Source organism: Oryza brachyantha, chromosome 11, assembly GCF_000231095.2.
Source record: "Oryza brachyantha chromosome 11, ObraRS2, whole genome shotgun sequence".
Classification (NCBI taxonomy): Eukaryota; Viridiplantae; Streptophyta; class Magnoliopsida; order Poales; family Poaceae; genus Oryza; species Oryza brachyantha.
In genome coordinates this window covers 6,714,390-6,785,747 of record NC_023173.2, presented here as the reverse complement: position 1 = coordinate 6,785,747, position 71,358 = coordinate 6,714,390, and the positions used below count along the sequence as shown (strand labels likewise).

Here is a 71,358-nt window from a genome sequence, read left to right as displayed (position 1 = left end):
TACTTGTGCTAAGTTCTTATATGTGTAAGAAAGTAATAACTATGACCAAGAGACAACATGCTTAAGAGAAATTTGGTGAAGGGGTAAAATGATCCAATGATGTTTTTATTATGCTGATGCCTTCTGTTCAGCATCAACCATTGGTTTTCTATCCGTTTACACAACCAAAAACTCTACTTCTAAGGCTAGACATGTATTTTACTAGCGCATCAAATACCACTATCTATATGTCCATAGAAGAAGAAGAAGAAGAACAGCAAAAAACACCCTCTGTACATGGAAATGAATGAACAACACAATCATCTGAACAAATTCCTCAAAAAGGGCTGGACTTGGCATACATATCCTAACAGCACTTAGAGCTAACCGATTGATAGAAAGCTAGAATACCTGAAAAGGCGCTGTTTTTGTCTTCCTGCCCTCTGGCATAGAGCAATAGTAGCAACTGATCTCACCAGCAGGCCACACTGCCAGGGACTTGAACGGTAAGATAAGGCAATGGAGAGCATGCTGCCGCCTCCACATCTCTAGTGTTGTAAAACAGAAGCAGTGTAGTTTGCAGACTGCTTCTTCTGGATATTCAATTACTGTCAAGGGCATCAAACCCTCGGGTAGCCGGCCCTCGGCTAAGCAACTCGTAGCCTCGGTCCACCGTCTTCTCCGGCGAGGTTTCCCCCTGCCGCAGGCTTGGTTGAGAGAGATAGAGGAAATAGATTGATAATTTCTTCCTTGATTCAATTGTTGTGCAAAGTACAATATAAATAGGCTGTTGGCCACAAACTTGGAAACTACTAATTTGGAAATAGCTAAACTAGGAAATAACTCTCCTAAAATCAAGGCTAGTTGTCATCCTTGGCACTGCCTTCCTCTGTTGCGGACGCCCGAGCCGCGGCTCTCCTAATGTCGCGGGCTCGACGCTGCCGCACATAAGTGTGTCCCCACATGACATCTCCCCTCCCCCCCCCCCTCAAGATCCAGCTCGTCCCCGAGCTGAAAATCCGGGTACGCCAAGCAAGCGCACAAGAAGCTGGCGAACACCGCGCGCCAAGCAAGCGTGCTCCACCCGAATCGGCTCAGGAACAACAACACCGTGGTGGATGTCGGGGAGCGGCGGTGGAGCCGACGGAGGGGTTTCGACGAACTTCTTGAGGGTACCCACATGGAACACATCATGGATGCGGGCATGCGGCGGTAGCTCCAGGCGCACGACGATGTCATTGATGAGCTCAACGACACGGTAGGTCCCCAGGAAACGGGCTTTCGGCTTGCCTGTCGTAGGCTGGGACATTGAGGACGGAGCGCGCTGGCATAGACAAAGTAAAGCCTAGTCGCCGACTTCATATGAAACCGGCCGGTGATGCTTGTCGTAGTGGCGTTTGTGCACCGCCTGGGCCTACTCCAGACGGTAGCACACATTAGCTAGGAAGTCGGTGCGCTCCGCCATGTCACGCGCGACAGCAGCAACCCGCGTCTCCCCGGGCTCGTATGAGCGGATGGTGGGCGGGTCACGGCCGTACACCACGCGGAACGGCGTCTCCCAGAGCGAAGACTGGTACGCCGTATTGTACATGTACTCAGCCCAGGGCAGCCACCGCAGCCACTGATGAGGCCGATCACCCGTGAAGCAGCGCAGGTACATGACAATGACGCGGTTGGCCACCTCCGTCTGGGGATGGAAAGCTGAGGACATGTGCAGTTTGGTGCCCATGAGCCGCATAAGCTCCCGCCAGAAAGAGGAGGTGAACACCAGATCACGGTCAGACACTATGGACTGCGGAACGCCATGGAGACGCACGATGTCAATGAAGAAGGCCTGCGCCATGATCTTGGCAGTGTACGGGTGAGCTAAGGCGATGAAGTGGAAGTACTTGCTAAAGCAGTCGACGACGGAGAGGATAACCAACTTCCCATTGACACGTGGCAGTGCTTCAATAAAGTCAAGACTGGTGTCTGCCCAAACAGCGATCGGGACCGACAGTGGCATGAGGAGGCCAGCTAGAAGGAGGTGCTCCGACTTGTAGCGCTGACAAGTGGAACATGCCCGCACAAAGTCCTGCACAATGCGGCGCATGTTGGGGAAGTGCAAGTCACTACGAAGTCGATGCAGGGTGCGCTGGACGCCCTCGTGGCCATCTCATGGATAGCCGCCACGATTTCCTGCAGGAGGGGTGAAGCCAGCGGTATGTAGAGTCGGCCCTCGAGAGACCGTCGGCCACCGTGTTCGTCGCCCTCGACTTGTACTCGACAGAGAAGTCGAAGCCAAGTACCTTCCCACCCAATGGTGCTGTGGAATGCTACTGAGGCGCTGATCGAGGAGGTACTTGAGGCTATAGTGATCCATCTTGACGATGAAGTGGCGCCCCCACAGATATGCCCTCTAGTGCCGGACAGCGAGCACCAGGCCGATGAGTTCCCACTCATATGCTACAAGGCAGTGATGGCGAGGCACCACAGGTCGGCTGAAGAAAGCCACCGGGTGTGTCTCCTGTATGAGCACGACCCCGAAGCCATAAGTCGACGCGTCACACTCCACGGTGAAGGGCTTGGTGAAGTTCGGCAAGGTCAGCACCGAGGCTGACAACACCGCCGTCTTGAGGACGATGAATGTGGCTGTGGCCTCGTCGTTCCATGTGAACCCCTCCTTGAGGAGCGTCGTAAGTGGGGCGGCGATGGCGTCGTAGTTGTGGACGAATTTGCAGTAGTAGCCCGCTAAGCCGAGGAAGCCATGAATAGCCCATGGAGAGCGGGGCTGGGGCCAGTCGTGAATGGCCTGGACCTTGGCAGGGTCCATGGCAACGCCAGCTGCAGAGACGTAGGAGACGGAGTCGACGCCGAACGAGCACTTGGACCGCTTGACAAAGAGGCGGTGGTGGCGTAGGAGAGTGAGGACGACGCAGAGGTGCTGGAGGTGGTCCACCCATGTGGTACTGTATATAAGAATGTCATCGAAGAAGACAAGCACAAACCGGCGAAGGTAGGCACGGAGCACGTCTTTCATCAATGCCTGGAATGTTGCCGGGGCATTGCACAACCTGAACGGCATCACCAGGAACTCGTAGAGCCCGTCATGTGTGCGGAAGGCTGTCTTGTGGATGTCCTCCGGATGCATCCGCACCTGATGGTACCCCAATCACAGGTCTAGCTTGGTGAAGAAACACGCACCGTGAAGCTCATCGAGGAGCTCGTCAACGACGAGGATGGGGAACGTGTCCTTGACGGCGAGGGCGTTGAGGGCATGGTAATCGATGCAGAAACGCCATGACCCATCAGCCTTCTTGATGAGGACCGGTGAAGAGAACGTCGAGTCGCTGCGATGGATGATACCGTGCTCGATCATGGCGGTGCATTGTCGCTCCAGTTCATCCTTATGGGCCGCCGGGTACCGGTACGGACGAACAGCGACAGCGGCCGCTTTCGGCTTGAGAACGATGGCACGATCACGAGCACACTGCGGGGGTAGCCCCTTGGGCTCAGTAAAGACGTCGCCGAAGTCGGCCAGGAGCTCATCGAGTAGCGATTCGCTGGCCACTGTCGTGACTCGGATGCATGGCGTGGGAGAGGACGGCACGCCCGCCCAGCAAATGGAGCGGCCACGGTACTAGAAGGACATGGTTCGCTCTGTGAAGTCCCAAACAATCAGCCCCAGAGACGCCATCCACTAGGTGCCGAGCACCATGTCATAACCTGCAAATGCAAGACAAAGAGGTCGATGGTGAAGGTAGTGCCATCGATGGAGAGCACGACCTGTCGGATGACGCCTAGGCAAGCGACCTTCTCGTTGTTCGCCATAGTTGCCGTCATGCATGGGCAGGGCTCGACAGGCAAACCCGTGCGGCGCGCCGCTTCCTCAGCAATGAAGCTCTGGGTGGAGCTGTTGTCGAGGAGGGCGGTGAAAGGGGTGGCGCCGACAGCCACCTGTACCTGTATGGTGTCGGCGATCGGGACGCCGACGACCGCGTGAAGGGAGAACACCGGGGACTCCAAGTGCTGCGGTTTTTCCGCCGTGTCGGTGTCGTTGTCGTCATCCACAGCGCAGTCCAAGAGGAACAAGCACTTGCACATTTTGTTATGGCCACGGCTGTACTTCTTGTCACAGTTAAAGCACGACCTGAGGTGGCGAAGTTCGTCCTGCTCCGCCTGGGAGAGCCGCTTCACCGAGCGACCGTCGACGAGGACAGGGGACGCGATAGTCCTGGGTGCCGGCGGCTGGGGCGGGGCTTGGCGCGGTCCCGGCGCCGGCAGTATCCCACGACCCGAGGCTTTGGCCAGGGCAACGGTGCACTGCTCCATCAGCTCAAACTGTCGAGCCAAACTCATGGCGGTGACGAGGGACTACGGATTCTGCATCTGGACCTAGAGACAGAGCAGGGGGAGCAAACCACCGGTGAAGAGCTAAACCTGCTGTGCCTTCATCAGGCCATCGGCACGGGGTAGGAGCGCTTGTGTCACGCCTAGAAATTTACGCTAAATTTCTAAACAATAACATGTATTAAATCTCGGTCCAGAAATCAGCCCGAGTACACACTATGACAAATTAATACACAGTTCCATGACTTAAAAACAAATAAAGACAATTATCTATCGAAATGCAGCGGAAAAAGAAAAACAAGAGTAAACCATCTAATCTTCAGCTTCAACTGGCGATTACGGCTCCATACCACAGGCATTCTCGACGGCGGACTGAACCTCACTTCAACCTTGGGAACAACCTTCTGACTGAAACTCTAGCACTTGCTCTTTCTCTGGTGGGGAAAAAAATTAAGTAAGGCTGAGTACAAACAACCGTACTCAACAAGTAACATCCAAAAGAGGAGAATAATGAATGCAATTGGGTAACAAGGATAGGCTAAGGTTAACTTGCATAAAGCGGCAGTAAGCGAAACTGTAAATAAAATAGACTGAAAAGAAGTAAAGTAAAGTACATGAAAATAACCACTCACTATTCAACGTTACACCACGTCACAACAGGCCCAAACCACTGTCCAGCGTTACACCACATTGCGCAGGGTCAAACCAATTCCAAGATTAATCAAGTTATTAAAGGTTCGACTAATCCCAGCGAGTCTGTCACTTCGCCCATTAACCACGGGCACGGCTATTCGAATAGTTTTACTCTGCAGAGGTGTACAACTTTATCCACAAGACGTGGCTCCCAAGCATGTTACCATGCCCCAACTTATCACCATGATACCTCAGTACGGAAACCATGATAAGACCTTTGACCTAACCCTCCCTAGACAATTGCACCGCACTTTAGGTTTCACCCCCTCCTTTACACCAAGTCGGGCAGTCCCCTCTTATGTCTTGGTGAATTCGGAAGCAACAGAGGCTTTCGTTACACCACGATTGCCCGTCCATACTCCATCACGCTCACCCTTGCCTTGGTACGTCGAATAGGGGCAATCTAGATTACGAGTCTCACCGTTGCCCATTCTGGCTTGTGGTTAGTACGTGTAAGACTTCCAGGGTTTCCCGAGAACCGGTCCTTAATTGCTATGGGCATGACTCTCAAAACCATGCACCCCCAGCCCACCATAAGCTGTATTTTAGTTATCATTAATCCACATCGGGAGATTAATCATGATGACAACCAATAAAGGTCTATCAAAGTCTAACAAATAATTAAATAACAATTGGTGAACTAGTTGAAGTAAGCATGGCTAAGCATTGCCTAACCCTAATTCTAGTCAAATTAACCCTAGGATGACAATAATAATAAATGGGAATCAACGGGTATATAAAGGTAAAGACCCAATAGATAAAGTAAAGTAAATTGATTTGCATAAAACAATGCATGTTTGTATGTAAAGCAGGGAATTTTATAACCATTGGTTCAATATGATCAAAGAAGGGTGCCACTTGCCTTGCTCTGGTCCTTGGGGAACTTCAGCGACGATCTCAAAATAAACCGGCATATCGGCGGGGTCCGAATCTAAGCGATAAAGCACAAAAATAAATAAAACAGGCACAAACCCTACTAAAACAGAGAAAGAAACTATTTTTAATGAGTTCTTGATAATTTTATGAATTTTAATGAAATTTGAATGGACCTAAACGGAGACTAGATGAATTAGATATGAATTTTAGAAGTTTTCTGGGTTTTTAAACTAAACAGGAAAGTCCTAAATCAATTATTGCGCAATTAAATGGGGCGCTGATGTCAGCGAGGAGAGAGGGTGGTGGCGCCGATAGGTGGGGTCGGGGACGTTGGTACCATCTGCATCAGCGGTCTTGGTTCATCCGGGGCACCGGGGTAGGACTGAACTCTTGGTGGCCCGCGGGTTCGCTTCCTTGCTGTGAGACGAAGCCTCACACCACCGGGCTCTAGAAGTCCCTTGAGCCTGGCATTCTCCTTCTTTAGTCGATCGATATCGTCCTGCAGCCGGACGATCTGGGTGAGTTTGACGTCGTTCAGGGCCTTGGACGCTTCATGGAGGTCGTGATGCATTTGGTCGAGGCCTTGCAGCACCGTGAACATCCTACCGAAGGTAGGGTCTTGCTCACTCCGAGCAGACCGAAACCTACTGACCATGGAATTGGGTCCACGGCCAGGGTGATACCGGTAAGCTGAATGGCGGAACGTCAGGTCATGCCGAGCCCTGAGTGTTGTCATCAAACTGTAAGCAGTCTCCTGGCAGACATGCTCATGCGAGCCTTCGGCTCCTTCTGCTTCCATGTTAGGGAGGTAGCCGGGAATCCCGTGCAGCTCCAGCCTAACACGGTGGGGGAACTCGCCTTCGAGAGGGTGGATCGTGGTGTATTTCGATTCATAGGGGTATCCTATCGTGAACGACACTCTTGTCAGCTCTGCCATGAATCCGGTTATTCCATTTCCACGGTGGAACAAGGGGTGGTCGGCCATCTAAAGAACAACAAGGATTAAGAATCAATGGATGCAAAATTTTATTTCAAGATAAATAAATCATAAAAGAAACAAAGTAAACAAGGTTTTACCCATAAACTATTTTACTCACGCTTTTCACCCAAAGAAGTTTGGTTTTTAAGATGACTCACGCTTTTGGAAAGCACTAACCCCTTTTCACAGCAACTCTAATTTTCACAAACTATGCACAAACATGAAAAGCTGAGGGCTCTTAAGGTTTTCATTGGGCTGATCCTAGGCCAAAGGAGGCTCTGATACCAACTTGTCACGCCTAGAAATTCCTCACACGAATTTCTGAACTTAATTTTATATTAAAATCCCTGTCCAGGACCAGCCAGGGTACACAAATAGATAATGTTGATTTCATAACCATCGTTCTTAGATACAACTGAAAATAACATTTATTCTAACAAAAATGCAGCGGAAAGATACGGTAGACTAGCTCCAGCGAGTACGGCTCCAGTCCACAGGCAAAACTTCGACGGCGGACCAGCTCACTCCTGAGTTTCAAGCTAAAAATTTTTCAAGAATTAAATAGTGTTATGGAAGAACTCAAGAACCTGACCCATTACTGAGTTGACCCATTACTGAGCTAAAGCTTGTCCACAGTTTGAGAGCACCGAACAATATGTGGTTTACTGAGTACTATACCTACTTTTTTAAGAGTAAAAAACACTGTAGTGCCCTAAAATCACCCTAAGTTTAAAACGTTGTTTAATCCGAATTCGAGATTTTAAAGATGAAAAGAGCCTCCAACAATTAAAAATAACCAAGATTGAACTTAAATGGGATTTTGGGTATTTTTAATAAGTTCCCCATGCCTCAAAATATGTAAGTAATTTTTACTGGAATTTTCAGAGCACTCTAGCTAATTTTAATGCAACAAAAACCATTAAAATAGTATACTAAGAAGAAAAATTAATTTAAATCTCTCTCCATCAACTTGGCTGAAAGTTGGCCCAAGTCCTCCCACCCATCCCCTCTATGGGCCCTCTCCTAGCCGGCGGCCCATCTCTCCCTTCCCCTTCTTCTCTCCCTCTTGGGCCTTTTTCCCGGCCCACTCCGCCACTTCCTAGTGTCGGCCCAACCTAGCTAGCAACAGGGAGTGGAACGCACGCACGTGGTCTTCGTCCAGACCGGCGTCGTCGTTCTCTCTCCCATGAACCCTAACAAGCGCTGCCGCCCGATTCAACTTCTTCCCGACGGTTTCTTACTAAATTGATTTGAGAAACGGAATCCTCGTTCCTTCCTCGTTATTTCCCCCATAATTCCCACTTAATTGCTGCTTGAATCGTCGGTTTCCATCTCCCCTTTTACTGTCTGCCATTGAAGAAGCTAGTCGGCCATTCCCCTCCCTGGCAACCATCCACCTCCTGAGACCCTATAAAATGGAATCTCCTCCTCGTCCTCCTCCTCCACTTGTTATTTTGTTAACCCTGCCCCAAGCTCTCGAGCTCTTCTGCCCTCCCCACCAACTTCCTCCCTCCTCTTCCCGACGAGCTTCGGCAGGCTTTTGCCACTGCTCTGGATGGCTTCGGGGACGCCGTCTGCACCATTGAGTTCGTGTGATCGAGGAGAACACCGGCCAACCCTCCGTTTATGGGAACAACAACTTTTTCCGGGAACCCGTCAAGCCACCTATCGTCATCATTTTCGTTGTAAGCCGACGATTTATCTCCCATCATGGTCACTGTTGTAGCGACCACTCCTTTCTCTCATTGTCGATAAATTGTTGTCCAAAAGAAAAAGTCTAAATTAACGAATTTGCAAATTGTTCACCCGAACAACGTATAAAATTCAAATAGTCTTTTCTGTGGAAGCGGAAGAATTTTGGAGCGATCAAGGCAAGTCAATCATCCCTTGAACATATCGATCCTAGTATTTGTGAAAATCTATGTTGTTTTAATACTTATGTATTGCTTTATAAAATTATATATTGTTCACTGTTTTATTTAGTTTTTAGTCCTATGATCTTTGCTTTATGGTCAGTTTGATATTGTTTATCCATACCTTGTGAACCTTAGTAAAATTGTAAAAAACTAGTTTGACTCCCTATACGATGGACTCACTAGTTGCTTTAGGTTGGTCTTATCCATGCTTAGATTCAACATAGAATCACTCTTTTATATTTAGAATGTGGTAACAACTAAAATGTGGTTTAGATAATAAGATTATGGCTGGTATAGCCAAGACTTAATGGATCCCTATTCAAAATTCTGAAAATTGTATTTGGGTGGGGCACGAGGTGCATGGTTGTGTTAGAAGCACCTTGGCCGATATAAGGACCGGTCTTTGGGCCTCTGTTGCGAAGCATATCAGTACAACCATATGTCTAATGGGTAAAGCCTGACCATAAGGGTAGATCATCTCAGAACATAGGCCACTGGTACGATGTGTCTGGGGCCAGGGTCAGCTGATTCTGACTCGACGCAAGAGGGACATGTCTCGTCCCAGGGATCCGGCAATGGTTTAATTGTTGGGAACCGGCAGGCTGCGAAACCTTAGTAGCTCTTTGTTTTGGGATGATATGCTTGAAAGGTCTTGTCACAACTTTTATCCAGGCACTGTGGTGGTCTTTGGCGCGTGGTAACTCTTGTTGAATGTTGTGTCTTGTGGGTAAAGATGTACACCTCTAATCAGAGTTAAAAACTATTCGAATGTCGCGCCCGCGATCATGGGCAAGCCTTGCAATGTACCCAAGTTAGATTTCTCTCTCTAAATCAAATGGATGGATGGAATTCTTGGTTGGTAATCAGGTGGTTTAACCTAGGACATGTGGTTAACCTAAGGTTTAAGGCCAGCAATGCGTGGTTTAGCGCAACCGTGCTAAAATTGCTTAGACAGAAGTCCGATTTTATAAATGGCTTGAAAATATTAAAATTTTGCAAACTTAGCTCTATGCAAAATTTAAACCATACTATGTCTTTCCGTTGTTCCCCTATGCATTTATATCATTTTCCGATTGACTTATTGAGTACGGTGGTTTGTACTCATCCTTGCTCCAAAAATCCCTAGAAGGTGGACCAGAAGAAGGTGAAGGCTTTGGTTTCTAGTTCGCTCCACCGTCAAGTGCCTGTGGCTACCGTTGTTTAGTCTTCCGCTGTTTTATTTGTTTATCTTTGGTTGTAAGGGCCTAAGGTCACCCATTTTAAGTACTCTATTTACGCTTCCGCAAAGTTTGGCTTGTAATAATCAACTATGTTTTTGTGTACCTCGTCTTTCCTGGGACAAGGATTAATGCACTAAGCGTTCTGGAAAATGTTTCATTTCCGGGCATGACAAACACCCACGAGGTGAACAACGAAAGGCTTGTATGCTTGCGGGAAGACATATGCATGCCATATAAAGGAGACTGATGGGCCACCCACCTCCCTTGGCTCATCTGTGGAATAAGTTTACCTGTCATTCCTCAACTTTACATCGAGTTTACGAGACATCCCTAAACCCCAATATCAGAAATCTTAGCCCCTCAAGTGTTCAAAATAGTGCAGCTTAGGTCCAAGGGCAATATGCATGGATGGTTTCACTGATGTGGCATTCTAGTCAGCAAAAAATTTAACAGCTACCCCTACTCCCCCTCCACCTCCTTGGCTCCACCTCCTCAAGCCGCCTCGCCCTCTCCTTGCCCTGCCGTGTCTCTCTGCTTCTCAGTTAGTGGAGAGATTAAAACAGAAGGGAAGAAGACAATGGTTGGTCTCAAGATGAAGGCGCTAGCCATCTCTGCCATGGCCACCACGCTCCTCGACTCCGTCGCGGCCGCCGTCGAGGCCTTGGCGCCCGCGCCGGCCTCCGCCACCATCACTGCCACCGCGGCGCCGTTCGACTACCTCTTCTGCTAGATCCTGGATGATGGCGCAACGGCGGGGCCTCGATGATTGATCATCCTTCGCCATCGCGGCATCACCTGTCGTCTTCCTCGGTTGCTTCATTCCTTTTGATTGATTCGTTTGCGTGTGCGTGTCTCCATCGGTGTCTTCGTCGTCTTCGTCGTCGTCTCGTGGTTAGGAAGATGTTGTGTATGTAATGAGTCGTGGTGGTGTGCGGAGGAGGGAGGTGTGGTTTGGCGCCATTTCTCTATGGCGGCAACCATATCCATATGTACTTACTCTTTTTTTTCTTGGTATGAATTGAGATGATTTATTTGATTATTTTTGATGGCCAAAAGATCAGGCCATAAGAAATCATGGCATACTTCTGTAGCCTGAACTGCTCCAATTTGTGCTCTGAGGACGAATGAGAAGCAACAAGGCTAGTAGCAAATTATTGTTCATTCAAAGTTTCAAATTACTCATTCAAAGTGTTGGCCTAGAGAGATGTTGGTGATTTGGTGATGGATCCAAAGCCATTGGCATTCGCGTCGCCGCCATGCGCACCCCAGCTCGCTGACCGCCTACCATCCGTCAGTAGCTCGTCGACCGCCGTAGTCGCCCACACCGCTGTTAACGCTAGATTTTGGAAAATTGCCATTATGAATTAATGCACGATTAGAGATCAAATCGGATAGGAAAGGGGATCGACTGGAAGAATAGACTGAAGACGATACAAATTTAGCCGATAAAGTTTGAATTGAACAAGGATTGGAGTCCAATTGGGCCCGAAAGCTTGGAGATAGATTCAAAACTAGTCAAAGTCCGTGTAAATTAGTTTTGTTGTTATCTTAGAGTTTTTTTTAGGATTTTATATCTAATTAGAGTCCGAGTGTAATAGGTTAATTATTAATACGGATTCGTATCCGGTTAGGTTAGTTAGATTTTGGGATCTAAATAGGCTATCCCGTAGCTTTATAAAAACAACAATTAGTTCATCTATTCAACTTCGGCGCATCGCCAATCTTTTCGACAGAGCGAGCTCTCGGCGTAAGGGTTGTCAGCTTCGCAATGTAAGTTCGTGTTCGTCAACCCATGAATCGGCTAGAACATGACTGTCTTGATTTAGTTCGATCTCCTGCCTAGCTGGTTGACGGCTATCTGAGGCTTGTTATCACTTTGATCTGCTCTTAGTTTGAAGCAGTAATAGGTTGTCGATCAAGTCTACACGAGTTCTTTATTTGATTCGTTGGTATGAATCTAGTCAACTTGATTCTGTCTCGGTTTAGTCCAATCAATCTAGTTGACTAGATTAGTGAATAGATGAGGGTTTACGTTGGTTTGGTATTTGATTACTCATACGCTACAATGTTTTACTGATTTCATGCATGATTACGTTTAGGTCTGAACTGTCTTGGTTTAATCCAATCTTCTAGGTCTAGCGCGAGCATGTATGTGTTTAGTTATTATTGTTTCGTATTAGTAATTGCTATAGCAATCTAGTTTATCTCAAATTCCATGTTTAGTCTCCTATCGACTGCTGATTGTGTGTGCGATAAGCACCAGATTGATCCGATCGGCCGATTAATCTTAAGACTGTCTCAGTTAAGTCTGATCTTTTAAGATTGATTAGTTGATCGAGTTGTTGGGCAATTATGCTACTCCTGATTCAACCGATTGGGCATATTTTCACCTATACTCATGAAATTACTATAAAGCCGATCGTCTAGTTCATCAGCGAGGGTCTTGAAACGGTATCGACTATCCGATCGATAACATTTTAGTTTTAACTACCTTTTCCATATTATATCTTGTTATTTACAAGATAAAACTGACTGGTACGCCCAACAATATAAGAATTTAGGTCCTGTACTAGAGTGGTCTTAGAGTAACTCTCAGGCCTTCGTGTGTAATATGTTATGGTTATTTTCAGTGTCAACAGTCACGAGCTACTCGCACGGGAGATGACTACACAGACATATCCAGGATCTGAGGTTTGGGGAGCTGGTTACCTTCTTCTTTCTCTAAGCCCCTCTTCTTCTTCCTTTCCCTCCTCTCTTCTTCATTTTCCATGGGCGATCCAACGTAGGGGGTTGGAGCTCCCACAGCCCCCATGCTGGATCTGCCCCTAGAGAAGAGATAGAAGAGGTAGGGAGAAGAGCTTACAACTGACATGTGACTTATATGTGGGTCCCACATTTTTTTATTTTCTCCTTGCTAACTAGGATGTCACATCGGTAAAATCATCCATGCATACTGGCACTGCCCTTGGACCTAATCTTCATGGTTTTGAACACTTAAGAGACAAAGATTTGTGGTACTACTGGGGTTTAGTTACTTGAACGAGGGTCGGAAGGTGAACTTGTTCCAACTTGTGCAGCCTCCTCGCTGGTCTAACGGGCTCTCCTAGCTGGGCCCAATGCGAGTGCCCCCCCCCCCCCCCCCCCCCCCACCCACACACACCTAGAAAAGCCCATCGGAAAATTCTAGAGAGAAACGTCAGGTCAGTTTCTTACTACAAGTACTGACCCCACCCCGCTCTACCCCTCCCCTCGCTGGCCGCGGAGGAAGGAAGGATAGAAGAAACTCCTATTTAACCATCCTCGCCTCGCTCCGGCCGGCGAACCCCCCCCCCTTCCCGCGGCCGTCGTCGGCCGCCGCCGCCGCTGCCCGCCGTTGCAGCAGAAGGAAGCTGTGGTTTGCTTCCCACACCGGCTGGCCCCTGGACTTCTCCTGATCCAGCCGCGTCCGCGCGGGCGCATCTGGTAGGGGGGAGAGGAACCCGCGGCTCCCCCCGGCGTCGTTCCTCCCGCCGCCGGAGGAGGAGGAGGAGGCGTCGTCGCCACCTGAGGTGAGCTCCCCCACCCCGCCCCGATCCCGCGACGGGGATTGTGCTCTGGCTCGGTGGTTGCGTGGAGTCCGCGGGGGTGCTAGATTCGCGTCCCGGGTCCGCGTTGAAAACCCTAGATAGATTTGCGGGGGCGTTGGCCGGCTAGCGTTGGGGTTTGTTGGGGTGGGGGGGGGGGGGGCGGCCCGGATTTGAGCGATTCTTGCTCGGTCCAGTGTGTATTGGCTCCGATTGGGTGCCTAATCGGGTTCAATCTTTTCAACACGCCGTGAGAAATTCTCGACGAGTTTTCCTTTTTCCAACTCACAATGTTGCTGGCTTTGATTCAGGGATTTGTGGGACTGATAATCAAGGATTGATTCACGGCCGGGATCCTGGAGGAAATGGGCGGTTACGAGTATGCAACCAATGTAAGATCTACTTCTTTTACACAATGTGTTCTCTTTAGTTCCATTTTATATATGATTTTACTAAACCAGTAGGAATCATACTTTGCTGAATGTTATGTTATAATCATGAGTGTACTTGCTAGCTAACCCCATTGAAAAGAAATGGTAGAAACTAGTACTGACATTTCATCAATGTGAAAGCTCTTTTGTTTCCCATACTGATGACGATCATCGTGAAGGGTTATCACCGGGGAATGGAGGATGGCTATGAAGACGAGTACTATAGTGAAGATGGATATGAGGAGGAAGGTTCAGGTGCTGGCGAAGAGTATGCCGAGGAGGATGATGAGCCACCGGAGGGACAGCAAGAATTCCTTCAAATTAGGGAACGATTAAAGGAGCAGATTAGGCGAAAGGCGCAGGCTGCTAGTGCTAGCACTGCTGGCCGCTCATCTTACTCACAGGATAGAAAACCTCCATCCAAGTAAGTGTCTTCAGTATGCCTCTTCTACATTTTGATTGTTATGTAATTTCTCTACGGTCAACTTCACTTTTAAGCTTTCCCAAGCATCTTATTTGATTTTCTCCACGAAATTAAAATACAGAAATTTTAGTCTATTGAAAAATGGAACCAATGTGGTTCCTTTTTTGTTAGGTGTCCCATTGCAACCTTTAGCATGTTATGTTTAGTTGATTAAAATTGGATGAGGATTATTTTGTTTGTTGGTTTCATTGTTTATTTACTACTAGTATCTGTTTGGAGCCCTGAGAGTTATCAGTTACAGTTAACACATTGTTCAGTACATCCTTTTTGAAATATCACATTTGAAATTGGACCGTATTATCTTAGTTTGTTTTATTACAGAAATGTGGAGTCAATTTTCGTTTGGGTTCCTGCAGTAGACAACCTGTAACATGAACTGGGAGGGCTTCTTTTTAAAAACACTCACACCTGTAGACTTTATGCTGTTACTCTACAGCCCCGTTCGGCAGCCCTCACTAGTTAGCTTATCCTTCTCGTTTTCTGCGCGCACTCTTTCCGAATACTAAACGGTGTATTTTTTGCGAAAATTTCTATAGAAAAGTTGTTTTAAAAAATCATATTAATCTATTTTATAATTAATCATGCTAATCTATTACTACGTTTTTTGCGCCGGATAACTAACCCACCCCCTCATTCCTACCGAACAGGGCCTACTTTGCATGACATGAGTACTGACTGATTCTTTCTATCGTTGTATGTGTGAGATCAAATATTTTTATGTTTTCTCTAATACCTTCATCACACTTATGTTATTTGTGTAGTTTTGGGTCCTTCTTTGGGCCATCCAAACCGGTGATTTCCCAGCGGGTAATTGAAGAAAGAAAATCACTGAAAGAACTACAGAGTACAGCGTCAGTGCCCAGAGATCGAAGGCCTTCTGGAGTATGTAACACTATATCTGGACCTAATTCATCGGTTCAACTTTCATTAATTGTGTTTAACTATGTGCAGAAGGAGATCCCGTCATCATCTAAAGTGCAATCTAAAACAAATGGTCTTCACCACAAACAGAAGATTGTTAATGAGGTACAATGAACTTCTCTTCATTGTATCATTTTGTTGTTTGCTATATTAAATTTGAGTTGTCATAAAATAGCAGCTGGAATTCGCAGGCAAAAAGAAAGGCTGAGGCACTTAAGGACAATCGGGACTATTCATTTCTACTGTCAAATGATGCTGACATTTCATCTTCCCCAATGGAGAAACCTGCGGCTAGGTCTTCCTTGACTCAGAAATCTGGTGAGTGGATTGTGATTTCACCTAATTGTTTTTTTTTTCTTTTTAGTGAAGTAATGCTGATAGTTGGTCCGTTGACATTGAAGATCGTGAGTTGACACATTCAGCTAGTAAGAGCAGAGCACCTACAGGCCAAACTGCTAGATCAAATGGATATGGATTGAAGAACACACCATCCACACAGAGGCATGCTGAATGTAGGGTAGATTCCAACAGAAAAGTTGCTGGAGCAAACAGAGAAAGGGCTGTCTTGCTTGACAATGGAAGGATGCATAGTGTGGTCAGAAATGGATCCAGTCAGGCTACTACAAGCAAAGCTGCAAGTCAAAAGCTTCCGAGCAAGGGTCCTATTGCCAATAGGCCTCCTATAAAGAGTGTAAATGATCAATCTCTTAGGACAAATCATCCAGCTTCAAAGCAACTTTTGTCACAGAATGGGAGGCCTCAATCCTCACAGAGTCAGAGGATGCAGTCGACCTCACATAGTCAGAGGCCACATCAACCTGTGCAGAGTCAGAGGCCGCAACAATCATTGCAGGGCCGAAGACCACAGCAGTCACCACAAAATACAAGGCCACAGCTGATGTCACAGAGTCAGAGGCCGCAGCAATCATTACAGAGACAGAGGCCACAGGTATCCTCACAAAACGAGAGATTGCAATCCTCAGAGAGGCAAAGACCAAATTCGCAAAGCTACAGGCCACAGTCGTCCCAAGGGCAAAGACCTCTGTCCTCGCACAGCCATTACTCCGAGCAAAGAAGAGTTCAGGCAAATGATAGAGTAAAATCGGTAGAAAGGCAGATAAGGCCTCCCTCGAAACCCATGGTAATATTTCTGCGAAGCAAACATGTCAGCTTTTTCTCTATTGTCATGCCTCACATGCATTTTTGCATGTATGGTGTGATTAGGAGGATCATCTTTTTCTTTGAAGCTCACTTCGCTATTTTGTTCCTGTAGCCATCACGACCAATACCTTCCAATGGAATGCGTGATGTCCATGCAAAGAAAAAGCAACCGGTGAAACGAAGATTTAATGATCTAAGCGATGATGAGGAAGATCCCTTGGCAATGATCAGGAGCATGTTCAGGTATTTCACTTGATGAATTTCTTGATGTGTTCCTTTCTGCACAAGCTGGGCTAGTGAAATCCATTTTGGTTTGATGGTTTCTTGAAATTATATGGTGTGAAAAAGAGCTAATTTTGGACTATGTTTTCGAGCTATTTTATGTTTTCAAGGACATTATTAAAAACTTTGGTTGTTTTGTGCAGGTATGATCCTAGTAAATATGCAGGCAGAGATGATGATGACAGTGACATGGAAGCAGATTTTGCTACTATAGAAATGGAGGAGAAAAGAAGGTATCTATTCCCTTGTTGCTTTTTAACATAGTATCCTTTCCTTAAGATTTTTTTCATTATATTTTGTTAAACTGTGGGAGGTGAAGAAAAATAGGCATCATTTGGGATTATTTGTTTTCACTGTCGATTGCCTCACCTACAGATCTGCCTCAGTGCAGTATAATGGAAAAAATGCATATTTTTAGTATAGCATAATAGTATGATCACATGCTGATATATGCATGCATTGTTTTGCTCTGCATATGCACTTGGTCAAGATGCCATGTATTTGGCATCATGATTGAGGATCCATTCTCCTAAACTCGAACTGCAGGACTGCTGTACATTCAAATTCACTTGTCATATGGATAGTGTGCTTTTAATCACTGTTCTCTATCTTAGCTATTTTTGTTGTCTCCTTGGTTAGTGCGAGAATTGCAAAGGCTGAGGATGACGAGCAGCTTCGCCTGATTGAGGAAGAAGAAAGACGCGAGCAGGAGAGGAAGAGGCGAAAGATGGCACATGGCCGATAGCAGCTAAGTTGTATAAATGCGTGAGCTACAGCTGAACAAGATCCTAAAAGCAAAATACATGGTCGTCTGGGGCATGGTGCTCGCAGATAATGCCGTGCTCTACCTCTATTATTTGCCGTGGGATTTCTCAAGAGCTTTATCAAGAAAAAACATCAGGGATCAAGGGAGAACGGCAGACGAACGACGCTGTGATGTAATGTAAGTCATGTAACATGTGCTGAAACTGCTGTGTCAACTATAGATCTTTTTGAAGCTGACACTGATCGTGCAGAAACTTCTCCCGTGGGGGGTGTGGCGACGCCAACGTTCCTGCACCCTATCACATATGTTGGGTTGTACATGATATTCTCATGTAGCTGATTTGTTCTGTTAGTCATCAATTCCTAAAGATGCCAGTGTCAACTGGCACTTGTCCCCGTTTAAATTCATTTATGATATACCAGTGTTCTAATAAACAATGTTTTAGACGATTACTGGACTGGTTGCATAAATTGGCTGGTAGGATATGGAAGCGACCGTCTGGCCTGGAATGGTCTCCGCCGTTTTCACCGGTCTGGCGCGGTGTAACTCTGGTGTCTAGGGTAAGACATGTTAATGCAGTTTACCTCTTATAACGCGTACTGTTAGTGTATGATACGTGAGCTGATCTTGGCATTTAGGATGCACCCATTTCGTCGAGACTGAGCATGTTTGTGATGCTTGCATTGCATCTAGGCTGTTCGTGGTGCTGCTATGTCCTAATAGGACCTCGTGTCAATGCTGGGATTTTTAGCACGGGAGAATTGATGCATGTAGAGTAACCATTTGGCTGATATCTCCAGCCACACTGGCGAAAATATAGCAAATTACTCAAAAGAAGCGTTTTATGGCAGAAGTGAGAATAGATTGATTTTGAGAACGTCAAACACCATTGACTGAATAATCACAACACTTTGCAGGGACAAAATTTTGAAGCTGTTTCACTATTTGCCTATTAGGCATGGTAAGTTGATACTAGTTGTTCGCAGCACAAATAAAAACTGATAAAACTGTGTGAGCACTAATCTTCGGTAGATCTGATGACACGTCGTCTTGGCATGGCAGATGCAAAAAGCTGCTTCGATGGGATGATATTACATGGAAGTTCCAAATCCTAAATTGCATAATATAATGGGCAGGCGGTTTGTTTTTGTTAACAAATGACCACACAGGAGTAATATACAACTGCTGTCTGTAACTACTTAGCGGCAGTGTATCTGGCAATAGATCAGACAGTACTAAAGCTTAGGAATAAACACCTTCACTAAGAGATGACGTACAAATCCAGCTCATTTGTCAAACTGTTCCATGTGAAAACAAATTATATTATCTGGCCCTAACCAAACTTTTCCATGTTATCACAACTGAGCCTGCTCAAGCCTGGCCCAGCCTGGCCTGGTCCGACCATGCAAGGATTCGGGCCTAGATAATGTGAAGTTTGATATCTTGAAAAAAACTTAAAATTTATGGAAAAGCCTGAGAAAACCCGGGCCAACCCGAGGGTCTAGCTAGGCCGGGCTTTGATTTTCCGTTAATTGTTAGGCTTAGATTGGAATAAGTCCACTTGAGGTCTCTTAACTTATCGTCCAGTCTCTTTTTCATACTTGGACTGTAAAACTGGATACAATCGGTCCCTGAACTATTAAAACCGGCGCAAAAGAGGTCTCTCAGCGGTTTTGAAGATGGTTTTGGCTGACTTGGTGCCTACATGGCTAGTTTGACTTGGTCTCCGCCCTATGTGGCATTGATATGATGCTTACGTGATAATTATATATCAAAAAAATAGTAGGTCCACCTGCCAGCTGCACACAAAAAATGATTTAAAAAGGGCAGGCCCACGTGGGCCCATAGTCAGCTACCAAAATGAAATAAATATGGTAGGGGAGTAGGAATGACATGTGGAGCCCACGTGGGCCCCACCATATTTATTTCTTTTGGGTAGCTCACTATGGGCATGGGCCTACCATTTTTATATCATTTTTTATGTGCGCTGACAGGTGGGTCCACTATTTTTCTGATATATAATTGTCATGTAAGCGTCATGTCAATGCCACATGGGAAGGAGACATAGTCAAACTAGCCATGTAGGCGTCAAGTCAGCCAAAACCGCCGAGGGACCTCTTTTGCGCTGTTTTTGATAGTTCAAGAACCGGTTGTATCCGGTTTTACGGTCTAAGGATGAAAAGCAAACTGGACGATAAGTTGAGGAACCTTAAGTGGACTTATTCCGGCTTAGATTAGGATTATTTGGTGGGCTTTTTTCAATCCCCGGCTAGTCTAGGGTTTGAACGGACCTAATTACAACATGAATACTATTTTGTAGTAGGATCTATTTCTAAAATATAAAAATATTGTGAATTGCATGCTTTAGGTGAAAGTGCATCTAGCCCCCCTAAGTGGGGCTTGGATGATTAATGGAAATGCTATTAAAGGACTAATGAGCCTATTGAGATGTGTGTAGATTTAAACTGCAAGGCTAAAGGGTGTTGCAAAGTTCCCAAATTAAGATAAGTTCATGGTGCATTAAGGAGACTTGGAATTATTTTGAGTTCATTTTATTTCTTTTGAGTCTTAGGGGCACCACACTTACTATTAAGAGGGGTTGCAAAACCTTAGTCACCGGTATGCATGGTTGCCCAAAATCAGTAAAAGTGTGGGTCACATCACATGCATAGCTTTTCACTCACCAAATTCCTTGAAGTTTTTGGTAGATAGGTCTAGTCGACCAGTAACCGAATAGCCCACCTGTTTGTCTAAGTTTATAACCTAAGTGTTGACTAGACCGTCTAAATGACCTGGTCAGATCCTTCGGTTGTCTTGTACTGCATCAGAAACATGGCATATGTTAGCCTCTATTTAAACCAATCTTTATCTCTAGTCGTTGGTTGGCCACTCTATTTGAACCTGAGCTGTTCTAGATCCTTCCTTAGATATTTTGAGCCCTCCCAACTAGTTCCTTGTGTTCTTGAGTGATTTTTGTGTGGATCTAGTGGGTTTTGGGTGGATTTCTCTTATGAGTGTCTTAGGAAGATCTTGAGCACGTGTGGATACTCTTGGGCTAGTGTTTGGAGCTTATTACTCTTTGGATGATCACCTCCGAGAATGTTAGGCATTAAGAGCTTCCAATTCATTGTGGTTTGACCTGGAAAGTTTGCGAAGGTGTTACGTTGCATCTGAAAGGAAAAGAGGTAACCTTGATAGTGGAGTTTCTTGCTCTTTCCTAGTAAGTTGCAGAGTAGAGCAAATCACACTTGTGGTTGATGGATTGCTTGATTTTGAATCTTGGTGTTCAATGAAGAATCAATCAATGGTGGGGTGTGGATTTGGAGACCCATATTGATTTCGTGGTTAAGAGCTGGATGAGGAAGAGGATCGAGAAGGATCCGACTCTTAGAAGTTCCTTAATAGAGAGTAGGATTCTTGAATCGGAACTTCAGGAAACAAAACGTGTGTCTGTATTGTGCTCTTACTTTCTCGTCTCTACATGCGTGTTTCAAGTTTGAGATTGCATATCTATACTCAACTTCTCTATAGGTTTCAATTGTGAGAAAGGGTTTATCTGAATCCACACATCTCAAAATTGGATATTCTGGTGTTTCAGACCGAGCAGTCTACGCAAGTGCACAACATGCTTGGGTTCATCCGAGAGTGCCAACCGAACGGTCCGACCTTGGGTTTGGACGATCTAGCAGTATTTAACCGCTGCATTTTAAGCGTTTTTAGGAACGTTTATGCAACCCCACTAGGCGATTTTATTAGGCTTTCATTTGGTACATTTGCACAATTCTCCAATGACAAAGATTGTAGTATCTGAACATAGCATGCCCACTAATCCTCCATTATACAAAGGGCAAACATACGTATAATATTCTTTTTATTGATTGAGTTCAGGAAGTGCCAAAATTAGTAACGCCACTATGGAAAAAATTAAAAATATATCTAGGGAACCAAATAAGGAGAGAGAGAGAGTCCGTAAGGTGCTGGTTAAAAAAACAGAAATGCTATTCAACGGTATACCGTCCAAACAGCTATGACAGGATAACGACTCACTCCGAACACACGTGGTAAAGCAAACAACACATATGATAGCATAGGCGATAGCGTTACAGCGGATTCGGCGGCGACACCAACATCGACGGTGGCAGAAGCGGCGCAACAGCGATGTCGACGCCTACGGCGGCAACAATGATGTCGACGGCGGCAACGACGACGTACTCCATCCATGCTCCGTAGCAACACCGAGCTCGGTCTCAGCGACGGGACGGCTCACTCCGAACAAGTGACAAAATAAAGAGAACAAACGATAGTGGCGGCGGTGGCGATGATGGCGACAACAACATCGACGGCACACTCCATGCCCTCTAGCAATCCAAGGTTCCTTTCCTATAGTGGTAGCAACTCACGGCTAGCAATTGACAGACATAGGGAGAAACAGATTAAATTCGCTGATGCATTCAATCATCTACCTTAATTCACCTTCTCAAAGTAATCTGTAAGCATACACACATGCTTTTTTTTGTTAACTAGATGTGATGTAGCTAAGTAGAAGCGCAACCAGATACTATTTGTGTAGATATTGTTCAAGTATCATAATATGGCATATATGAGGTACCATATTACCTAGGGATATGGTACCATGACTGATACCTTTGAATTATCATACCTTTGATGTACCATGTTACTATAGAAGTACCATGTTACCTAACATGGTACCATGTCTGATACCTTTGATGTATCATATATAGTACATGTCAGGTACCATGTTACCAGAGAAGTATCATATTACTTGACATGTTACTAGAGAAGTACCATGATACTGGAAGCTCCCGCTCGTGCGACTACCCGTAGCGCACACACTCCTCACTGGTGTTGCTAGTTGAGGTTGAGTGCGTGGAGGCGCACGAGACTAAATAGGAATCGACGGCGAGCGGTGCTCGAGACCAAACAGGAATCGACGGCGAGCGGCGCGCGGATGGCAGGAATAAGCGACGAGGATTCACAGAGAGTTGGCATTAGGATTCACAGCGGACAATAGGATTCACAGCGGCAAGGAGCGCAAGGGCAGGGAGTCGGTGCCAAACTGAGGAGTGAGTCACAGAGAGTTGGCACCGAGGAGCATATCAATTCGTTGCTGGAATCGGGTTTGTCCCGTTGTATTAATGGTAGACCGTCTTATAGCATGCAGATATTACTACTATTTGTACGGATATTACTACTATGACATCGTACTTTGCTTTTTGTTACTTTGTTTTGAAACCAGTTGATACTCATAAAAATCGTATAGGTAACCTAATGGGTAACATGTGTGATACTTGAATGGTACCAACTTGGTACTATGGCCAAGTAACACTTCACCTTATGGTAGCATGATCAGATAACATGATACCTCACATGTACCATGTATACTACCTTCCAGGTAGCATGGTACCTCCCAGGTAACATGGGTGCTACTTAAAGGGTGTCAGGCTTGGTAACATGACCAGGTAACATGGTTGTTACCTAAAGGGTATCAGGCTTTCTAACATGACGAAGTAACATGATACCCCCAGGTAACATGACATCTCATATGTACCATGTATGGTATCTCAAGGTAACATGAATGGTATCTCCATAGTAACATGGTAGTGTATTTGTGTCATGTATGATACCTTGAGATAACAGTACTATGGCAAGGTAACATGGTAACTTTCATGTAACATGGTATCTCACATGTATCATATATGATACTTAAACAGTGTCTAACCAACCAAACAACCAAAGCAAGTCGTCGTCTTCCTCCTGCACCTACTTTCTCCTCCTCCCAACTGCATGCAGCAGCTCTTCACACTCCTCCTCTCCCCGGTAGCCTCTGCTTCCCTCCCATCACCAGGAATCAGGAATCAGCGACAGCGACGATGACAACGGCATCGGCGGCGAGGAGCGTGCGGCTGCCGGAATTGATGTCGCAGCGACATGGAATCGTCCCGCGGTGGCGGCGAGGAGCGCAGTCAGTGCTGCAGCGGCGAGGAGCGCGGTCAGCGCCACGGAGGATGTCGTGTCTTGGTTTGCTATCGCGGAGAACGTTGCGTCATGGTTCACTATCAGAATCGGGATTTTTATCCCGTTGGTTGAACGGTAAACCGTAGGGTAGCAGCCTCCTAAAAAAATAGTCCGCAAGGATTACCTTTTCCAGAATTAAAGAGAAACAACTCAGAGTAGAGATTAATGCACTACGAATGTTCTCCGTTATCTAATCTCGTGTTATTCATTAGTAGAATGACTGACAGCTTGATCTGCAGAGTTTTAGAAGAGGATTGTCTGCAGGCTGCAGTTACTTCACAACAGTATCAACAGCCTCGTGTGTGATGTATCCACGTGTCAGCTGTAGACTTGTAGTTAGCGTACAACAGTAAGAGCAGGTATAATAGTACTAGTCAACAGTTTATAAAAATTGACACGTCATTTTATTCTTACGTGGAGGGGAGAGAAGGGCAGAGAGAACTGAGCGGGGGCTAGATTTGGCGTCGGGTGATAGCACGAGTTCTCATGCATGATGGTGATTAAATAACTATTTTGCGGGTCCCATGACAACCTAATCGATCCCATGTGCATCGTCCTCCCGCCCTTCCTCCATCCTCCATTGTTTCATCGACCAGCGCTTGCCGCTGGCGAAATCCACCGGCCAATCTCCCTGCCAACGAGCAGAAAACACCACCATCCCTACAGATCAAAACATATCGGTGTACCCATAATCTCTCGTTTCTCTTCCGTAGCACACAAAATCCTCTGTCCTCATGCCGCCGCCGCTGCCGCATGCTAAATGACTAGATCGATGGCCACCTACCCCAACAAGGCAAGAATCACATGTTCTTCTTCTGGTTGTTCAATCTCCTGGGCCGCCGACCATCCTCATGTAGGACAAGTATGCTGAACGACGCAGTTGCCTCCGACAATTAGCACTGGGATCTCGTGTCCTCATCGAGGTAGCGGTGACCATGCTCGTCTTGTGCTGATACATAAGCTAACCACTGATGAAAGCTAGGTGGGATGGAAGGATCAATTGAGGCATGGAGCTGACCCACAGCTAGCTTGCTCCGCCATGAATCAACACCGTTACACCAGCTAGCTCATTTGCATTTTGTGTTTGTTTTTCCCTTACTTTGTTTTGCTTCCATGTGAATTGGTGATGGATAAAAGGATAAATACCAATCGTTGTCCTCTAGTTGCTATGTGTGTTGTTGATTTTAAACGTAGGGTATGGTGGTTGTTGTGATTTAGCCTATGAAGAAGAAAAGAGGGGAAAATTGGAAGAAGAAACATGAGTTAGCAACTGATTTTGTATGTCACGCTCACACCACATTATGGCCACAAAGATAGAGTTCACTCTTGATCGTACATGTCTGTCTGTACATGTAAAATTAATTTTTTGGCTGAGAAGATGGAGTCTGCATAGTAGCCACTCTATTGTACTGGTTGGCTTCAATATTAACTGCAAAATGACATGACAATAAGTATAGCCAACAGAGCAAGTTTAACAGTAAAATCAACTTACTAACTATAAGCTTATATTATAATCAACATATATAATAGAACATATATAATAGATTGACTATAAGATTGGCTATAATTTTTATCTCTTCTCTTTCTTTTACCTTTGCATTTAATGTATTTTTTTAGAGTTGGTGTATAGCTGGCTCTTGCATGAGAGACAACATCACTTCTTTTTCATTACCTCTTTCCTCCACATCAGCTTATAGCCAACTTATAGTCTACTATTATACTTGCTCTGACTATACTATTGACCTTGCTCTAGCTGCGTAGGATCAAAGTTTTCTTGTATTGAGTGTGGTGGGGCCCTCTAAACAGGACTAGTATTTGCATGAAGAAATTTGTTCCTTCCAAAGTGAGCTATGTATTACTTGTCTGAAAATATATAAATCAAATGTTATGAATGTCCTAGACGAAAGAACAAGTTCGAAAACTCCTCTTCAAAAATTATAATAAACTCTATTACAGTAGAATGTTCCATATGTATAAATATTGAAAATGGTGACCTAGGAACATATCACACTGAATTTCTTGATAGGGTTTGTACTACTATATCTCTTATTCTTGGGTATCATATATATTTCTCTTCCATGAGTAAATATTTTTTTTAGGGTAGCATGAGTAAATAAATATTTGGTTGGTTAGTTAACAATTGAACATCCAATGTCAAAAAAAAAAGAAAAAAAATGGAGAGAGTACAAAGGGAAGAACATAAAGACAACACGACAATGACTTTTACTACTTCTGCATGCACTCAAGCATAATGAGGTAAAACTAATCTTTATCGACAACACATGAAAGAATAAAGTAGCACATCTAGAATTTCGCATAAGTATTTCTTTTACAAAACTGAAAACAGGTGCCTCCTAAATACAAAACTAATCTCATATGAAATGTACACAATGGTTGGGTGAGATTGGAATAGGTAGCTAAGAACTATACATAGAAGTACTCTCTCAATTCCAAATTGATCATCATATAAGAGCATCTCCAACAGACAGCCTAAATTACTCTCCAAATTCCTATTTGGCTACTCTCCATTTCATTTGGCCATTTAAATTCATTTTTTATTCTAACAATCTCTCTATCCACTCTCTCTATTTCGAGTATATGACAGATGGGTCCCGCATGTCATCCTCTTCTCTGTCTTTTTCTCCCTCTCTTCCTCAATCTCTTTCCCTCCCTCTCTCCTTTTCTCTTTCTTTCTCTTTCTCCAACGGACAGGCGACAGAGGCGGATGACAGAGACAGCGGAGCCAGTGGCGGCAGCCCTGGATCTGGTTGGGGAGACAGCGAGTCGGCGTCCCTGGATCTGGGCGTGGAGGCGGCGAGCTGGCGGCCCTGGATGCGGCAGCGGCACCCCGGCGGCAGCCCCCCCCCCACGACGGCGGCGCCCTCCGGCGGCGGCATGCTGTTGCTTGTTGTAGTAGTATACTAGTAGTACTAGTACTGTTTATGGGCCCATGCGTGGGGCCCATGTTTGGCAAGTGTATTTTGGCTGGCCAAATTTGACCAATGGGGGGAGGAGTTTGGCTAGCCGGATGACCAAGCCATCTGGTTGGCCATTCTGTTGGAGTACAATTTTTAGTGATGTCATCCGGTTGGCCATTCTGTTGAAGTACAATTTGGAGTACAATTCGGTTGTCCAAATTTTGGCTTGGAGAGTCATTTAGCAAGTTTGTTGGAGATGCTCTAAGGTCTAGGTACAAAAACCAAGAATCTGTTTAATTAGTATTGAAAAACTAAGTCACAAATCTCAAGCTGCATGTATACATGCATAATCGAAATTTGCAAATCACATCAAAGCTGATTGGGTAGACACATGTAAGCATTTATTGTGCGTGTTAACCAAAGTGTCTTTCACACTATAATTGATGCATAATAGACTCTTCTCTTATATAATGATCAATTTGGGATTTTTAATTTTCTTTTATATGATGATCAATTTGGGATAGAGAGGGTAATTAGGTAGCTTAGTTAGAGCATCTCCAAGAGTTTGTTATCCCTAGTCCCCATCCTTATTTTTCTTGGTAAATTGAAAAAAAAACACCCTCTAATGGTTTGCCGTATGACTTTTCCAAATTTAGTAATTTGCCATATCTCCTTATTTGCGTCTATATTTGGGAGTCTAAATTTGGTTTGCCATCCACAGAAAAAAGTACGACGCACTTCTCTCCCACGCGTGCACGCAACTCGCACATGCTGACTCCACCTCCTACGTGCGCCACCACTGTGCCGTGCATCATCGCCTCCGAGAGCAGCCGTCACGGGTCGAACATGGATCGACGTGGACGAGACTTTCAATTACAGATTGAAAAAACAAATTGTGAGCCCAATTTTAGTTTTGCCAACTGAAATATACCAAACTATTAGAGATTGAGTATAATTTTATTTGCCATATTATTTAGAGACTTGCCGAAACACCAGATTTGAGAAACAAAATTTGCCTAGCTCTTGGAGATGCTCTTAACTCTGTCAAATTTCCCAATCATTAATTCCCCTCTTCCTCGTGTTGTTGCTTGCTCAACCTCCCAAGTTAATTCATTCCATCCTGCCATGCATGTGGTTGCATGTGTTGTTGCTGATGCTGTGATGCAGAGGACGTTAACAATCAGGAAGAAGAAAAGGATGGAGACTGATTAGATTGCATTACCATCGTTGAGTAGAGTGGAGGCTCTTTGGACCTTCCAAGGTAGTCGCCAGTCGCCACAACACAACTAGGGGTGGTAATGGGACCAACCATTTTGGCTATAAAATTTATGGGCCGGGTTTAAAACGGATTGAAAATAAAATTATAGAGTTTTGAGCTAAAAATTTTTAAGAATTAAATAGGATTATGAAAGAATACAATAGTCTTGGCCCATTACCACTCCTGACACAACACATTGACAGGCCAGCCGAACCCTGAGAAGAAGCGCAGACACCGGCGGATAAGAGCAGTAGTCAGGGAGCAAAGCCTGGGGAGAAATCAGAGCAAACATATGGAAGGCGGGGGGTGGAGGTTTAGGGGGCGATTGTTTGGTTTTTCTATGAAAAATGTCAAACAATTTATTTGTAAATGAAAAATAATTTATGAATAAAATATTTATATACGAATTCTTGGTGATCTAAAAGTCAATGTTAAAAATAAATTTTAGGTAAAAAACCCTAAAATTGACTCCAATTTAAGGTTGAAAATTTAAATATTGGTTTGTAGGCATATCCATAATTGAAAAGATGAGGGTGTTACATGCTACTCCCTGCATTTTATACCATAAAATATTTTGGCTATATGTAGATAGATTCGTACTAATGTACCTTATTTGCATAGATGTCTAGATGTCTAGATTTCTTAGCATAAAATCTAGGAAGGTAATGCTAAAATGTCTTACCTCATGAAACAAAGTTACTAGCAAATAGAAGAAAGGATCGCACTTCCTTCGGCCAAAAATCTTCATCGTTTAGGTTAAGATTTAGTTTCTCTCAAATTCCCATAATCCATAGTTTCTTCAATGTTTAGTTTAAATCCAAAACAAATAACACACGTAGATTCTTCTCGAAAAATACTATCATAATTTTATAAACTTGTTATAGTATAAAATTATTCGTCAAAATTTTAAAAGTTTGAGCATATCTTATTCTAAATAACAATATTTTTCACTAAGAAAGTAATAGAATAAAATCTATGACGATGAAATCCACGCAGCAGCCAAGGAGAGAGAGGTTCCGCGTAGTGGAGCAGCGAGCAGCAGCCAATGCTGCTGACACCACGCTCCATGGCATGGCGGGACATGAGGCAGACAGGAAGTTCCCAGCAGTTAACTGCCCTACTGCCGTAGTTGCAGTTTGGATTCCTCGACAGATGTTGAAACTACCGGCAGTTAATTGCCTTAAATGTTTGAAACATCCTTGGCACATCATTCAAGCATCCCTGGTAATTGTAGATTTGCTAGTACATGATTGTTTCACAAGCCATGCATGCACTAAATCAATTGTACGGTTTGTAAAATATAACAAAAAATTTAGATTCCACAGACATTCACCATATATTCAATATTTCAGGTTAAACATATATACATCAATATTGTAGAATCCATACGAGATAACAAATTAGTGTAACAATTATGTTGCATCTAGGATAGCAATATATACGTGTCTGCATAGAGCCTATGTATATAAGAGTACAGACAATTCTTAGCATTCATCAAATTTAAGTCATAACTTCTCAACAAAAGTTTATCAAATTATATTGAACGATATCTTCAGTTGACAAAATTGATTGCAATCCACATCAGTTGACAAAATTTCAATGGACAAGTGACATCTTTAGCAGGTCTTCATTTCTGGGATGAATGTTATCTTTAGCAGATCATCCTTCAAAGATAACTTCAGCAAAAGAATCTTCAATGGACAATCTCTGGGACAAGTGACATATTTAGCAGAACAATTTCATTAGCCCTTCCGGTTATGACCTAAAAATAATGATTTGGAATCTATAAGCAATCTTGCATGTAGAATATAGAAGATCTTCTGACATGTATTTCTCCAAATCATTTACATCTGATGCAATGCTACTTTTTTCGATATGATATTACCTAGTGCACTACTAAATTCAGTTTGATCTTGATTTGCAACTAATGCATCAGGTTTATTTTGCCTTGGAGGTGTAGTAAAAGAATAGCATTAATACATATTCTGTATGATAGTGCGAAATTTAACTACCTTAACTAGATGCATATCCTTATAAACATACTCCATATAGAACTGTACGATTTTCATCTTGAATCAGAAAGCTGGCCACAGCAAGAGCATTGTTGGACTTAGTTCCAATACTTGTCAAACTTAGCAAGCATAACAGTATCACTACCATTACTTCACTCAGCAAGTATAATCTTAGTGTCACAAAATCCTTGTCGCAGCACCATCAAATAGATTAGGAAGATCAAATAATATTTTCAATAATGTATGAACTTTTACTGCTTTCTCCCACTTTGCAGCTGAAGGGCGCATGTTTTCAGACCTATGTCAATCTAAGGGTGCAAGTCTCTCTCAAAAGCTGGCGAAAGAGGCCTCTTCTTGTGCAATTAACTGGCACATGGTGTGATGAGCTAGTATAATAGTATGTAGAATCATGCAATCTTTTGGCCCATCCATATGTAAAATGCTTACCACGACCAAGGTGGCTTGATTGACCTACTAGATCTAAATCCAACATCATGTAGATCGATCAGCCTTTACCAAACTTCCTCGATGACAGACCTGCAATAATTTGCGTCAACATATATATTGGCCGTTTTTTTCTCTCTTCTTTCTGTTGATGCTGAAGGTTTGTGTTTTTCTCCATTTTCAATTGATCATCGTTTTCTTCTAGTTATCTCTATTTTTAATAAGCATTATGTATGCCTTTTTTCATTTATTTTGAGAACAACCAACCAGGGCAGATTAGTCTTTTGCTATGCCGATGTCTGTGGCAGGGTTGCTTTATTCTGGCCTTGCATATGTTACCAGAAGGGCAGGGTTGCTGTGATGGACGAGGCCGTACAAGCGGGCCTTGGCCCCGATATCACTGACATGTTGCCTCTCCAGTCTTGTGGCAAGGTGGAGATGGACACAAAGGGGATGTCTTTGTTGGCGACTGCGTATAGCGACCTGTTTTGGCTACTCGCAAAGACTTATCCTATTATAATACCTGTCAGTAGTTGTTCATGGTAGTGGGCTAGTGATGTGTGGCGTGGACGATGAAGTAACTTTGGACCTAGGAGGACAGCAACCTACTTATAGTGGGTGGGGATGGACGGATGGCAAGGACAACGCCCGACCTAGATGCACCACACCTGAATGAACGAGGGGCAGACCTACTCATGGTAGCCGAGGACAATGACCTATTCACTACAGTAGGCTCAATGGGACACCACCGTCACAGCAGGATGTGCCAGCACCGCTTCTTGTAGATGGCGATGGTAGAACAAGGGTGGGGCGTCCAATGGATGGTGGGGGTCAGTGGACAAATGACAATTATGGTAGGCGGACGTCGGGTGGACGAGGAGTGTGTGAAGGGTAACAGTTGAAAGGATTGTTTGATGCCTAGAGGGGGTAAATAGCCAAATTTAAAATTAATCTAAAGCGGAAGCAATGGGTATTAGGGGAACTTACGTTGAATGAATTTTACGTTGACTCCTAATAGTCTTTGGTAGTCAAAATAAATGTTGCTCAACAAGATATAGTCAAAATAAATATTGCTCAACAAGATACGCAGTAGGTCTACCATGTATTAAATATACAGTCAATAACTTGTTACTTGGTAGCCACGAAAACTAAGCAAGAAGAGAGTAGAAATATCACCGTGAGGATCCAAGAGATTTTTCTCGAAGTTCGAATTCTTGAGGGGATTCTTCTCTCCATCGAGGATCTCATAAATAATCAAGTCTTTTTTAACCCTATCATCTAGAGGAGGCACAAATGCACTCCACCATCCACTAGTGGTATCTTTTTCCTTGCTGAGGTGATATCCGGCATTTACAAACTTCTCTTAGCACACGACAAGTGAATAAGTTACTTGGGAGTGATACCTAGCCATGTAGTAGTCCTCAACCTCCAAATGTAGGAGATGTAGAACGAAATCATTAAAGACTTGCTCAAGAAACGATGCACGGACATACAAGCACCAACACTTCTAAAAACCAATGCTCACTCATAGAAGATTTAAAATATTTATGCAAGAGTGAAATTTTTTTGGAAGGGATCATAAGCGATGAGAGAATATATAAACCCTAGGCTTGAGAGTATTCAATAGCACCGGTAAATTTTGTCTCGGGCTAGATGGGGGCTATTTATAGCATGCCTCAGGAATTGAACGGAATTTCCATTCCTCACAACCCCCAGAAAACACAATACTTGATAAAATCTCCGTTAATACCATAATGAAACTTCCGTTAATATTCCAACATAACCAAAAACAACCACTGAAGTCATCAATGGAGCTTCCGTTAAGGCCTAACAAAAATTCCATTAATTTTCTGAATAGAACCATTTTGGATCATAACGGAAGTTTTGCCGAGCACCGACGAAATCTCCATTATATGCTAATCCAGGTAACGAAGAACCATTTATTAATAACTATAATGGAGCTTTCATTAATTTTTGGACAGAACCCAACCGAACAGTTTTGGCTCCTATCAGAATATCCATTGCTAAAGATCGAAAATTCTGTTAAACATAGAAAAGCTAGATCTCAGTTTAAGATGAAAGGAATAAATCACACTGACCACTTATAGCACTTGCATTTTCCCTAGGTTTCAGACTGATATACCTTTTAATAGTTTGGCTTTTCCTATGATTCAAATTCAAGACCAAAAAAACTATTTGTACCATCAGACGTCTTCTCTTAAGTCTTAATGAAAACGTGCTATAGCTTTGTATACACACGTTCTTGAAATACTAAATCTTATTAATCATGCCTAACTAATTGTTACTACATTAATCATTAAAGTACAAAACAGGGACATAAATACACTTAGTGGAGGGGAGGGGCAGCAACCAGGATGAAAGTTGGATGTCGATGTGTTTCAGGGAGAGAGTAGGAGGGGAAGGGGGAGGAAGGGGATCATAGTGGGCCATACTTTTGGCCAATCTTGTGGTCTTGCCAACTTTGGCAAGTGAGGGAAGGATTTTGGCATCCTAGTTAGCTTGGTAGTCCAGATGGAAAGACCCAGTGGGTGTTTTATTTTTTGCTACAATTACCAAATTTACATTGGAGAGTCAAATAGAGAGAAGGCTATTGGAGTTGCTCTTAGTATGACAAATGGGGTGTTTTTGTTTAATTTTTAAGAAATTTTACATATACACTTAAAATATATTATTTATCAAAGTATGTTGCATCCTACGGGAGCATTAATTTTTTATATCCCAATCTAACCATTTAAGAAATATTTGTAGCTGTCAAACTTAAAACAGTAAAAGTCAATATCACCCAGTAAATTAATGTCCGAAGCTATCACATGATCTAAAATAAATCTCCTACCTCCCATTCCTTTTATTTGATGCCGTTAACTTTTAAATCCATATTTAATTGTACGTCTTATTCAAAATTTATGTGCGAATATATAAAATTATAAGTTATTTTTAAAGTTACATTAGTAATAAATCAAATATATGAAATAATTAATAATATATAAGTTTTTTGAATATAACAAATGATGAAAAGCATATACAAAAGTCAATGTCATCAAATAAAAAAACTATATAGAGTATATGTTTACTTTAATCTTTTCAATACAAGTATGCCGTGAACGTATCTAGCAGAGAATACTATGTATAACAACACACTGAGGAATCGTGAGAACATTTTGAGAAACGTAAGGAGTGTCGTATGAATAAAACAAACCCAGAATACACGGTACTCTGCAGGAACCTATTTTAGAATTACGTACTGTCCAGCAGGTTCAGCTTTGACTGTAAATCCAAGAATTTACCAGTCCAAACTGAACACGTAGAATGAGCAGCTAGCTACAAAAGTATTATATTGTTGGTGGAGCAAGGATCAAGACACTCCACCGTGCATTGAAGGTCAAGCAACCGTGCACACAGGTTTAATTGACTTTGCATGTTCAGCACACACCGACCACATGCATTCATGGTTTGACATCCAAACATCAGTTGGAAGAGACTGAAGCAATTTAACTTAACTACTTGACAGTCAACTACTGTATATATGTAACTAATATTAATGTAAGACAAGTCCATACATAATTTCAAACTTTCACCGTGCTATAATGTAGTCCATCCATTTAAAATTATAAGATGTAGTTTGTTTTGTTAAGACAGATATTTCACCAAAGATTATTCTATTAATATACCATTTATATACTATAAAAGTATAATCATAAACAAATACTTTTTCAATATATATATTCTAATGATATCAATTTTATTTCATAAAAATATATCTTAATAGAGTAATATTAATCTGGTCAAACATTTGTTCTAACAAAATGAAATACACCGTATATTTTAAAATATAGGGAGCATATACATGCCATGTAGCAATTACACCAAAACAAAAAAAGTATCACATGCAAATGGACCACAATTTAAATAGACGATATGCTGCTCAATCAAATGTTCCTATGAAAAAGCTTGTAAAAAGAACATCAGAACAGGACAGGGCCAAGCTAGTGCAACATTGTAAAAGCTTGTAAGATAGTTGAAGTCTTGCACTCAGATTTAACTTGAAATATAACCCCTTCCATAAGCAAGTTAGTGTAAACATCACCTAGCTTAGAAAGCAAGAGATGATAATGGCTGAGAATTACCAGCTCATATGTATATAATCTAGAGGCCTAATTAACATCAGAACAGGACCCATTTCTCCAGGCGATATTTAACTAATCTAAAGGCAAAGCTAGACTGCATGGTGCCTGATCATAAGAAAGCAATACAGAATCATCAGTAGCTAGACTTTGTATGACTAACTATCCTCGGTTAATTACTCTCTCCAAGAACTATTAATGTCACTTGTTCAGTAATCAGCTAGCTAAAGCTAGCATGGGTGCTAAGCATCATTCCAGACTGAGAAAAGGGGCATCCCATGGCAAACCGTCGTCACATTGGCATCCTTCTCCACCATCTCCGACTCTGGACCCGGCGAAACCCAGCTGCCGTTGCCTCCAACAGCTTGGCCATAGTCGCCATCTTTTCCAGCATCAGCGACAAGGGAGCCCTCAGGAAGGTAGTACACATCACGGCTGCCATACAGGTGGTCATGAGCTGTTTCAACGCCTACCACACCATCTTCTCCACCATATCCATGGATGCCATGGCCATGGTCCACCGCCGCCGCAACCGGCATGGCGTAGCTGATGCCACCATGGAAGCCTGCACCATTTGCTGCTGCTCCATTGTACCTGAAGGAAGAGTAGCCTCCCGACCTCGAAGGCGCATCGACGAAGCTTGACACGTCTGGAACGGCATCGGATTGTTCGAAGAAGTTGTGAGTGTAGCCCAGGGAACTGAAGTGATGTAGATTGTGCAGGCTCTGCGCCGCTGCGACCACGGAGCTGTCCTGCTCTTGCTTGCACCATGGCCTGGGCTCGCCATGGGCGGCGCCATACTGCAACGGGAGGATCGGCTGCATGCTGCTAATCGGTGACCATCCGTTGTAGCCATGATGCTGTGAGCCGTAGTTGCCCATGCCTGCATCGGTGAAGAACTGGGACGATACAGCATTGTTGGCACTGGTGTTGACGTTGATGCCCATGGCATTATTGTCAGTCTGATCAGAGGAATCCTTCAAACGCCGGGTTGTGCCACCGCCGATAGGGAGGTTGCTGCTCTCAATGATGCTCTTGACGTTGTACCGGCTCATGTCGAAGTTTGTGACGGCATTGAGGCCACGGAATTTTATCGCGGCGATATCATATGCCTCTGCAGCTTCCTCTTGGGTGCCTGCAAGTGGTTTTTTGTTAATCTCCATTACAGCTTTGAAGTAACTTTCTAAATAATAAGGGTGTGTGTGTGATAGACACGAGAAGAAATCAAGAGAAAAGGTGTTCCAGCAGTTTGCTTTCTACTTTTCCTTCTTGCTTGCTTTATTGTGACAATTCCAGATGATGGATTTGGTTGAGGTTAAAATATTAGGATCGTGACTTACCAAATGTGCCTAAATACAGATCCTTGTTTCCTGCCACCCGTCCTATCCTTGCTTGCCACCTTCCATGCTGATGGTGTCTGTTTCACATGTTTGCTTCATTGTTAGCAAAGCAATGGCATGTTGTAGAAAATAGCATTTTGATGTTCGTTATGATCGATAAGACCCCACATGTTCTTCAGATCTCTTGCAGCATAATACTCGGTGCAACAGTTTGACGAAAAAATGTCAATGAGCACAATTAGAAAGCAGCACAAAAAATTATATGAAATTAATGTTGTTCCGTTAATGAAGCTTAGCTTAAGACAAGATATAACTACGTACTCTTGACACACAAAACTTAATGCATTAATTAGTAAGTTAAATGCAAATGATTGCAATAAAGTATTAGGCACCTTGTAACACCACGATACATGGAAGCACCACGTGAAAATCCACTGCTTTTCCTGCATTAAAATATCTCATGTGAAGCTTAACCAATGTGGAAACCATTATTCCACTCTGTATAAAGTTGTAGCTGCACTTACCTTCTAAGTGATGCAACATATTCCTGCCTACTCATATTCTTCATATCATCCAACTCTTTTTCATAATTACTTACCTAATTAACAGCAACAATATATCACATACTAATTAATGTATACGTGTGTATATGACCAAAGATTGACATGCATTGCATTATAAGAATGAAATAAGTATTTGTACCGGAAAATTTGTGGTCGTTGTAGCACCCCAGTATTTAAGGGCAGCCAAATCATAAGCCCTAGCCGCCTTTTCTTCCTTATCATATCCACCTAAATTGCATATACCACACATTTAACAAATTATACACAAATGAAAAGACATATTTTGGTAAAAAACTGAAATACTTACCAAGATATACTGTGAATTAATAAAAGTCCCAAGCCAACCAATGCAACAAGAGAAAACAATGTAATTAATTAAGCAATAAATTAAAGGCAAATTTTTCATAAAAAAATAAGCATTAGTGTGGGGTTGGTTACCTTGTCTGCCTTTGCGAGTCTGGCCTTCTCTTCTGCAGCTGTTATCCCAAAGATGGGCTTCATACCTTCCTGTCCACCTGTGTCTAATGCAAAAGAAACAAAAGACATAACGTTAGGTTTAAAAGTTACTAATTTAACACCAGTACCGTATACAACTAGCACATATGTGATGTTTATTCGATGTGTCCTGGAGTAGGGCAAAATGATCCCACAAATATAGAACTATTTGAAATAAATTGATTAACCAGAATTTTAGAAGCCTAAAAGCAACGGTACTACTAATAAGTGATAGGCAACGATAGTTTTTTTGCAAATAATGTATAAGAAGTAGGAGTAGGTACTACTAGTCAGTTAATTAATCTAGTCAAATGGAGAACAACAGCAGTTCTTGTCTTCTTCAGCAGATAAATATGATATGTGTGCATGCAATGAGGAGATTAAAACACAATTTACAAGAAAGACAGTAATGGTCCAGTCAAATCAAATGATGATGCACAACTCCCGCTGATAAAAAAAAGGGAACCGGGTATTAAATCGTTAATCGTGATAAATGAAGATCGCCAACTAGCAGATCGAGTATGAGTAACTTGGCTCAGATTGAGCAGTATATAGACGATCTAACATCGAACTAGTAAAAAAAAATTAAGCTAAGAAATAACGAATACGTTTAATCCTCACAAAATAATAAGCAGTGCATAACTAAAGCATTATTAGACAATATAAGCAAACAAAGGGAAAGATGCAAAAGACAAAAGGGGGAAACAAAATATCTTGTCAGCTTTCACTCCAATCAAACTGATTGAGGAAGTGATGGACAATGAAATAATAGGATCAACAAGTGTTCATCCTATAACAAATCAAAAAAATTTGCCTAGTATACATACATATATTGTGCGCAAAATTCAAGATAAAATTTCACAGCTAAATCGAGGCGTATTAGCTAGGAAGATGTGAATAACAAATCCCCACACAAAAAATAGCACCGTATAGAAATGCATCCAAAACCCAATAAAAATAGCGATCCAAGCAAAACCGATCGACAGAGCAATCCAAGAACACAATCCAAAGCGCATGCAATCCAAGAAATGGCACAAAATACAATAAAGAGGTGTAATCTAAAAAACCATTAATCTAATCAATTAGACCAGTGAAGAACAGCAAGAACAAAATACTAGTAGTGTAACACATCGAGATCGATGACCTACTTGGTGACACCCCGGTAGATGGACGTCCTCTGCCCGAACGTGTCCACGGCCGTCTTCACCCTCTGCGCCGCCTCCACCGCCGCGGCACCGGTCACCTCGCCGTTGTCAGCCGCCTTTCCCATCCCACCAGGCGATGGTCCAGCCCCAGGAGACATAGACATCGACACCGGCAGAGCCGCCGCGCCGCCCCCAACCCCAGCCGCCGCCGCCGGCGCCGGCTGGCTGCGCAGCCAGTTCTTGATCATGGACAGCCCAACCGAGCTCCCACCGCCCCCGGCCACTCCACGGATAGGCGCCCCCGCCGCGGCCGTCTCCTGCTGCATGCCGAGGAAGTCCTCCAGCTTCGGCGTGCCCTCCCCGCCGGCCGCCACTCCGCCGCCCTTTCCTGATCCTCCCCACCCTGAGCACATCAACACGAAGATGCAGAGAACCAGCTACTCAGCAGGGAGCAGACAATCAATCGAAAGATACAAGTTAAAAGGATCATCTTGCGCCGCCATGCATGACGGATGAGATGAGATGAGATGGAAGATGATGTTTCTTGCCTTGCAGGACGGCGGCAGCGGCGGCGCCGGGGTCGGCGGCGGGGAAGGAGGAGGGGGAGAAGCCGAGCCAGTTGGTCATGGAGCCCATCTTGGGAAGAGCTGGCTGCTGCAGCTGCTGCTGCAAGTGTACTACAGCGAGGAGCACAAGTGCACTAGCGAAACTTGGAGAGGTGTGTGGAGAGAGAGAGAGGGGTGGTTCTTGTCGTCTTTATGGGGCAGCAAGCCCTAGATAGACTCTTCCTTTCTAGTCTCGCAGACTCGATAGCAGAGAGAAAATTTAACGCCGAGACTACTCCCCTCGCTCACTTGCATTGCATTGGGGCTATCAACACAGAGAGAAAGAAGACAGAGAGAGAGAGTATATGTACGCGTGTGTGTGGTGGTGTGCAGTGCATGCATGCGGTATGAACGCGCGCGCACGAGCGGGGGGAGGGGAGGAAGGCGCGTGATTGTTACGGATCCCGCCCTCCCCGCGACACGCCGCGCTGCTTCGGTTTTAGAGCAAGGTCGAACCTGCATGCATGCAGTGCAAGTGCAATGCACGGCATGTGTACCTGACCAGGTGTGTCCATGTAAAAATTAGGAGAAAATTTGAAGAAAGGAGAGGGGAGGAGGAATAAAAAAGGGGCCGAACGAAGGAGAAAAATCATGCATCCGTCCCCGATGCAAACCGTATTGTTTTAAGCTGTGTTTGGGTTAGCGGTAAGCCGGTAAAGTGGGATGGGACATTGCTATTTATATTTTAAACAATATGGTGATCTAGGAGCAGGTATAATAGCAGGCTATAAGCCAGCTATAAGCATATTTTAAAGAGATAAAAGGGAGGAGAGAATAGAGGTGAGCTACTAATTTATAGCCAGCTACACACGGGCTCTAAGATAAAATGTGTGTATGACATATGAGACCATATATTGATGTTTTGTATGTACTATTGTATGAAGTTGCTATTTGATTGACTATAGATGAATTGGAGCTAGTAGTTGGTTATACTATTGAACTTGCTCTAATTTTATGTTTGGTTGTATGATTGAAAAATCCAATATTTGTTTGGTTGTAAGGGTGAGGGTGGATAAGACGAACATATTGAATTACTAATAAATAATAATATAAATCAATCATCATATACATTATCATAAATAATACCAATTAACAATAAAATATATCTATTATCCCTAATCAACACTAATTTAAAATTGATAATTAATAATAAAAATATACTAATTATCATAAATTAATCACTAATGATCGTGGTTAGTAAAGGTGAATGATCTTATTATGCTAGTTTGTGAAGAAAAACTCATCCAGTATCTTCATGCAATATTCTCTTCTCTAGCCGTCATATCTAGTTTTGTGCACGAACCAAATACATCGAAAACTAGATGCCACCTCCCATCTAAGGATGTCGAGCCAACCAAATAAACCTATTTTAAAGAAAGGGTCTCATCTTTAGCTTCTACTTATGCTTATAAGTCAAATTTTGAATTCTCAATCTTACATATGGAGTTGATTTTGGGGTTTTTTTCATTATAGTTTATTTTGTAGCCTTTGCTATTATATCGCTAAAGACATGTATATAATTTTTTATTCAAAATATTTTTGTTCGTAAATATGCTGATTTGCTGTTGTAAAGAAAATGCAAAAATATGACCCTAAAAGAATAGTACGATTGTTTCCTCCCTTCCAAATAAATTAAATTCTAGAGTATAAATTGTGTTCCACAAATATACCAATTGTTATCATATTATCTACTCCTTCATTCTGAAATGTAATTATTTATGAGTTTAAATATCGTAATATAAATATTTATGACACTATTCACATTGCCCTTTGTGTAATCCATCTGTCGGAGTATGTAACTCCTCCGACAGGGAAGTGCGAACCCCATAGGAAGATTTAACTGAGCAGTGAGTGAAGGTCGAGTTCATAGTAGCAAGATGAAGACAAAGGTTTATGCAAGTTCAGGCCACTCGTTTGTGTAATACCCTACTTTTGTGATTCTGGACTTTGGCAATATGGAAGTGTGGATGGTTGTTTTATATCCCCTACAAGGGTTTTCTTGTGTTCTATGTTCGTCAACCTCTTCTACACGGCTTGACCCCTCCTTTTATAGTTCAAGGAGGTCTACCCGTGCTGTTATCCTATAGGGAAAATTAATATATAGGAAGTCTCGTCGTTGTCCCATTTGACATCCTCGGGCCATCACATGCCCCCTAACTCATGTTGTCCTTGCTGTGCCCCGGCAAACCTAATAGGGGGTCCTAGGATAGGTGGATTCCTCTACCGATAACAGTTGTATGTGGGTACGCCCGTGGGGCCAGGCGCTGCCAATGTTGTTGTAACATAGGCACCCCTGCTGGCCAACATGGCCACTTGCCCCACTCTAAGACTTGACACGTCATCGAGCTCCAACACCCCAAGTGAGGTGGCGTCACCAGCAACCCTAGGTTCCACCACCTCCTTGTTGCATGTGGTTGTCCAATCACTTCAAATTACAACTCTTATTTAGGGCCCCCTAGCAGTTGACGGGATGGTGTTGCCCTGAAATAGGTTGTTGGGCTTGCTATTCGACACAACCTACTGGTAGCACCCATAGGCCTTAACTACACGTTATGCCCTAAGCAGGGATTGTCACAGAGGACCTTAGTGGTACATGTGTGGAGTGCCTGACCCTTGGTGTTACCCTGAGCCTAGTGCTTCCCATATTCTTTAATAGGAGTTCGGGTTGTATTGGATGAGCTTCTTGAAGACATCGTCAAAGATGGTAACCTGGTTACATCTAGTGGACTTCTCGAAGATGTCCTTGGTGAAGGAGTTCATGACCGACATGATCCTAAGCACTGCACAGCCAACGCAGCTATACCCAGTGTATCTTGTATATGTAGATTTTGTAGGTCTCTATGCTTTTCTTGGGAATTAGAAAATAGATCTTTGAGACAAGGGGGCGGCCATGCCTCAGGCCTTATGCAACTGTAGTTGTACTTGCATGTGCCTTCTAGATATATATCTTGTATATCTCCACACTCTTCTTAAGAATCCAAGCATGGAGCAACGAGAGAGCGCTGATGCCCTAGGCCTAGGGATGGCAAATTCCCTATCGGGGCCGGGGAGATATTTGGCCCCGCGGGGAATCGGGTCTAGGGCTAGGGGTCCAAAAATCCCTGCGGGGATCCCCACAGGGCCTTGAATATTTTTAAAAAGAAAAAAGTTGGGCTAGGCCCAACTAGAAAAATTAGCAAACCCTAGAGGCGTAGAGCCTGTCCCGTCCCCTCCCCTCTCCTCCCATCTAGCATCGTTCCCTCCCCTCCAGTCGGTGCTGTCTCCTCCAATCGCTCGAGCCGACGCTGTCCCCTCCCATTCAGCCAGCGTCGTCTCCTCCAGTCGCTGGCCCCCTCTTCTCCAGCCCGCGCCGGCGCCGCCTCCCCTCCACTCCAGCCCACGCCGCCTCTCCTCCACTCCTGCTTGCGCCGCCATCTCATCTCCAGTTGTCACCGCCTCCCATCCACTCCATGCCGACACTGTTGTCTAGGATGTCGCCACCTCCTCCCCACGCCGATGACCAGGAGCCCAGTATGTCGCTGCCTCTCCACACTGGCAACCGAACACACGACACTTCCCCACACCGGCAGCCACGCCGGTGGCGCCTCCCCACACCAGCAACCAGGAGCCCAGTACGTCGCTGTCTCTCCACACCGGCAACCGAGCCCATGGCGCTTCCCCACACTGGCAACCACACCGACGGCTACGGACCAGGTCAGTTTCTTCTCTTCTCCTCTCTGCTGGTCCCCGTTCGGGGGCGGGGACCCAGTGGGGATGGGGACAGGGACGGATCCCCCCCCCATTTTCGTTTTGGGCCCAGGGCCAGAGTTGGGGGGCGTTCCAGCACTCCCCGCCCCCTTGCCAACCCTACCTAGGCCCGTGCAACCGTGCCCTACCAACCGCTATTTGTATTACCCATCGCCTTACTGGCACTTGTGTTGTTGTGATGATATGACAACCAAAGTCTCCGGGTCATGGAGGAAGGAGGACACCAGTTAGCATTTTAGCGACACCATCACTTTCCATTCAAAATACATTCCATTTTATCCCACATATATATCCTCTCATCTTATGCATTACTCATTTACCGAGGAACGTTATAGTATGTTTTGGCCAACCTTAATCTCTGCTAAACAACTTAAAAATACTTATATTTTAAGATGAAGTAGAAAATAATATTGACGAGGGGCTTTAAGGAATAACATCTCAACTTACGAACCACTAGTAGACAAGTGTAGAATTAATTTATTTTGGGGCACAGGAAGTATAATGTACTTCTCTGTCGCAAAAATAGGATCATTTTGCTCCCTCTTGTTAGTCCTAAATTAAGTTCATCTTCAAACAATTATTGCTCTCTGATTTATGATGGTACTATAGTCGCTTTACTTTTGTATTGGTATATGTGAGATAAGTGAAAGAGAAATTTATTTTGTAACAACTAACAACTCTATCTTTTCACTTCTATTTATGCTTATAAACTAAAATTTAAATTTTTTAACCATAAATTTAAAGTAGATTTTGAGGTATTTTCATCATAGTTTATTTTTGAGCCAAGATTTTTAGATCACTAAGAACATATATATAAGTTTTATTCATAAATTATTTTGGGTTTACAAATATGCCTCACCCCCTAAGGAAGGAAGCACATTATTCTTTAATAAGGAGTGTATGGTTTTTTTCCACCATCTCCATCCTAAAATAAAATTATTTTTACTCATCCTAACTAGTTCAAAATAAGTTTATTTCAATCACTGCATTGAAGTTTATGAAAATAAGAAATAAGTACATTAAGAACAATAAAGTAGGAGATGATTATATTGAATTTGACAAAGTGTAGAGAATTTTAGTCTTTTAGATTTTGTATTCACATGTGCACAATGAGTAAAAAATGAGTTATTTTGGGAGGGAGAGAGCACTCTTCTTCATTTAGTGCGATTTAAGAAGTAGTTCTCTAAAGGACAGATGGAATATGTGGTTAGATTTGTTTACGTTGTATTAACTTTTAAGAGTATATATTACGGTTTGTTTTGGGTCATAAAAATAACTAGATTCCATCCATAAAACTATAATTTTTATTAAAACCTACAGTATACTACTCTACATTAAAATTATAAGAAAAGTAATGACCAAATTAAGAGTGCAAACAAAGTAGTCACCAAAGAGCAAAGAGGCGTTGTGTGTACCGCTGACCAGTCAACCGTTCATCCGGCGTAGTGTGGGCCCCACGTCTAGAGCGAGCGGCTAGCCAAGGGGCTGCCATTTGCCCGCCGCCGCCGCTTGGGCTGGCCTCTCAGCTAGCGTCGGAATTCAAAGCTGTGCGTGCTCGGTGGCCCAATTCATTTTCGCCACCGCAATTTTTCGGTGTACACGGTACGGTGATGGAGGTGGATTACTAGAATTAACCCAATATATTTGTAATTTGGTGAAGGAAAAAGGACGGGAAAACGGGTTAGAAATTTGTGGCCAGCTATCTAGAAATGGGAATTTCGACACAAGGTTGGCTAGCATGTATGTATATAAAAGTCGATTTTTACCTATGGGTATCTTAATACAGCCATATGTGAAATAAATTCTTATGTTTTGATTCTTTAGGTGCCAAAACAAAAAATATTTTATTTTTTGGTAGATTATCCACGAGACATGTCATACTATTTTTTTTCCACAAACTTGTTTGATAAGATTCAAACTCGACACCTCATATACACCTAATATCCATCATTTTCATTACACTATACTCTTTTAACTTCAAATATTTTAAGCTTACAATGCTTATTTATTTCTCTGAATAATCATAAATAAAAAAAATATCAATTACATAGTTGTATATCTAATCGGACTCCATAACTTTGATATAGAGCAAGTGAAGGTAGTTTCAAATATGGATAGGAGATTTTCAAAAATATAGGTCCGGCTTCTAGTAATGAATATTTTTATAGGCATTAGTTAGCTATTATATTGACCTTGTATGCCATTAGCACGTTAGAAGAAAAGAGAATTATGACAATGGATATTTTAGGTAACACAATTATGTATACCATTAGCACGTACATTCTCACGATGAATATGAACTAAATTGAAATACGAATATAGTCTAATTACAATATCAACGTTAAACAAGGACAGTGTTTAGATTTCATAATAGTACATATTTATTTCCAATAAAATATTCTACGAAAAGAGGCTTTATAACAAAAACGTGAAGCAAAATTATCAATTTGTATCTCCACTTTCACCTGATAATTTGCAAACGGAAAATAATTTGCGAATAAAACTTTTATATTCATGTTCATAGCGATCTAAAAGTCAAAGGTGAAAATGAACTACAATTAAAAAACCCTCAAAATTAACTTTGAATTTAAGGTTGAAAATTCAAATTTTGTCTTATAAGAATAAGCAAAAGCCAAAATATGGGGTAGAGGGGGTAGGAATTTTGCAATAAAACTTTAATTATCACAACAATAATTAAATCCCACGGCAATGTGTGGAGTATTTTCTAGTGTATTTAATAACTAGCCCATAAAACTGTAGGAATTTTGCTGATTCAGGGGCTAGAGGGGTTAGGAATTGAAGAGTCCATTCTTTTGCACGTATTGCTTCCTTTTCTTTTTTTTTTTTTGATAGCATATAGCTTCCTTTTCATTTTGCTATCATACTTGTTCTTTGATCTCTTTGTTGTTCAAAAAAATTCTGATGACATATCGTGTAGCAGAATACATTGCTGTTTGCTGGAGTGAACCTTCAGTTTATTTTCAAGAACTTCAGGCCTACGGCCTACCTGTTCCCTTGTTGGTTGGGGATAGCATTGAACGTAGAGTCGACGATTTATACAATGCAGAATTTTTCCTACGATTTTTAAAGGAAACGGTTCAATTCTTGTTAAATTTTCCAACAAAATCCTACATTTTAAAGCAGGCCTCAAGTCTACGTGTAACACTACATTTGGGCCCACAAAAGGGCCCTGAGCAAACCAAAGCCCAAACAACTGAAGAAGCAGTCTCCCACGTACCAATGCTTCAATAGGGTCTGTTTAGCGAAGCTTTAGATCATGAGAAACGGCTAGTTGGTAGTCAGCTTCTGAGAATCTAGAAAAACTCCTAAACCCAGCTTCTCCAGCTTCTGGATTTTTAATTCATTTTTCAAACCTATAGCTACAGATTCTCAGAAGCCGTGGATCGTTTAAAGCAGCTTCTAACAGATGCAGATTTTGAAAAAAGTTATAGCTAAGAGAAGCTCCTGAAACAGGCCCATAGTCTTCTTATTATTTGATTTATACACCACATACAGTTTCACAACCTTGAGAAACAATTACAACAAGTACATCAATGCCCAGGATAATTACCATTAACCATCCCAACTCTGAACCTCACACTCCCAAAGGGGGACATCTTGATTGCAATATGCAACCGAGGTGCATTATGTACTGGACTGGATCAGCTTTGGTGTCACCGTTCCTTAGGCAGTGAATACGGTGGCTCGTCGTTACAGCCTTCAGGTGAAGGATAGAGCTGCTCCTTGATGCAGGTAACAAGGCCTGAAGTTTCATTTGGCTCGATGGATCGCCTTCTCAAGCTCTGTATTTTTGGTTCACAAATCATGATGAAGAATACCACTAGACAGTAAATTTGTTTCAGGTGATTAGAATTTAGACGCTGTTTGTGGCAAAAATATACGCAACAAATCTTATTACCTCTGTAGGCCACAACTTGTCGCCAGATCTTCGAGGAATTATGTGGAAATGGGTCTGCAATAGTGGTAAGAAACATGGCAAGGATTGGTACAAATCATTTAAAGTTCATGGGATGCACTTTTTGTGAGAATTTGAATCCAACTTTAAGAGCCTAACAAATGAACCTAGATTTATTTTTTATATATAAAAATTGAACCAGAAAACTAGTTACAATTTTAGAGTTAACACTAAACTCCATATCAATATTGGAATTAAGTGTATTAGGAACCATTTGGGTGATCATGTTACACTTATGTGATACATCAAATTCTATAAATGAAGATGCGATGCGTACTCCGTAAGTACGCAGAATATTGATGAACTATTGTTGTGTTATTGCTCACATGGAAAATAACTTGTCCTGCAGCTGCTCCATTATTGACCACCATGTTAAATGAATCTGTGTTCGAAGGTAACCAAATTAAAGCAATATGTTAATATTATAAATTAGATATAATGCAAAACAGATAGTAGGAATTTGTTCCTAAACTTGGCATATGAAGGCAAACCAAGTAGAGATTGAACGGAACAGCTATGCTATTTAAATATACTAGTAACTGAGAGTAACATTAGGCTTCTCACAGCTCATATGTCCATCCATTTCTTATTAACTATTCAATAGCAAAACAAAATGCTGGACATGATGTTGGGTTGGATTGTTCCTTAAAAAATCTTAGGAGAATACTTGCTCTGATTCCAGATATAAGTAATTTTATACTTGTGCGCAATAGAATGAAGGAAACTCAAATAACCTTGTTTCCCTCATTGGAAAAGACAAGGAAAGTGATAGCATTTATTTCATAAGGGAAAAATGGAAGAAATCAAGAAAAGATGAAGTGCCTAGAAGTTTTAAAACAAACTGTTTTTGGATGTGTGTTTGAGAAGTTAAAACGACTTATATTTGGAACCAGAGGGAGAAGTACAGTATTTAAAAAGTTCCATTTATCATCATATCAGTCCTGAGAGGAGAATGAATCCTGACCAATCATTTCCTACAGAAAAATAAAATATTCCACATGTCGATGCAAATAGATAGTAAGAGTCGAGGGTGCATAACATCAAGAGGTGACCAGAAAGACCTGTCAACTCAACAGGAATAACAGGTAGACAATGTAGATCTTACTATGAACTTTTTAAACAATATTTGTTTCCTGCCAAGTGACAAGTCAGCACTCAACTCAACTATATTGCATTAAAAAACTTGAGTCCTAAAATATCTAACCTAACTGCCAACCTTGCCAAAATTTCGGTATGCAACTGTTTTCCAACTTAAAGCAGCTAAGGTTTTAGTTAATAGGTACTGGAGAAAAGAGGGTTAAGGGCACAGAGCACATCTTTGGGTTCCACAAGCAGTAGTGGAAGTATCGTCCTAATTTTTCCAGAAAATAAAAAAAAGCGAAGGGAGACAAGATTGTAATACTATTAATCATGAATAGATAGGATTATCCAATAGAGTCTAAAATAGTATGCAGATCTAGGCCGCGTTCGATGTAGCATGTTAGATATCTAAGCCCTCTCGTTTTCCGTGTGCACGATTCCCGAACTGCTAAACGGTATATTTTTTGCAAAAAATTTCTATAGGAAAGTTGTTTTAAAAAATCATATTAATATATTTTATATTTTTTTAATAATTAATTAATCATGTACTAATCTATTGCTACGTTTTTTACGTCGGATAACTAACCCTCCCCCAACCCACTGCCGAACGCGGCCCTAATCTATGAACAAAGATTGCTTATGGAGATTCACAATGATAAAATGAAAAATAACATTCAGACAAATGGAAAATAAAAAAATAAGATTAATACATTTCAGTCTAAATGCTTGATACTTAAGGGATAAATAGTTCACGTTGTTATGTCAACAAAGTAGCAACTATTTGTCACATCAATTAATAGCAAAATATTTTGTCGCAAAGTTTACCTACCACATTGAGTAGCCTTCATAATTGCATTACTCAGGAATGGCACTTTGGAACACATGGCTGCTACTACCTGGCTCAAAAACAAGACAATGGCTTGAAACATTTTCAATGATGTTTTGGAGTAAGTGATTAGCCATGTTTCTAGCAACTATTAGCATTCAATATTTTGCTTGGCAGATGACCAAAGAACAAGAGGAAATAGTTTGAAACAGTTTTTAGATAGTTATATAATATAGATCAGTCCATTTGACACGCATAAACTTTACAAAGAGCCAGCTGATAGCCTGCAATATCAAACTTGAACTGCGTCCAAATTAGATGAAGATACACAACATAAAAGGAATAGACTGTACAGTAAGATAGGTCTAGAGGAGGAGGGATAAACAACCTTGAGTTGGATCTCAACAAAATCAATGATATGGCTGCCAATAGCATAAACCACCTTGAGTTGGATTCATGTTATCAAAAGTGCTCCCTAGAGCATCATAGGGTATAAAGAGCTGGTTTCATATGCTTTGAATGTGGTAAGTACCTAGTTTTGCAATTGGGTGTGCTAGGTGAACCTTTTTCAATGTTCACGGTCCTTATACAAATGTTCAACTTATTAAAGCAAGGATAATGTGCATTCATAATAAATAAAACAAGCAACTCATTCCAAAATATGATTTATTATCATACAATGAGTTCATAATAATCCTTTGTAGATATCCTCATACTGTCAAACAGCCTTAACAAGTCAATATGCCAATGCTAAGTGGAAAAATGAGTCCAACAATTTGATTACCTAACCAACAAGGCAACAATAAGATCCGATCTCACTTTGGTCAGTGTAGGCTTAAAGGAAAGCTACAAAATAAGATATGGATATTTCTGGAGTTTTAGGATTATCACCACCTATATTACATACAAAACTCTAAGCATAATGCATTCATTATACATCTCTAGGTGCCGTTTGCCTAATCCAGCATGTCAGTAGTTTGAATATAGCATTTTAGAAACAAGATGGGAGCATCTTAAGAAGTGAAGAAAATACCAAAAAAAGATGAATATCACAAGTGGCTTAAAATTCCTGGCATAGGCTGTTGGAGAGCACTTCTATTCTATGATGCAAAAATATGTGGGTTTCTTGAAGTCTTTTTGCGCTATACCACTGCTGATTATGATTGCATATAGTGTACTAATCAGTTAAAAATAACTACGGATTTGCATTTTTCATAAAGTAATGCAATGTGATTGTTGACCAGCTAGTATCATTTCGTCGATTTAATAGAAAGCCAATTTGTAAATGCCAAACACATGTGTTATTCATATCCAGTAACCATTTTGAATGGTACCATAAAGTGAGAAGATGTATATAATATCTTCAAAATTCTCAACACAATACAAATTTAAGTCCAAACAGACAGGAAATGTGCCAACAGTGACAAACAACTTACAGGTGGCGGTGTTGCTTCCAGGGACGGAAAATGACATTTTGGAATAATCAAGGAATGCCTGTGGAGGGAAATAATGTTGATATACCATGGAGTTAAAGCTAGGATGAACTGATGAGAAAAGGTATAGACACTTTTATTCAAATAATGAAAATGATGTGATCACAAGCTAAGCACAAGGAGTAGCAATTCAAGAATGAGTTAGTTCAGTTATACCTGTCAACATTTTACAGGTTAAGGAATCACTCAATCAACCCTCAAATTCAACTGTTGAGTTATCGAAACCAAAGGAAAACACATATTCACTACACACTAACCCAATTTAGGCTGATAAAGCACCTATGTGTTTACGTTATGCTGACAAGGGTGGAACATAGATATAACTTCCCTTTGTTAGTTTGTAAATCAGCAAATATATTTTTTAGAAAAATATTAAGAACCAAAATGCTATTCTCTAACAAACTTCTTCGTTTTTTCCTATCTTACTAACTTAAGGGATCTCCTGCTAACTAACTTAGCCACTGAATCCAATATATCTTTCTCCGGCCTACCAGAACTTGGGGGAGGCTAAGACAGTAGCAAAATATGCAGGAGGATTTTGATCCAGATAGGAATCCTCTCCTTTTTATATCTTGCTTAATGAAATGATATGCAGAGCTCCTGTGTATTCGAAACAAAAATTTGTATAACAGTACAATACAGGGATGATATGGAAAAAGATGAGAAGCACTTTACCCAGGTGCCAATGGATGAGAATCCAATATGCACAGGCACACATCATCTTCATAGACCTGCAAATAACACTCAAGGTTGATCAAAGAAAATTAACAGAAAACTGTCAGTCAGACGTGCAACATTTTCAAAATGTGAATATTTCATCACCTAATGCACCTTTTTCATTTAATGAACTTGGAGTCTCTTTCATGCTGAGCACCTCCCAAGTAGTAAGAAAGACAGATACAAATGCTAAAAACAAACAGGCTTATGCTCCTTTTTCATAAGGCAGCTCTGAAATTTTCCATATCCAAGTATACAGGGCTCAGAAATATTTTTGAGTGTCACTGAGAGATCCCTCCAAAGTATCAGCTGATGGTCTACTTAGGAAGTCTCAACATATATTGTGGAAAACACAATAACGTCTGAATAAGGTCCCTCAGCATGTTTTGAAATGAAATGAAATAATAATTGTTTTAGGTTATAATTTTAATTTAAAAATAATCAACATTTCATTGCAGGAAGCATCAAATCCTTAGTCACTTCAATTCAATTTCACAATATGGATCCGAAGATGAATGACCAATTGATACAAAAATATGAGCTGACTGGGAACAGGGGGTAACCTCAAATATTTTGGAAATAAGTTCATTTTACACCGTTGAACCTTGCATACAGTCCAATTAACACCCCTCAACTACAAAAACTAGCATTGCAAATTTATAAATAGTGGGTCAATTTACACCCTAAGATGGTATTGGAAGGCAAATTTCTCATTTGATGACATGGATTCAACTGTAGGCGCATTTTGTAGTATTGACAGCTACTCCATCGGGTTTTGAAATGCAGTTCCACCTCATGAATACATTTGCATTTTAAACTTATTTTTAGCCCAACACATCCATCTCTCCATTCTATCTTTTTGCATCCTCTATAATCTTCTTTGGTACACAAACAATAAACTACAATGAATATAGCAAACAGCATTGGAAAAAGTTGAAACAACATTAGATTGGGTCCATGTCATCAAATCCACATTACAAAATCATTTTAGGGTGTGAATAAATCCTGTCTCATAAGTTTGGACTGTTAAATAACCGTTTTTATAATTGAGGGTGTTAAATAGACCTTCTGCAAAGTTTAGGAGTGTCAAGTGGATTTATTCAAGTATATTGTTTGCTCAAGTTCACATGAATCAAGATCAACAAGTTACAAAATCGAATGTTTGAGGCAGCGATTCTAGAGACTATGTTAAGATTCATATCAAGAAACAATTTCTAATCAACAAGAATTGCTTGTCACAGGGGCAGTCAGTAAATAGAAACAGATCAAAAAAATTCCACATAGGATTGAAATGACGACTTAGTTGGAGGTTATAAAATTTAAGATCTCTGCGGAAAGTTATGTCTGACTGGAAGAAAAGACTTGAAGCATGGTTTAAAAGGAACTTAAACTTGAGGACAAATTCAAGCTAATTGGTGATAAAATGTTTCTCCCTGGCAACAATTGCATAGATATTACCTAAAGAAAAAAACAGCAGCTTATGTCTTACTTCTTTTTATGAATAATGGATAACCCAGCCTTTGGTAGTTTGATCCAAAGAAGCTACAACCAATTATTACTTCCTCAGGTCAAAAATATTTTTGGTTTCGAACAAGATTTGATCAAACTTCTAAAATTCCAACTATTGATAATTTCTTAAATATTTTGTTTAAATACAAAACAAATGATTTACATAGGGTCTCCTCGAAGAGTATTATCATAATATAACAAATTTATTTTAATACAACAATTTGTTGTTGGAATTTTAAAATTTTGACCAAATCTTGCCATAAATGTTAAATATATTGTTCACTGGAGGGAGTACAAAGTTCGTAGTGCAACCAAAGCTTATGTATCGAGCACAATTCAACTGGAATTATCCGCAGGCGACGCAGCTCAATAACGAACCGGGTGAAAAAAAAAACAAGGCAATACGCCCAGTTGCGATTTATCTTACTATTCCCCGCATCCCACCCGAAATCCTCAGCGGACGAACAGCACTGCCCGCGCGCCAAGGAAACTAACGCGACACGCAGCGAGAAAAAACGCCGCACCTTGAACGCCGGCGCCTCGCCGCGGATGATCCGGCAGAACACGCAGCCCTTCCCCTCCGCCTTGCGGCCGCCCGCGACCTCGCCCCCTCCCCCACCCCCACTCCCACTCCCGGCGGCGCAGGGGGAGGCCGAGACCCCCGCGCTCACGTCGCGGCGGTCGCCCTCGCCGGCGGGGACGCCGGGACGGAGATGGGAGCGGAGCACGGCGAGGCGCCGCGGCGGCGACGACATCTGTGTGTGCGCGAGAGTGAGAGACACAGCGAGTGGAATGGCTGTGCGTGGACCGGGCTATCGTCGCGTCGCGTGCCTTCTGGAGTCACGCACGCCTCATTTTTGTTTTCGTTTTATCTTCCCTTTTCTCCGATAAATCGGTAAATGGAATTATCCGACTTGTTTAAAAAAAACCACTGATAAACAGTACGGTGACTTTTGAAATATTTTTAGCTGTTCGATTCGTAACGAATGTCTGTGATTGATTGCTACAACACTGACGAATAGTAAATATGCACGGTAAGGTTTTCTGTTTATTACTGTTGTTACAGTGTTTGACTGTCCCCTTTTCTCTTTGAATCACAAAAATAAAAAAAATAGAAAAATAGAAAAAACATAGGATTCTGATAGGAATATAAATGTAAAACAGAGGATTGCAAAACAAAGAAAAAACGTAGAAATGACCGTTTGATTGGACCACAGGAAAGACATTGGAATTTTAGGAGAGATAAAGATTTAAAGGAATTTTTCCAAGAGGTTTAACCTCTTGTTAAATTTTCTCCAAAACTTACATAGGAAGAGGCATTCCATAGAAATTTTTTGTAGGATTTCATATGGTTCATTCCTTTGATTCAAAGGGATTTGTAGAAAAAATTCTTATAGAAATAAAATCCTCTAAAATTTCTATGAATTTTCTTTAAATCAAAGGGGCCTTAGAGAATCTGATTGGGAAACCGGATGACCTGGGTTTCTTTTCCACTGTGGTGTCATCTTTCTTTGCAAATCTACTGTGTGCTTATATATTAGATGTACTTAGGAGACATCGACGAACCAACCATAAAATTGGTCTTTACTTGGCATATCTGCAATGCTTTAGTGCAATATCAATGAATGAAAACCCAATACGTTAACCATGCATTCGAAACCAAATACTTTGATCACACTAATGCATTCATGGCTGATATTACTAACTGAATTATGCACTTGATTCCATCGTTTAATGCAGAAACAAAGTAGGGTATTGAGTAATATACAAATAAATTACTGTGCCTCTTACAATGTCAAAATTCAATTAGTTTTTTACACATGATATTTATTCATGATGAAGAGAGAGAAGATGGATTTTAAACCCATGATTCTCATTATTTTAGTCTAGCAACCACCACAATAGTCATTTAAATATAAGAATTATCTTCAATAATTTACATAGGACACTTTTGATTAAAAAAATTAACATTGTAGGGAAGCACACAGAGTGTGGTGGTAGAGTTGTGGGTGCATAACTCTACCCACTATGATTCAAATCCTGGTATCCATGAATATTATGTACACATAAATATATTTTCAACATAAAATTAATGAGTAGGGATGTGTTACTGGTTTCGTCTCTTTTAGCGTTTGTTAGGAGTTATGTGAGTGTGGTATTCTGTGCAGTGAATTGGTGAATGTGTATGTGCGTCTACCAGGTAATCCAGAAAAAAAATTAACATCTCATCCATCGTGATTTATGTAATTATCTGTGAGAGCTAAGGTCATAAGTTCACATCCACATCATAATTAGTGAGCTAAGGTCATATGTTCGCACATCCACGTCATGATTGGTGTGACCATCCGTGGTGAGCTAGGTCATCCAACCCTTTATCTTATTCGTTTGTACTTGTACATATCATTAGAATTAGAATTTTAAAAGTTAAATTTAGAGTTATTTTTTGTCTTTTTATAACAGTTTATTCTACGATATTTACTTTTCGATAACTAAAAACATACATATAAAAGCTTTATCGATAAATAATTTTTAATCATTAATATGCAGGGTGTTTCCCTTATACTTAGGCCGTGTTCGTTTGGGTGAGTATAAGTTAACTTATCCCGGCAGGAAAACATAGTAATACTTAGTACATGATTAATTAATTATTAAATATTAAAAAAATATGAAATAGATTAATATGATTTTTTAAACAACTTTTCAATAGAAAATTTTTTAAAAAATACACCGTTTAGCAGTTTGGAAAACGTGCGCGTGGAAAACGAGGAGATAAGTTAACTTAAGCTGGTGGAGGAACACGGCCTTACTTTAAGGGGTTGTTTAGTTTGTAAATTTTTTTTGCAAAAACATCCCATCAAGTTTTAAACACATATTTGAAGTATTAAACGTAGTCTAATTACAAAGCAAATTTTAGATTCCGCCTGGAAACCACGAGACGAATCTTTTAAGTCTAATTAATCCGTCATTAGCACATGTTGGTTACTGTAGCTAAGCCTGCCAGTGGATGGTAATCCAATCTAAATCCGCTCCAATCCATTTCTTTGCTAATTAGTTTACCAAACCAACCCGCACCAATTATTCTTCATTAGTATCCGATCCAAACCAATCCAACTTTGATTTTAGCCCAACCCGCACCAACCCATTTGGTTAAAATGGATTCAACCCACTCTTGCAAAATGAATGCACCATTTAATATGTATAAACTTGGACCTAAAATTTTAAAACTCGTGTTCACATTATAAAAGTTTATCAAATTTGACTGAAATTTAGTGGGATGATCTGTTATGTATAAAAGCAACTTTGTGCAAATTTTGGTCGATTTCTACATGTGGGCCCCACGTATGTCTATTATCTTATCCATTAGCTATTCAATTAAAGTATCCATTTACCCTCCACGGGTTTAATCCATTTAGAACATAAAATAACCTAACCAAATCCAGTCCATACCAATTCATTTGTCTCTATAACCCAATTCAATCCAGACCATTTGAAGTTACAATCCATTTGCACCCAACCAAACACAATCTAAATTAAAACCAACCCATTTAACCCATTTCCATCCAACCCATTAGCAGACATAACTGTAGCACTTATGGCTAATTATGCACTAATTAGTCTTAAAAAATTCGTCTAGTGATTTTTTCTTACGTAACTGTGCAATTAGTTTTTTGGTTTATTTATATTTAATACTTTATTTAGATGTCCAAAGATTTGATGTGATATTTTTTAGAAACCTTTTGGAAGGCCTAACTAACTAAAAGATGACGCTGGCCATAGCTAGCCACCCTTCTCCATCCGTGAGAAAAGTCACGCTGTCCTTTTGGTGAACAGTATACCCTTTGGGACACAAATGTTTATGTCGCCGCGCCTACTACGACTAGCCGAGTCACCACTTGCCACGACGACCGACGCGGTGTCCATGGAGCATCAGCCGGTGGCGGGGCAGCAGCGGAGGCACATCGTCCTCGTGCACGGCGCGTGCCACGGCGGATGGAGCTGGTACAAGGTGGCAGCGCGCCTGCAGCAGCGGTACGGCGGCGGCTGTCGGCCGGCGGTGCTGCTGCTACCGCGTCGCCGCGCCGGACCTCGCCGCGTCGGGCGTGGACGGCCGCCGGCTGCGGGACGTCCCGACGTTCCGCGACTACACGGAGCCGCTGCTCGGAGTGCTCCGGTCGCTCCCCGCTGGGGAGAGGGCGGTGCTGGTGGGGCACAGCCTTGGGGGCCTGAACGTCGCGCTCGCCGCGGAGCTGTTACCGGAGAAGGTCGCCGCCGCCGTCTTCCTCTCCGCCTTCATGCCGGACTGCTCCTCGCCGCCGTCGCACGTGCTCCAGCAGGTGAGGGTCACTTATACAGAACACGTCATCCGTAAGGGTATTTGATACTTAACAACGAAAGAATACTGAGATGAAATCGTTATGAACCATTACGGAAATACACTAAAAATATCCGAAGAAAATAGTTCTAATTTTAAAAATCTAGCTATACTTATCACCATCTATATTTATATATCTATATTTATATGTACGGTAGTTGAGGATTCAAACTTACGATATCCACCACCACACACAGCACCTAATTATCTCACTATGAGTCACTTTTGATTGATTCTTTCATTTAATTTTTTTTTGGCTATTAATTTTTAAAACATGTACTGCGTATTTAATATCTATATGATCTTAAATTAAAAAGTTGTTAACTACGAGGTTGACATAGTTAAAGTTCTCGATGAGATCTACAGCTTTCATACAATAACCTTCTTCATCTAAGGTCATTTAAAAATTTACCTATATATTTTCAAAATATATGCAAATAATTATAGGTATATTTGGGCAAAAAAATTCAAATAAAAATTATAGTCAATTATAAAGTTATATGTAAGCTAAACATCTATAATTTTTATATAGAGCATGCCTCGTATAAAAATTCGAAAATATCATGAATTTCAAATAGATCCAATCAATGAGAAATTCAAATCTAGACATGTGAACAATGTCAAATAAGAAAAATTTTAATTACTAAGTTGTAGATCTAGCGGAGAGCTACAGTTTCTGTATATTGTTAAATTCAAAAAATCGTTTTTCAAAATAGATCTAATATTTTGTAACATACATTTGAGCATATAAATAATCTAAAATAAAAAATAATGTCAATTAAAAAGTTGCAGATCTCGTCAAAATCTACAATTTTCCTATCAATCATATTTCCATCCGAAACAATCTTAAAAATAAAAATATTGTTTTTTATGGTTCATCCTACTCACGCCCAGAAATTTACACCAATTTCTAAACAATAACATGTATTAAATCTCGATCCAGGAATCAACCCGAGTATACACTACGACAAATTAATACACAGTTCCACGACTTAAAAACAAATAAAAACAATTGTTCACCGAAATGCAGCGGAAAAAGGAACAAACGAAAACCATCTAATTTTCAGCTTCAGCTGGCAATGATGGCTCCACACCACAAGCATTCTCGACGGCGGACTGAACCTCACATCAACCTTAGGAACAACATTCTTCTGACAGAGGCTCTGGCTCTTGCTCTGGTGGGGAAAAATTAAGCAAGGCTGAGTACAAATCACCGTACTCAACAAATAACACCCAAGAGAGAAAGAAATAACGAATGCAATAGGGTATCAAGGATAGGCTAAGGTTAAATTGCACAAAAGCTACAGTAATTTAGCAAAACAGTAGATAAATAGACTAAAATAAAAGTAAAGTAACATTTAAAATAGTCATCTACTGTTAAACGTTACACTACGTTGTAACATGCCCAAACCACTATCCAGCGTTACACCACACTGCAACAAGGTCAACCCTCTGTCCAACGTTAAACCACGTTGCGACAGACCCAAATCGCTGCCAACGTTACACCATATTGGTCAAACCAGTTTCAAGATTAATCAAATTATTAATAGTTCAACTAATCCCAGCGAGTCTGTCAGTTCGCCCAATAACCACAGGCACGGCTATTCGAATAGTTTTACTCTGCAAAGGTATACAACTTACCCACAAGACTTGTCTCCACTACTAGAAAAATAACTTATTGCCACCAATTTATTACAACGAAAAATAATTCGTGGTAGTATATTATACTATCGCAATGATAATTTTTTCGTGGCAAAGAACTATATTTTATTGCAACGATTTACGATCGTTGTTTTATTCAGTATTTTTGTTGCGATAAGAATGAGCTATCGCCACAAAAAACATTACTATTGAAAAAAAAACTTGTTCTATCGCCATAATTTTAATTTATGTAGAAATTTGTATAGTACATGGTACTTTTCACCATTTTCTATTGCCACGGTTAACAAATTCGTTGCAACAAAAAAATTATCGTCTCATAATTTAAATTATTCTTTTCATATGGACACTGATTAGGATACATTTTGTATGAAATTTAGAGCTCTATAACTTAAAATTTTAACTTAAAATTTTCATTTGAAATCTTTTAAATACTCAAATTCATGATTCAAATCTCAGATAGGAAAGCTCAAATAGAATGTATGCATTTTTAAACAAGATTGATACGTAGGTGAGTTGGTTAAGGATAGCGCGCGTGAGGGAGAGATCTTAGGTTCGAATTTTATCCATGACAAAAATATTAAAGGAAAATAGTTAGGATGATAAATTAATATTGAAACATTTATTTTGGTACGTAGAACTAGTGCTACATTATGGAGTGGTGGCAATAATTATCTATTGCAACGATATGAAGTGTTGCAATATATTTTTTTGCCACATCCATTTTGTGGCAATATCAAAATTTGTTACAACTAAATAAAAATCGTTGCAATAACTTATTGCTACGCTATTTATTGCCATGGCTAGCAAGGATTTTATTTTTCCAGTTGCCATTGCCATGTACCTATTGCCATGATTTTAGCATTGATGCTACGATTTTTTTCATGGCGATAAATTATTTTTCCAGTTGTGCTCCCAAGCATGTTACCATGCCCCAACGTATCACCATGATACCTCTGTACGGAAACCATGTTAAGACCTTTCACCTAACCCTCTCTAGACAATCGTACCATACTTCAGGTTTTGTCCCCTTCTTTATACCAAGTTGGGCAGCCCTCTCTTGTGCCTAGGTGAATCCTGAAGTAGCATAGGTCATCGTTAGACCATGACTCCCATCCATACTCCATCACACCCACCCTTGCCTGGGTACGTCGAATAGGGACAAGCTAGACTACAAGTCTCACCGTTGCTCACTCTGGCTTGTGGTTAGTACATGTAAGACTTCTAGGGTTTCCTGAGAACCCGTCCTTAATTGCCATTGGCACGACTTTCAAAACCATGCACCCACAGCCCACCATAAGCAATATTTTAGTTGTATTTAATCCACATCGGGAAATTAATAATGACCATAACCATTAAAGGTCTATCAAAGTTTAACAGATAATTAAATAATAACCGGTGAGCTAGTTGAACTAAGCATGGTAAGCATTGCCTAAGCCTATTTCTAGTCAAATTAATCCTGGGATAACAATATAATAAGTGGGGATCAACGGGTATAAAGGTAAATGCCCAATAGGTAAATGCAATAAATAGATTTTCATAAAACAATGCACATTTGTAAAGAGGGGAGATTTATAAACTTGGGATAAATATGATCAAAGAATGGTGCCACTTGCCTTTCTCAGACCCACGACGAACTTCGGCGACGACTTCGAGAACGAACGGCGCTGCAACGGGGTCAAAACCTACGTCAAATAAGACAAAACAAGAAAAACAGACTATAAAACTACTGAAATAGAGAAAGAAACTATTTTTAATGGATTCTTGACATTTTTCTAGATTTAATGAAACTTGAATGGACTAAAACGGAGACTAGATGAATTAGTTATGAATTTTAGAAGATTAACTATGTTCTTAAACTAAACAGAAAACCTTAATGATTTATTGTGCAATTATTGGAGGTGATGACGACAGCACGTGAGAGAGGGTGGATGCTGACGCACTGGCCCCACTGGCCAGTGACTCAAGGGCGCGTTGGTGCAGCGTGGACCAGGTCCATAGGTTGGCTTAAGGGGGAGAGGTGTTGCTGACATGCAGGGCCCGCATGTCAGTGGCAGAGAGGAGAGGAGGAGGGGCGGTGGCTGACGTGTGGACCCCACTGGTCGGAGAGAGGAGAGGGATAGGCTGACGACCCGGGCACACTCGATAGTGAGACAAAACAAAGAGAGGGAGGGATGGAACGGCGATGGCCGAGCGGCGTGAGCAGGAGGCGACAACGGCGGTGGCCTATGGTGCAAGGCGACGATGGCGGACGATCGGCGATGGACGGCGGTGACCGGTGGCACTAGGCGAGCGGGCGGCGACACGGCAAGCGGTAGCTTGGTGCGGCGTGGCTGCGCGCGCACGACGACGGCGGTGAAGGCCAATGGCGGCACTGCGGCTTCTTGCGGCCAGGCCTGAGGTGACAGAGGCGGAGGGCTGAGAGAGGGAGAGGATGGGTGGCAGCCGAGTCAGATGGCGGCGTGGTGACGAGCACCGAGGGAGAGAGAGAAATGAGGAGGGAAGGGACGGCTCATCGGTGGAGATGGCGGCGCGCGGCCGAGGAGGAGGAGTAGCGTCGTGATCGACGATGTCTCGAGGCGGCGGCGCGGCAACGAGCGGAGGTGGCGTCGGCGGCACGGAGTGGAAGGAGAGGAGAGCGAGGCAACGACAAGGAGTGACGAGGGTGAGCCGCGGCGGACGACGACGTCCTGAAGCGGTGACGGCTTTAGGAAGACAGAACAGAGGAGGCGGCGGCGTCGGCCGAGCAGCTCAGGGGACGGCGGTGCACGGACTACGACAACGGTGAGACCGTGATGACAACCCAAGGATGACGGCGCCGGGGCTAGACAACGACGAGAACCTGCGATGGGGAAGGGAGACGACGACGCGAGGTGGCACGTGGCTGACGGCGAACGGCGAGACGCACTTGGCGCGGCAACGGAGAAGGGATAGGCAGGAGAAGCAGAGGCGACAGCGGTGAACACTGACAAAGACTGACGATGGTGCTGCGGCGTGTCACACCCGAAGTTTTGTCCTAAGCCTAAAATCGTAAAAGAAATCCGTAAATAACAATTGGCTTAATTAACTCAGGAAGAATCCCTCTAAAAGGAATTAATTTAATTAAATCGAGGCTCGCAAATCGACTAACTGGATTTAAATTCAAATTACAGAAGTATAAAATTTGGCCAAACAAATTAACTTAAAACTCGGAAAAAGTGGGGTTTTTCTTTTTCTCTCCTTTTTCCTCTCTTTTTCCCTTCCTTCTCAAATTAGGCCGAAGTCCAATTTTCCTCCCTCCCTTTTCTTTTTCTTTTTCCTTTTTCCTCTCCTCCTTCCGGGGCCGGCCCCGCCGAGCCGGCCCATTTCCCCTCGGCCGGCCCAGCCGACCGGCTCCGGCCTCCTCCTCCGCCCGCGCGCTCTCCTCCCTCCGCCTGGGCCGCTGCCTCGGCTCAGCTCGCCGCTCGCCCGCGCCGCGAAGTCCGTCGCCGCTCCCTCCTCCCTCGCGCCACTGACAGGTGGGGCCCACCTGTCTGTGACCGAAACCCCGCCTCCGCGCCAGCCCGCGCCGCGCCGAGTCCGACTCCGCGCCCCCGCCGCAACGGCCGCCGCCGCAACGGCCGCCGCCGAGACCGCGTCGTGCCCGACTCGGTCTCCAACCTCCGCCCGCCCTAGCCGGCGCCGCCACCCTATAAATCCCGAGCCGCCGCACTCCGTCGCCCACTTTCCGCCTCCGCCCGAGCCGCCGCCGCGCTGTCGTCCTTCGCTGCCGCCGGTTCATCTCGCCGCCAGCCGCCGGTCGTCGCCGTCCAGCTGCATCGCCGCCTCCGCGCTGTCGTCGCCGTCGGATTGTCGCCCTGTCGTCGCCGGTGGACATCCCCAGCGCCGCGCGTTCCCTCTCCGCCCGGTCGCTTTGCTGACAAGTGCCCGAAGCCGAAGCGCAGTGGGCAAAGGTTCGTGCAAGCTCGCGTGAATCACGTCACCGCCGAAGAAGCACAGGCTGCGCCAGAAGTAATACTGGGTACGTTTCCTGTCAACTCCGTACCTGCTATAGTACTTTTTGATTCTGGTGCTACACACTCTTTTATTTCAAGGAAGTTTGTGGGAATGCTTGGGTTAAAAAGGAAAAAGTTAAGAGACCCGATGCGGGTTAACACTCCAGGGCATAGTATGTTCTCGGACCTTTATAGCCCTGATGTGCCCATAGAAATCCAAGGGACACCCTTTCTAGCCAATATCATCCTTCTCGAATCTAAAGACCTAGATGTCATTTTGGGAATGGACTGGCTTACCAAGCATCAAGGAGTGATTGATTGTGCCAAGCGTACAATCACCTTGACCAGCGAAGAAGGTAAAGTGGTGACTTATCAGTCGCTGGAGTCAGTGTCAACCAGGACTTGTTTGAATCAGATGGAAGCCGAAGAACAGCCCTCGGAAAAAGACAAAGACCCAAAGAAGTTGGAAGACATACCAGTGGTTTGTGAGTATCCGGAGGTGTTTCCAGATGATCTCACAACGATGCCACCAGAAAGAGAGATCGAGTTCCGTATCGACTTGGTACCCGGAACCGCACCGATCTATAAGAGACCCTACAGGATGGCCGCCAATGAGATGGCAGAAGTGAAGAAGCAAGTGGATGAACAGCTTCAGAAAGGTTATATCCGACCGAGTACCTCGCCTTGGGGTGCCCCGGTTATTTTTGTTGAGAAGAAGGACAAAACTAAGAGAATGTGTGTGGACTATCGTGCTTTGAACGATGTTACCATCAAGAATAAGTATCCCCTGCCAAGGATTGATGACCTATTTGATCAGTTGAAGGGAGCCAGAGTTTTCTCCAAGATCGATTTGAGATCAGGGTATCACCAGTTGAGAATTCGGGAAGAAGATATCCCTAAGACGGCATTCACTACTCGCTATGGCTTGTATGAGTGTACGGTAATGTCGTTTGGACTTACTAATGCCCCGGCATTCTTCATGAATCTCATGAATAAGTTGTTCATGGAATACCTGGATAAGTTTGTGGTTGTCTTCATCGACGACATTCTTATCTACTCCAAGTCAGAAGAAGAGCACGAGCAACATTTGCGGATTGTGCTAGAGAAGCTAAGAGAACACCAGTTGTATGCCAAGTTCAGCAAGTGTGATTTTTGGCTGCATGAAGTGAATTTCCTTGGCCATGTGATCAATGCCCAAGGTGTAGCAGTGGACCCCAGTAATGTGGAGTCAGTGATCAAGTGGACCCCGCCTAAGACGGTTTCCCAAATCAGGAGTTTCTTAGGACTTGCGGGCTATTACCGCCGGTTCATTGAGAATTTCTCAAAGATAGCCAAGCCAATGACACAGTTGTTGAAAAAGAAAGAGAAGTTCAAGTGGTCAAGTGAGTGCGATAGGAGTTTTGAAGAGCTCAAGCAAAGGTTGGTTTCGGCACCCGTGTTGGTTTTGCCAGATCAGATGAAAGACTTCCAGGTTCACTGTGACGCATCCAGATCAGGACTGGGATGTGTGCTAATGCAAGAAGGAAAGGTGGTTGCTTACGCCTCTCGCCAACTAAGACCACATGAGGGTAACTATCCGACTCATGATTTGGAATTAGCGGCTGTGGTGCATGCCCTAAAGATTTGGCGACACTACTTGATCGGTAGCAGGTGTGAAGTATATACGGATCATAAGAGTTTAAAGTATATCTTTACACAACCGGATCTGAATCTCCGTCAGCGAAGATGGTTGGAATTGATCAAGGATTATGATCTAAGTATCCATTACCATCCAGGCAAAGCAAATGTAGTTGCAGATGCCTTGAGCCGGAAGAATTACCGCAACGCTGCGATGTCAACAGAAGTTTGCAAGCAGTTGCAACAGGAGTTTGAACGACTAAATTTGGGTTTAGTCGAAGAAGGTTTTGTGGCAGCCCTAGAAGCGCAGCCCACTTTGGTGGATCAAGTACGCCAATCCCAAGCAAATGATCCGGAGATAGCCGAACTAAAGAAAAATATGCGAGTTGGTAAAGCTCGAGATTTTTCAGAAGATGAACATGGAACAATCTGGATGGGAAACAGGTTGTGCGTACCAGATAACAAGGAGTTGAAGGAGTTGATACTCCAAGAAGCTCATCAAACCCAGTACTCTATTCATCCTGGGAGTACTAAGATGTATCAGGACCTCAAAGAAAAGTTTTGGTGGGTTAGTATGAAGAGAGAGATTGCAGAATACGTCGCCTTGTGCGATGTTTGTCAACGAGTCAAAGCAGAACACCAAAGGCCAGCAAGACTATTGCAACCTCTCCAGATTCCAGAATGGAAATGGGAAGAAATCGGGATGGATTTCATCACTGGTTTACCAAGGACTGCTGCTGGTCATGACTCGATTTGGGTAATTGTTGATCGACTGACGAAGGTCGCTCATTTCATACCAGTTCACACTACCTACTCAGGGAAAAGATTAGCCGAGATTTACTTGGCTAGGATCATGTGTTTACATGGAGTACCGAAGAAGATCGTTTCTGACCGTGGGAGTCAGTTTACTTCAAAGTTTTGGCAGAAGCTACAGGAAGAATTGGGAACCCGACTGAACTTCAGTACAGCCTATCATCCCCAGACAGATGGTCAGACAGAGAGGGTAAACCAGATTATTGAAGATATGCTCAGAGCTTGCGCTCTCGACTTTGGTGGAACGTGGGATAAGAATCTACCGTATGCAGAGTTCTCATACAACAACAGTTACCAAGCCAGTCTGCAAATGACATCTTTTGAAGCATTGTATGGGCGAAAGTGTCGCACACCCCTTTTCTGGGATCAAACAGGAGAACGTCAAGTTTTTGGGACTGAAGTTCTAAGCCAGGCCGAAGAGAAGGTCAGAATAATCCGTGAAAGGTTGAAAACAGCTCAAACCCGACAGAAGAGTTATGCAGATAATCGTCGAAGGGACTTAGCCTTCGAAGCAGGAGACTATGTGTACCTCCGCGTCACACCTTTGCGAGGAGTACACCGGTTTCAGACCAAAGGAAAATTGGCACCACGTTTCGTAGGACCATACCGGATAATGGAACGCAGGGGAGAAGTTGCGTATCAGTTGGAACTCCCCGCTAACATGGCCGGAATCCATGACGTGTTCCATGTGTCGCAGCTCAAGAAGTGTCTCCGTGTGCCTGAGGAACAGACCAACTCCGAGCACATCGATCTGCAGGAAGATCTAACTTATGTGGAGAAGCCAGCACGGATTCTAGAAACCAGTGAAAGGAAGACTCGGAACCGTATGATCAGATTCTGCAGAGCTCAGTGGAGTCACCACTCAGAAGAAGAAGCGACATGGGAAAGAGAAGATGAGCTCAAGGCCGCCCATCCGCACCTCTTCGCCAGTGCCTTCGAATCTCGGGGTCGAGATTCCGTTTAAGGAGGGTAGGTTTGTCACACCCGGAGTATCATCCTAAGCCTAAATCGTAAAAGAAATCCGTAAATAACAATTGGCTTAATTAACTCAGGAAAAATCCCTCTAAAAGGAATTAATTCAATTAAATCGAGGCTCGCAAATCGACTAACAGGATTTAAATTCAAATTGCAGAAGTATAAAATTTGGCCAAACAAATTAATTTGAAACTCGGCAAAAGTGGGGTTTTCCTTTTTCCCTCCTTTTTCCTTTCTTTTTCCCTTCCTTCTCAAATTGGGCCGAAGTCCAATTTTCCTCCCTCTCTCTTTTTCCTTTTTCTTTTTCTTTTTCTTTTCCTTCCCGGGCCGGCCCAGCCGAGCCGGCCCGTCTTCCCGCTCGGCCGGCCCAGCCGCGCCGGCCGCTTCCCTCCCTTCGCGCGCGCTCCCGCCTGGGCCGCGGCTCCGGCCCAGCTCGCCCGCTCGCCCGTCGCCCGCGCCGCGAAGTCCATCGCCGCTCCCTCCCCTCTCGCGCCACTGACAGGTGGGGCCCACCTGTCAGTGACTGCTTCGCCGCTCGCCCGCGCCGCGCCGCGTCCGAGCCGGACTCCGCGCCGCCGCGCCGCAACCGCCGCCGCCGCAACGGCCGCCGCCGAGACCGCGTCGTCGCCGACTCGGTCTCCAACCTCCGCCCGCCCTAGCCGGTCGCCGCCACCCTATAAATCCCCTCCGCCGCCGCGCCGTCGCCCACTTTCCGCCGTTGCTCGTGTCGCCGCCGCGCTGCTGCCTCTCGCCGCCGCCGCGCAATCTCGTCACCCGTCGCCGGTCGTCGCCGCTCTGTTACGTCACCACCTCCGTCCCACTGTCACCGACTTGTTGCCGCCCTCGCCGTCGCCAGGGAGCCTCCTCGGCGCCGCGCGTTCCCTCGTCGCCCGGCCGCCGCCGCGTCTCGCCCGTCGCCGCCGCCGATCGATCTCCACCGCCACCGCCGATCTCCCGCACCCGCCCGCGTCGCCACCTTCGCCTCGGTTTCGCCGACCCGTCCGCGCTCTCGCCGCTGCCGGTGAGCCCCCGCACCCTCCTCCCCTCTTTCTCCCCCTTTCCGGCCGACCGCCGCCGAGTCGCGTGCCGTCGCCGGACGAGGCCGAAGCCCGCCGCTCCCGCCGGCCGCCGTGGTCGTCGTCGCCTCCGCGTCGCCGACGTCTGGCCGCCGTCGCTTGCGCCCGCGCGTGCCGCGTCGTCGCCGCTTGCCAGTCGCCGTCGCCGCTGTTCTTCCACCGCCGCCCGTGCGTCGCCGCCCCGGCCGTCGTCGCTGTCGCGCCGTCGCCGCTCGCCGGTCGTCGCCGTCGCGCCGTCGCCGTCGCGTCGCCGTCACCGTGCGCCGCCGCCGCCGCGTCGCCCGCCGCTCCCACTGGTCGCCGCCGTCCGCCCGACCGCGCGTTCGGTCCCCATCTCTCTGTTCCCTCTCGCTGACGAGTGGGTCCCACTCGTCAGTCGCTCCCCGCGCCCGCCTTCTCTCTCTCCTCCCGGGCCCAGCTGTCAGCGCCTCTCTCCCTCTCTCTCTCACCGACAGGTGGTCCCCACCTGTCAGCCGTCAGTACCTCTCTCCTCGCTGACGTCAGCAGCCCCATTAATTGCGCAATAATTGATTTAGGACTTTTCTGTTTAGTTAAAAAACCCAGAAAACTTCTAAAATTCATAAGTAATTCATCTAGTCTCCGTTTAGGTCCATTCAAATTTCATTAAATTCATAAAATTATCAAGAATCCATTAAAAATAGTTTCTTTTGCTGTTTCAGTAGAGTTTGTGCCTGTTTTATTTATTTTTGTGCTTTGTCGCTTAGATTCGGACCCCGCCGAAGAGCCGGTTTACTTCGAGATCGTCGCCGAAGTTCCCCAAGGGCCAGAGCAAGGCAAGTGACACTCATCCTTGAACATATTGAACCCATTATTGCAAATTCCCCGCTTTATGACTTCAAATATGCATTGTTTTAATCAAAGTACTTACTTTATGCTATTTTCGGGTAAACCTTATTATTATGCCGTTGTTTATCCAACTTTATTCGTTGCTGGACCAGGGGTAACTTGAGTAGAGTCAGGCCTAGGTTAATGCTTGGCCATGCTTAGAACAAATAGCTCATGGCATCACATATAATTATGCTTAGTTCTGAATAGCTGAGACATTGATTCACTACCCAGTTCGGGTTAATGTCAACTAAAATATTGATAATGGTGGGCTATGGGTGCATGGTTTTGAGAGTCGCACCCATGGCGATTAAGGACCGGTTCACGGGAAACCCTGGAAGTCGTTAAGTGCTAACCACATGCCGAAATGGGTAAGGTGGGATTTGGAGCATGACTTCGAACTATTTGACGTACCCATGCAAGGGTAGGCGTGATGGAGTATGGACGGGCAATCGTGGTGTAACGAAAGCTTCTCCTGCTTCCGGATCTACCGAGGCACAAGAGGGGACTGCCCGACTTGGTGTAAAGGAGGGGGTGAAACCTGAAGTGTGGTGCGATTAAATAGGGAGGGTTGTGTAACAGGTCCTATCACGGTCTCCTTTCCGGTATGCCGTGGGGGTATGTCGGCGCACGTTCAAGTGTAGTGGAGTCGTGTCTTGTGGGTACAGTAGTACACCTCTGATCAGAGTATAAACTATTCGAATAGCCGTGCCCACGGTTACGGGCGAACTCCCAGCTTCACTGTGATTAGTGAACCCTAATAACTTGAGTAAAATATGTTATCACTTGGGACTACTGCAACGTGGTGTAACGTTGAGTAGTGGTTGGGCCTGTTGCAACGTGGTGTAACGTTGGACAGTGTTGTGGTATTTTACAACTGTTTACCTATTTATGCTTTACTGTATTTAAATTACCTTTATTCTTGCAATCTCTGTTATTTATTTAAACTGCTGCTTTGTCGCAACTAACCCTAGCCTGTCCTGGTTAATCCCATTGCATCATTTATTTATTTTCCCCCTTGTCCGTGTTACTTGTTGAGTACGGTGGTTTGTACTCAGCCTTGCTTAACTTTCCCAACCCAGAGCTAGAAGCAGAGTCCGATGGAGGTGCCTCTCAGGAGTGAGCTGTTCCGCCGTCGAAGTGTTGCCTGTGGACTGGAGCCGTACCCGCTGGAGCTAGTCTACCCCTTTGTTTTTCTTTCCGCTGCATTTCCGTTAGAATAAGTGTAATTTTTAGTTGTTTCTAAGAACGATGGTTATGTAATCAACATTGTCTTTTTGTGTACCCTGGCTGGTCCTGGACAAGGATTTAATACACAATTAAGTTCAGAAATTCGTGTGAGGAATTTCTGGGCGTGACAAGTACAAACCACCGTACTCAACAAGTAACACGGACAAGGGGAGAATAAATGATGCAACGGAATTTACAAGGACAGGCTAGGGGTACTTGCGATAAAGCAGCAGTTTAAATAAATAACAGAGCTTAAAGAATAAAGGTTATTTAAATACAGTAAAGCATAAATAAAAAATTAAGCAGTTGTAAAGTACCACAACACTGTTCAACGTTACACCACGTTGCAACAGGCCCAACCACTACTCAACGTGACACCCCATTGCAGTAGTCCCGAGTGAAAACCAATTACTCAAGTTATTAGGGTTCACTAATCACAGTGAAGCTGGGAGTTCGCCCGTAACCATGGGCACGGCTATTCGAATAGTTTATACTCTGATCAGAGGTGTACTACTGTACCCACAAGACACGACTCCACTACACTTGAACGTGCGCCGACATACCACCACGGCATACCGGAAAGGAGACCGTGATAGGACCCGTTACACAACCCTCCCTATTTAATCGCACCACACTTCAGGTTTCACCCCCTCCTTTACACCAAGTCGGGCAGTCCCCTCTTGTACCTTGGTAGATCCGGAAGCAGGAGAAGCTTTCGTTACACCACGATTGCCCGTCCATACTCCATCACGCCTACCCTTGCCTGGGTACGTCAAATAGTTCGAAGTCATGCTCCAAATCCCACCTTACCCATTTCGGCATGTGGTTAGCACTTAATTACTTCCAGGATTTCCCGTGAACCGGTCCTTAATTACCATGGGTGCGACTCTCAAAACCATGCACCCACAGCCCACCATTATCAATATTTTAGTTGACATTAACCTGAACCGGGTAGTGAATCATTATCTCAGCTAAACAGATCTAAGCATAATTATATGTGATCCCATGATCTATTTGTTCTAAGCATGGCTAAGCATTAACCTAGGCCTGACTCTAATCAAGTTACCCCTGGTCCAGCAATGAATAAAGTTGGATAAACAACGGCATAATAATAAGGTTTACCCGGAAAATAGCATAAAGTAAGTACTTTAATTAAAACAATGCATATTTGAAATAAACAAACGGGGAATTTGCAATAATGGGTTCAATATGTTCAAGGATGAGTGTCACTTGCATTGCTCTGGCCCTTGGGGAACTTCGGCGACGATCTCGAAGTAAACCGGCTCTTCGGCGGGGTCCGAATCTAAGCGACAAAGCACAAAAATAAATAAAACAGGCACAAACTCTACTGAAACAGCAAAAGAAACTATTTTTAACGGATTCTTGATAATTTTATGAATTTAATGAAATTTGAATGGACCTAAACGGAGACTAGATGAATTACTTATGAATTTTAGAAGTTTTCTGGGTTTTTTAACTAAACAGAAAAGTCCTAAATCAATTATTGCGCAATTAATGGGGCTGCTGATGTCAGCGAGGAGAGAGGATACTGACGGCTGACAGGTGGGGCCCACCTGTCGGTGAGAGAAGGGGAGAGGGAGAGACTGACACGTGGGTCCCACGGGAGGAGAGAGGAAGGAGGGGCGCAGGGTGACTGACGGGTGGGGCCCACTCGTCAGCGAGAGGGAGCAGAGAGGAGGGGAGCAGAGCACGGCTCGGGCGGACGGCGGCGGCCGGCGGGAGTGGCGGGCGACGCGGCGACGGCGGCGCACGGCGACGGCGGCGCGACGGCGACGGCGCGACGGCGACGACCGGCGAGCGGCGACGGCGCGACGACGACGACGGCCGAGGCGGCGACGCACGGCGACGGTGGAAGGACAGCGGCGACGGCGACTGGCGAGCGGCGGCGGCACGGCACGCGCGGGCGCAAGCAACGGCGGCGACGCGGAGGCGACGACGACCACGGCGGCCGACGGGAGCGGCGAGCTTCGGTCTCGTCCGGCGACGGCGCGCGACTCGGCGGCGGTCGGCCAGAAAGGGGGAGAGAGAGGGGAGGAGGATGCGGGTGCTCACCGGCGGCGGCAAGGGCGCGGGCGGGTCGGCGAGACCGAGGCGGAGGTGGCGACGCGGGCGGGTGCGGGAGATCGGCGGTGGCGGCGGAGATCGATCGGCGGCGGCGAGTTGACCGGGCGCGACGGCGACGGCGCGACGGAGGAATGCGCGGCGCGGGGACGCTCACCGGCGACGATGAGGATGGCGACCGGTCGGCGACAGCGGCGCGGAGGTGATGACGCGGCTGGACAACGGCGAAGGTGTCCGACGGCGAAGATGCGTGGCGGCGGCGAGAGGCAGCAGCGCGGCGGCGACACGAGCGACGGCGGAAAGTGAGCGACGGCGCGCGGCGGCTCGGGATTTATAGGGTGGCGGCACCGGCTAGGGCGGGCGGAGGTTGGAGACTGAGTCGGTGACGACGCGGTCACGGCGACGGCGGATGCGGCGGCGGCGGTTGCGGCGACGGTGCGGAGTCCGGCTCGGACGCGGCGCGGCGCGGGCGCGGCGGGCGAAGCAGTCACTGACAGGTGGGTGCGCGAGAGAGAGGAGGGAGGCGGCGCGGACTCGCGGGCGCGGGCGACGCGGCGAGCTGGGCCGAGCGACGGCCCAGGCGCGCGCTGGCGGGCGGAGGGAGGCCGGCTCGGCTGGGCCGGCCGAGGAGGAGTGGGCCGGCTCGGCTGGGCCGGCCCGGGAAGGAAAAGAAAAGAAAAAGAAAAGGAAAAAGAGAGAGGTAGGAAAATTGGACTTCGGCCCAATTTGAGAAGGAAGGGAAAAAGAAAGGAAAAAGGAGGGAAAAAAGGAAAACCCCACTTTTGCCGAGTTTTAAATTAATTTGTTT

General features: G+C 43.8%; 4 protein-coding genes and 2 pseudogenes across 7 annotated transcripts; 2 read left to right on the top strand and 4 right to left on the bottom strand.

Annotated features, from left to right (window-relative positions):
- The window catches only part of LOC102699368, a 3,113-nt pseudogene extending 2,399 nt beyond the window's left edge, over positions 1 to 714 (bottom strand).
- A 679-nt stretch (positions 715 to 1,393) lies between these two features.
- Positions 1,394 to 4,317, bottom strand: LOC102699650 (annotated as a pseudogene).
- Positions 4,318 to 13,256: 8,939 nt separating this feature from the next.
- Positions 13,257 to 17,967, top strand: LOC102722360 (mediator of RNA polymerase II transcription subunit 15-like). The gene is made up of 10 exons (XM_006664794.3): positions 13,257 to 13,540; positions 13,867 to 13,947; positions 14,166 to 14,410; positions 15,232 to 15,352; positions 15,422 to 15,496; positions 15,583 to 15,709; positions 15,793 to 16,532; positions 16,665 to 16,795; positions 16,978 to 17,067; positions 17,474 to 17,967. Exons 2-10 carry the CDS (start codon positions 13,921 to 13,923, stop codon positions 17,577 to 17,579), a joined length of 1,662 nt encoding a protein of 553 aa, XP_006664857.1. The 5' UTR covers positions 13,257 to 13,540; positions 13,867 to 13,920; the 3' UTR covers positions 17,580 to 17,967.
- Positions 17,968 to 34,652: 16,685 nt separating this feature from the next.
- On the bottom strand, positions 34,653 to 41,327 carry LOC102699924 (AP2-like ethylene-responsive transcription factor BBM). Its single transcript, XM_015843429.2, has 9 exons — positions 41,276 to 41,327; positions 37,957 to 38,356; positions 36,752 to 36,834; positions 36,621 to 36,629; positions 36,453 to 36,541; positions 36,275 to 36,348; positions 36,143 to 36,193; positions 35,751 to 35,827; positions 34,653 to 35,545 (listed from the first exon to the last, which is right to left on the bottom strand). The coding sequence occupies exons 1-9, from the start codon at positions 41,325 to 41,327 to the stop codon at positions 34,653 to 34,655; spliced, it is 1,728 nt and encodes a 575-aa protein (XP_015698915.2).
- Positions 41,328 to 45,758: 4,431 nt separating this feature from the next.
- Positions 45,759 to 52,736, bottom strand: LOC102722640 (adenylylsulfatase HINT3). 4 transcript variants are annotated; one of them, XM_040529010.1, is made up of 7 exons: positions 52,431 to 52,727; positions 50,356 to 50,411; positions 49,624 to 49,681; positions 48,191 to 48,257; positions 46,559 to 46,663; positions 46,225 to 46,278; positions 45,759 to 46,146 (listed from the first exon to the last, which is right to left on the bottom strand). In XM_040529010.1, the coding sequence occupies exons 1-7, from the start codon at positions 52,659 to 52,661 to the stop codon at positions 45,980 to 45,982; spliced, it is 738 nt and encodes a 245-aa protein (XP_040384944.1). In that variant the 5' UTR covers positions 52,662 to 52,727; the 3' UTR covers positions 45,759 to 45,979. The 4 variants fall into 4 exon arrangements, with proteins under 4 accessions (XP_040384944.1, XP_006664858.3, XP_040384945.1 ...); XM_006664795.3 differs by having other exon boundaries at positions 45,759 to 46,108; positions 46,608 to 46,663; positions 52,431 to 52,720; XM_040529011.1 differs by having other exon boundaries at positions 45,979 to 46,108; positions 52,431 to 52,729.
- A 3,089-nt stretch (positions 52,737 to 55,825) lies between these two features.
- LOC121055751 (methylesterase 1-like) lies at positions 55,826 to 56,285 on the top strand. Its single transcript, XM_040528810.1, has 2 exons — positions 55,826 to 55,860; positions 55,931 to 56,285. The coding sequence occupies exons 1-2, from the start codon at positions 55,826 to 55,828 to the stop codon at positions 56,283 to 56,285; spliced, it is 390 nt and encodes a 129-aa protein (XP_040384744.1).
- The last annotated feature ends 15,073 nt before the right edge of the window (positions 56,286 to 71,358 follow it).

Coding starts and splice junctions, on each gene's coding strand:
- LOC102699924 (XM_015843429.2), bottom strand. CDS start 41,327: ATGTCGGTCATGAACTCCTTCACCAAGGACATCTTCGAGAAGTCCACT. Junction 38,357..41,275: donor CTTCGAGAAGTCCACTAGAT/GTAACCAGGTTA, acceptor TGATGTGCTCAG/GGTGGGGAGGATCAGGAAAG. Junction 36,835..37,956: donor ATCTACCGGGGTGTCACCAA/GTAGGTCATCGA, acceptor CTTTTGCATTAG/ACACAGGTGGACAGGAAGGT.
- LOC102722360 (XM_006664794.3), top strand. CDS start 13,921: ATGGGCGGTTACGAGTATGCAACCAAT. Junction 15,497..15,582: donor AACAGAAGATTGTTAATGAG/GTACAATGAACT, acceptor TGGAATTCGCAG/GCAAAAAGAAAGGCTGAGGC. Junction 16,533..16,664: donor GGCCTCCCTCGAAACCCATG/GTAATATTTCTG, acceptor TTGTTCCTGTAG/CCATCACGACCAATACCTTC.
- LOC121055751 (XM_040528810.1), top strand. CDS start 55,826: ATGGAGCATCAGCCGGTGGCGGGGCAGCAGCGGAG. Junction 55,861..55,930: donor GTGGCGGGGCAGCAGCGGAG/GCACATCGTCCT, acceptor GCGCGCCTGCAG/CAGCGGTACGGCGGCGGCTG.
- LOC102722640 (XM_040529010.1), bottom strand. CDS start 52,661: ATGTCGTCGCCGCCGCGGCGCCTCGCCGTGCTCCGCTCCCATCTCCGT. Junction 48,258..49,623: donor TGGAAGCAACACCGCCACCT/GTAAGTTGTTTG, acceptor TTTTTGAGCCAG/GTAGTAGCAGCCATGTGTTC. Junction 46,279..46,558: donor ATATTCTGCGTACTTACGGA/GTACGCATCGCA, acceptor CCACTATTGCAG/ACCCATTTCCACATAATTCC.